Raw genomic sequence first — 72089 nt, 5'->3', positions numbered from 1 at the left:
GGTGATTTAGAAAGTTTAGTGCTCGTTTTTGGATGTTTATTATCAGTGGGTATCTGCCTAGTTCGGCTCTACATGCATTTGTTGGTGTTTTCCTTTGGGTGCGAAGAATGCTTCGGCAAAATTCTGCATGTAGGGCTTCTATTGTGTGTTTTTCCCATTTAGTGTAGCTATGGTGATTGAGTGGGCCCTATACTTCACTACCATACAGCGCAATGGGCAGGATTATACTATCAAATATTTTGAGCCAGATTTTGATTGGAATTTGGATGTTGTAGAGTTTTCTTTTTATTGCATATAGGGCTCTTCGGGCTTTTTCTTTTAGTGCATTCACTGCTATGCTGAAGCTCCCTGATGCTGTAATGGTTAGACCAAGGTAAGTGTAGCTCATAGTGTGTCCTATGATGGTATCACTGAGAGTAAACTGGTATTTGTTTTCCTGACATCTGGGCCTTTTTTGAAAAATCATGATGTTGGTTTTCTTTAGATTTACTGTCAGGGCCCAATTTTGGCAGTATTTGTCGAGTAGGTCTAAATGTTGCTGTAATCCCTGTTCTGTGGGAGACAGCAGAACCAGGTCATCTGCATAGAACAGGGATTTCACTTCCCCATCCAGGAGACAGAGACCCGGTGACTCGCTTTGCTCCAGCATGTCTGCTAACTCATTTATGTATATGTTGAACAGGGTCGGACTCAAATTGCAACCCTGCCGGATGCCTCTGCTCTGGGTGAAGAAACCGGTGCGTTTGTCTCCAATTTTGACACCGCATTTATTTTTCAGGTACATCGATTTAATAAGGTCATAGACTTTGCCCCCTATTCCACACTGAAGAAGTTTGTAATAGAGCCCTTCGTGCCAAATAGAGTCAAAAGCTTTCTTGAAGTCAATGAAACAAGCGAATATTTTCCCATTTTTTGTTTGGTGTATATGTTTTTCAATGAGAGTGTGAAGGGTATAGATATGGTTGGTGGTGCGATGTTTTGGAAGAAAGCCTATTTGATTTTTTCTAAGGATATTATGTTTGTTAAGAAAATCCAGTAATCTACTATTTAGAATACTGCAGAATAACTTCCCTAGACAACTGTTGACACAGATGCCACGGTAGTTATTTGGGTCTGATTTGTTTCCACTTTTATATATGGGAGAGATGAGTCCTTGGCACCAGATATCGGGAAAACAGCTTGAACGTAATATGATGTTGAATAACTTGAGTACAGCACCCTGCATCTCCATAGTGCTGAACTTGAGCATTTCATTTTTGATGTTGTCTGGACCACAGGCTTTCTTTAGGTGGAGAGATTTTGTTTTTGTGGCCAGTTCTTTCCAAGTGATTGGGGAGTCCAGAGGGTTTTGGTTGTCTTTAATTGTTGCTTCTAATGTGTGGAGTTTTTCTGTGACATGATGTTGACTTGAGTTTGTTTCGTTTACTGGGATGTCTTTGTAGAGGTTTTCAAAATGTGTTCTCCAGATGTCACCATCTTGGATTGGTAATGCTTGTAATTGTGTTGTACTCAGGTCATTCCACATATCCCAGAATTGATTTTGATTAATGGAGTTTTCAATTTCTTCAAGTCTTTTGTGGGTATAATTTTGTGTTTTGTTCCTAATGGTGTGTTTATATCTTTTGAGGGTCTCATTGTATCTAATACGCAGGTCTGGGTTGTTTGGTTGGCGATGATTTTGGTTTGATATTTTTCTCAGGTCTTTTCTGGCATTTTTGCATTCGTGATCAAACCATTTCTCATTTTTTTGTCTTTTGTAACGTTTCCTCTTCTGTTTCACAAGGTCGGCTTTTACAGCTGCCTCATGGAAGATCATATTAATATCATCTATGGCCATCTCTGGTGATCTCATATAGATTTTCTTTAAATTTTGATATTTTACTTGTGAGATCAGGTGAATTTAGTGCTGTGATGAATTTATCTCCACTGTCTGGGGCCCATCTGTATGTCTGGTTTAGTTTATGGAGCTTACTGGGTTCCTTTTTTGTGTCTGCAGTTTGGGCAGAAAGTTTAAGGTACACATTTATTTGGTGTCTCTCTGTATCACTGTGCTCAGTCACACCTTTATCTCTCTCCCTCTGTTGGTGTCTCTCTGTATCACTGTGCACAGTCACACCTTTATCTCTCTCCCTCTGTTGGTGTCTCTCTGTATCACTGTGCTCAGTCACACCTTTATCTCTCTCCCTCTGTTGGTGTCTCTCTGTATCACTGTACTCAGTCACACCTTTATCTCTCTCCCTCTGTTGGTGTCTCTCTGTATCACTGTGCACAGTCACACCTTTATCTTTCTCCCTCTGTTGGTGTCTCTCTGTATCACTGTACTCAGTCACACCTTTATCTCTCTCCCTCTGTTGGTGTCTCTCTGTATCACTGTGCTCAGTCACACCTTTATCTCTCTCCCTCTGTTGGTGTCTCTCTGTATCACTGTGCACAGTCACACCTTTATCTTTCTCCCTCTGTTGGTGTCTCTCTGTATCACTGTGCTCAGTCACACCTTTATCTCTCTCCCTCTGTTGGTGTCTCTCGGTATCACTGTGCTCAGTCACACCTTTATCTCTCTCCCTCTGTTGGTGTCTCTCTGTATCACTGTGCTCAGTCACACCTTTATCTCTCTCCCTCTGTTGGTGTCTCTCTGTATCACTGTGCTCAGTCACACAGTTATCTCTCTCCCTCTGTTGGTGTCTCTCTGTATCACTGTACTCAGTCACACCGTTATCAATTCAATTCAAATGCTTTATTGGCATGAATGTTTACAGGGAACCATGTTGCCAAAGCTTACATAACAAAAAGTACAGGTTTCCAACATTCTGTAGGCGTCAAACGTTTTTGACCCTCGTTGGGTACAGACAGTATTAATTTAAACAGTCGTTGACCCTCGTTGGGTGCATTCAGTATTAATTTAAAACAGTCGTTGGGTACATTCGGTATTGATTTAAACATTTTTAGCGTATATATGCTATGGGTGTGCTCGTTAGTCACTCAATGTTCCTCAGGTTGTGACATGTTGTTACATATTGGGCACCAAGATATGGTCTGTCTCCCTCCCCCAGGACTATTCTTAATTTTGACAGGTCATCCAATTCTTTGAAATCTGGGGTTGTAAGGCTGAGCTTGTCAAAATATATGTTTCTTGTCTCGTTGAATTTTTCGCATTTTAGGAGGAAGTGCACCTCTGTCTCAACCTCGCCGGCCAGACAGTGATCACATAATCTATTTTCTTTAGGTTGCCAGGATTTCTTGTATCTCCCTTTTTCAATTGCCAGTTGATGGTCGCTTAGTCTGTATCTGGTGAGGGTCTGTCTCTGTTTTGTGTCTCTGATGGTCGAGAGATAGTCTGCCAGTTTATATTCTCTTTTTAGGGCCCGGTAGCATTCTAATCTGCTTTGGCTTTTGGTTATTGTGTTCCAATGTTCCAGGTAGGTTTCTTTGCATTGTTTAATGATTTGGTTCACTCGGATTGGTGTTTGGAGAGCAGTGTTGGTCTGGGACTGGTCAGGGTCTATCTCCCTCTGTTGGTGTCTGCCTGTATCACTGGGCTCAGGCACACCTTTATCACTCTCCCTCTGTTGGTGTCTCTCTGTATCACTGTACTTTATCTTTCTCCCAGCTGAGTATTTCCAGCATTATTAGCTGTCATTTCAGAATTACAGCATCTGCTCACAGAGGGAAGAGGAAGACACAGAAGAGGAAAAAGCCAAAGAGGAGAAAGCAGAAGAAAGGATGAAACCCGGACAGCCCCTTTCTGGCTGGGATATCCGGGATGGAATGATCCACCTGCGGTAGTAGTGACCACAACCCCAATTCCCCTTTCCACATTTGTCCCACACATTACCTACCCTCTGTTAATGATCAGCACAGCGTCCTCTTGGCCACAGTGCTGAATTAAAAGCCACCACAAAGCAAAGCTTACAATCCAACTTTATACATCCATCCATCCAATATGACATCAAGAAATCAACTCATCAGCCTTGTGCATTCTCTTAGTGACTGTCTTGTGTGTGCCTTTGCCTATCCTACTGATGTCACGCAGGGCTACCCCAGTACCTGCAGCATGGCTGGTGAATGGCCATTGACTTTCAGTGGGGCAGACTGCAAATGGCTTTGCTGGTCAACCTTGAGGAGCTGGAGGCTGTGAGTGTCAAATCAAGTGACAGTGTTTCTTCTTCTTATTCTTCATCTTCACTCTCCTCTTCCTCTTCTTGGTCAACCATTGGCTGGTCAGGCTGCATATCTTGGGTGTGTGAAATGAGGAAGTCACAAAGGGAGTCGTGGTGAGGGGAGGGCGGGATAAGCAAGAGGTGCATGCGAGAAGGAGGATAACATGTGAGGATACCAGCATCTTGTATCCTTTCAGTCCCACCACTGGCCAAGGGCTCAGCCATGCCCCTGCTAGGAATGGCCTGCACCGTCTCCTCCAAGTGGGTGAGGTGAGGCTATGAATGGAAGATGTGCCTCGTGGTTGATACAGATTGTTGGTAGGTGGGTGATGGGGGTGGGGGGTCGTGCATTGAGCAGTGGAGTCATGCATTGAGCAGTGTGTGAGGCTAATGATGCAGTTGGTAGGAGACGGCTTTTGAAGATGCACTCACTGACCTTGACCAGTGGTCTGAGGTCATGCAGCTTCTTTGGGCACTGGAGCCAGTTGGTGGGGGCAACACTGCTGGCAGTGACTGCCTCGGTGATGTAGTCCCCCGTCATTCTTTCTGGAGGGCCTCCTGGCCCGTGTGGGTAGACGACCTCACTTGCAGTGTTAACACCCTGCACAAAGCTGGAGTGCTGCATGCGAGACCCTGGGTGCCCCTTTCCCTGGCTTGCTGAGCCATTTGTGTTAGTGCTGAAGCACTTTTACCATTTTTTAGGTGTGAAAGACAATTCAGTTTTAAGAGCTGAAGACTGCCATTTGGGAATTATTTTAAATATTTATGTCTTGTTTGAAAGGCAGTAGGGGCTGAATAATGTATTTTTTCACGATGTTATTTTTATTAGTTTTGAAGGCATTGCCCCTTTAATTCATAGCCCCTTTAATTGCCCACAATGCCTTGCAAACTCCACAGCCTCGCTCCCACAGACTGTAAGAAGCAGCAACGCTGACTGTAGACGGGAACTTCGGGTCAGAGGCCTCCACTAATGCCACCAGGAGGGACGTTGCACGGTCAATTAGCGCTGCGCTCCACATCAGCAACCTCCAGAGCCAATTTTTCAATGGTAGCGCCGCGGCCATTTTCGGCGGACGTTAACTCGAGCTGCAGGTGAATTTCTCCCACCGACCTCTCGCTCTCAGTATCTATGGCCTAGAAATAGGATATGGCCACGAAACAGCCAGTGTTAAGGCCCAACGATGTTAAGCTGCACCAGGTCAAAATGGTCTAGCTAGCATGCAACATTCGTGCTCAGTCCTCATTAACACGATTATAGTCTTGATTTCAGCGCTAAAACCACTGCTCATTGGCTTAACACTCAACAGGTGGGTCAATAACGAGCCCAGTCTAATTCCCAGTCATGTTTGCCACAGGCTTTATTCAGTACTTAAAGGGCAGGTGCATTGATACTGCACCTCATTGTCAAGCCACTCACAATTTCAGCTGGAAGAAGACGGCAGTGCAAACACATGGCGGAGCCTCAGCACAGGGAGAGAGGCCGCCGATTCTCTGATGTGGCTCTTGAGTCACTGGTCGTGGCTGTGGAGAGGAGGTGGGCTGTCCTCTTTCCACATGCTGGCAGGAAGCCCTCGCCCACACACCTCTCGAAGGCTTTGACAGGAGACAGCCACCTATGTGACGGCCACCACTGTGGTCCCCAGGTCGGCCATCCAGTATCGAAAGAAGGTCAATTACCTCGCACGGCAGGTCGAGGTGAGTGAAGGCTTCAGCAAATGCCACACGCCACCATCAGCACCACAAGCCTCACACACTGCTCAATGCACCACATCCCTAGCACTCACCCACCAACAATCTCTGCCTATCACCACTCAGACCTCACAATCATAGCTTCACTTCACCCTCACAACCTTACCACTGCGGCAACACTCACACCCACATCTCACACCTTGCACACACTGGCAGCTATTCAACTATGGCAGGCACATCACCCAAACATATTGTACCACACTTGTTGTGTATGTACCTTTAAGGGAATAACTGGTCTCAGACTGCAGTACCGGCAGTGACCACCCCTGTATAAAAGGCCCTAGCAGGCTTCTGTAGTTTCAGTTTCCAGGTTGTCTCCATTCAGTAAAGACTTGTTATAATCAACTCCTGCAGTCCGTGTCTCAATTATACATGGACATAATACTGGCGACGAGTAAGAAACGAACTTACCTGCAACTCGGCAGCACCTCAGACGACGTTATTGAAGGTCGAAGCCAGAAGAAAGAAAAAAAAAAATAATCCAAAGAAACTCGAGAAACGGGCGTCGACCGTGGGCAACCGCCCTCCAAATCATCGAACTGAAAAGTGCAGGAGAGACTGTCGAGAGCCAGGCTTGGTCTCCAGTCTGTGGTTTCCCAGCTAATCGGGCTGGTGGCAGGTAGTGCACTGATCCTTCCTGGGCTGCGGCGGGCTAGAGCTCGATCGGGTGGCTCTGCAACGGGGCCGGGCAGCGAGTCGGGAAGCAAAGAGAGAGAGAGAGGGTGGAGCACACAGGGCGCGGCCTGTGCTTCGCAGCCGGGCAGCGTTAGGACCTAAGAAGAGGGAGGGAAGTGTCCCAGAGGGTCCGCTCCACGACGGGAACAGTTCTTCAATTAACGGAGCAAATATTGAAGCGCGATAGAAAAATAAAAATACCGCGGAGAGCTGCATTGGCAGCAACGATCGGGGAGGCGCGAAGACCATAGGGCGTCGCCATTACAGGATAGTAAAATGAATATAATCGCCAGCAACAGCATTGGCAGCAGCGGCAGCAGTGGGAAAGCGCAGGAGGCTCCATCTTAACTCGGCGGGGAAGAAGGAAAAGCGCGGGAGGCGCCATTTTGATCCATCGGGGACGAAGGCAAAGCGCGGGAGGCGCCATCTTAGATTTTCAAGATGCCAAAGACTGGCGATATCACTGCCTTCGATAATGCAATAGAAGACTGGACCACGTATGTGGAAAGAGTCGAGGTATATTGCGAGGCAAACGAAATAACCGATGAGAAAAAGGCATCGGTATTGCTAAATTTAATGGGCGCAAGAACGTACGGCCTATTGCGGGACCTGATTACTCCAGCCAAACCGAAGGCGAAGAATTTTAACGAAATTGTTGCTATCCTACAGGAACACCTAAATCCTACACCGCTGCTGATAGCAGAAAGATTTAAATTCCACAGGAGAAATCAGCATAAAAATGAGAGCAATGCTGATTACCTTACGGAACTACACAAGCTATCAAAGCACTGCCAGTTCGGAGCAGGACTGGCCGATACCTTACAGGTCAAATTTATCTGTGGACTCCTGACGGAAGGGACCCAGAAGAGGTTACTCGCAGAGAAAGAGCTGACGCTAGATAAGGCTTTCAGCGTGGCAGTATCGTACGAAGCAGCAGCAAGGGGAGCTGCGGAAATACAACAAAAGCCACAGGAATACGGCACCCACAAAATGACACGGGGATTTGCAAAATGTTATCGCTGCGGCAGAACAAACCATGACCAGAAGGACTGCTGGTCCAAGGACAAAATATGCAGGCAATGCGGAAAGATGGGACACATTGCACGAGTTTGCAGGTCTGGGAAGAAGACCAACGACAACAAAGAGGCTACTAAGGAACCGTACAGGAAAGTACAAAAGATGACGGACAGTAGTTCCGAAGACAGATGAGCGATAGTGAATCCGGGAACAAGAGACTAAGCTGTCTCAAACTTCACAATGTAATCGCAAAAGAGGATCACCGAACCATTTGGGTCACCCTCACGATAGCAGGGTCCCAAGTCAAAATGGAATTGGATACAGGATCAGCTCTAACAGTCATGAATCGACGAGACTACAAGCGGCTGTTCTCACACATACCCTTGAGAGAGACATCCATTGTCTTGAGGACGTATACGGGGCAAAAAGTATACCCCAGAGGAAAAATAAGGGTGCCTGTCGAATACAATGGCAAGAAAATACGGAAGTTGTATCTCTACATTCTGCAAGATGGTGGACCACCATTATTGGGACGTGAATGGATCAGAAAGATAAGTTTAGACTGGCACTCCATTCAGGCACTGATGGTGGCTGGTAAAAAGGATGACGACGTCACTCCTGGACGATTGTCAACAATCTTAGCTGACGCCAAAGAGGTATTTCAACAAGAAATGGGCACTCTTAAAGGCGTAACCACCTCGATAAAAATAGAGGAGAATGCAATTCCCAAGTTTTTCAAAGCAAGACTGGTACCATATGCAATTCGCCCAGCCGTCGAGGCAGAGCTGGAGAATCTGGAGAAGGCAGGCGTGTTATCTAAGGTAGACTGGAGCGAGTGGGCGACACCCATCGTTCCTGTCATGAAGAAAACGTTAAACAATAAGTCTGAGGAGCCAAGGAAGATTCGCATCTGTGGGGACTTCAAGGTGACGGTGAACCCAGTCCTTCACACAGTACAATATCCTCTTCCAAGGATAGAAGATATCTTCGCCTCACTATCTGGAGGGAAGCGTTTACAAAAATTGACCTAGCACAAGCATATTTGCAGATGAAGGTTGAAGAATCCTCTAGGAAGTATCTCACGATAAACACTCACAAAGGTCTTTACCAGTATAATCGACTGGTATTCAGAGTAGCATCAGCTCCGGCGATCTGGCAAAGAGCGATGGAACAAGTCCTGCAAGGGATTCCAGGGACTCAGTGTTACTTGGACGACATCCTAGTGACAGGTGAAGATGACAGTGAACACCTTGCCAACCTAGAGCAGGTGCTCACTAGACTACGTGAACATGGGCTACAAGCCAATCGCCCTATGTGCGAGTTTTTTAAGAAACAGGTATCATATTGTGGCCACGTGATTGATGAAGAGGGGTTGCATAAGTCCCCTGACAAAATTGAAGCGGTAGTTAAGGCTCCAGCGCCTGAAAATGTGTCGCAACTGAGGTCATTCCTCGGATTGGTGAATTACTACCATAAGTTTTTGCCGAATTTGTCCACAATTCTGCATCCACTGAACGCCCTACTACGAACGGGAGTAGCATGGAAATGGAGCAATGAATGTAAGCGGGCCTTTCAGAAGAGTAAGGACCTAATCACTTCAAGAGAAGTATTGGCTCACTACAACCCATCACTACCGATAAGATTGGCGTGTGATGCGTCTCCCTACGGTGTTGGGGCGGTACTGTCACATAAATTCCTTGATGGTTCAGAGAGGCCGATAGCTTTTGCGTCACGCTCGTTAACTTCAGCCGAGCGTAACTACACCCAGATTGACAGAGAGGCCCTCAGCCTGGTGTGGGGGGTGAAGAAATTCAATCACTACCTGCACGGTCAGAAATTTACTCTACTAACTGATCATCAACCTCTCGTCTCCATTTTCAACCCTCAGAAGGGCGTACCGATAATGACGGCAGAACGGCTGCAGAGGTGGTCCCTTTTCCTAGGGGCACACCAATATGACATCGAGTACAAAGGAACTAAACAGCATGGGAATGCTGATGGATTGTCGCGCCTACCATTGCTGACGGTGGAAGAAGAACTGGCAGTGGATCCAGTGGAGTTATTCCACTCGACTATAGTCGAATGTCTCCCTGTGACGAATGCAAACATAGAGAAGGAAACACGAAATGACCCGACACTCTCCTGGGTCTATGATTTAATGGTGAAGGGATGGCCAGCACATGGCGAACCACTGCTGCCAGCATTCTCGCCGAGAAGACAACAGCTGTCAGTGTGCAGAGGAACCTTGATGTGTGGATCCAGAGTAGTAATTCCACCCAAATTGAAGGATAGAGTGCTCAATGAGCTTCATGAGGGTCATCTGGGAGGGGTAAAAATGAAGAACTTAGCCAGAGCGTTTGTGTGGTGGCCGGGAATCAATAGAGAAATCGAAGAGATGACCAAGAGCTCTACAGGATGCCAGAAGGTCCAAAACGCCCCATCACAAGCCCCTCTACATCCATGGGAGTGGCCCTCATCTCCATGGCAAAGGGTGCACATTGATTTTGCTGGTCCCTTCATGGACTCGATGTTTTTAATTGCGGTGGATGCACATTCAAAGTGGCCAGAGGTAATAAAAATGTCCTCAACCACCACAGAAAAAACTATCACAGTCTTATGAACCATATTCGCCAGGAATGGGCTGCCTGAACAGATTTGCTCTGACAATGGACCACAGTTTGTGTCTGAAGAGTTCCGGAGGTTCTTAAAGAACAATGGTGTTAAGCATTACACATCCGCCCCATATCATCCAGCCACTAATGGATTGGCCGAGAGGTTTGTTCAAACATTCAAGGAGGCTATCAAGGCAATGTGTAATGAAGATATACCCCTACAACACAAGGTGGATAACTTCTTGTTTGCCTACCGGAATGCAACACATGCAGTTACCAACCAAACTCCAGCCATGATGTTCTTCAATCGAAGACTACGATGCCGCTTGGATTTGGTTAAGCCAAACGTCAGAAGAGATGTGGAGAACAGGCAGTTTCAGAATATGAATGAAAGGCCGACCAGGAGTTTTAAGATAGGTCAACCAGTTTTGGCCCGGGACTACCGCACAGAGAAATGGCAGCCAGGAACAATCTGTACATGGCAAGGACCTCTAATGTATACCGTGGACGTTGGAGAGAGCATTGTAAGACGCCATGCTGACCAGATTCTAGAGTCACTGAAAAACGTCAACTCCACACCACGATCTGATACACCTGGCGATGAAACCGAAGTACCAATTGCATCTACCGCAGAATCGGTGATATTGGAAGCAGACGAACCAAACAATGACATTGATCCCGACTCAACCTTGCCAGAAGAACCTGATATCCCAAGGAGGCGTTATCCAGACAGAATCAGGAAGCCTCCTCAAAGACTGAACTTATAATTGCTTAACTTCAACCAATGTATCTAGCAACCGTAATTGTAATTAGTTATTATTTAGTTGTTAAATGAATGTTATGTACTGTTTATCTAAAAGGGGAGGAATTGTTGTGTATGTACCTTTAAGGGAATAACTGGTCTCAGACTGCAGTACCGGCAGTGACCACCCCTGTATAAAAGGCCCTAGCAGGCTTCTGTAGTTTCAGTTTCCAGGTTGTCTCCATTCAGTAAAGACTTGTTATAATCAACTCCTGCAGTCCGTGTCTCAATTATACACGGACATAATAACACTCACTCACACACTTCTCTTTCTCTTGGAGGCCACAGTTGCACATAAGTGTAGAGAGCAGTGGAAGACGGCGGGGGGGGGGGGGGGGGTGGGGCGGGGGCAGGCTGCCATCCATGACCTCAGCCAGCTGGAGGAGAGAGTGCTGGAGATCATTGGGCGGCAGACAATAGAAGCCGTGGCAACCAGCGAGGTTGAAGCCTTTGGGGACAACAATGGTATGCTCATTCCTAATCCTTCTTCTCACATCCCACTTCCCCCTCATCCCACAATCTCTTCTCACTTTCAAGCTGCTGATGCTGTATGCCTGCATATCTTGCTCCCCGCTCACCACTCACCATAACCCGAATCTTGTGCCTTTCTGCTTTCAGATAATCAAGAACAAGCACCTGAGCAGCCTGTCCCCGAGGCAATGCACAAGAGCGAGGGAGAGAGAAGGAGAAGACACAATGTCACTGCATCTGTCACTCGCACACACCAGCTCAGAAACGGGCACTGTGCCTACTTTAGAGGCTAGTGTAGAAACAGGATCTGCTCAGAGTGAGGCACCGGGCACGAGTGGGCTGCAGCAAGTACAGGGGAAAGAGTAGCTCAGGGGCCAGCTCCCCGGAGGGCGTGTTCGCGTGCGAGTAATGCTGCACAGGACTCAGATGTGGACATCAATGAGGCGGCCTGCAGAAGAAGGGTGATGGGTAACATGAATGAACTGAGCGGCCTGCGGGTGGCGCTGTCCAGGGAGAGTATAAATACTCGGGCACGGGCCCAGCTTGCGCAGGACATTCTTAACAGGAACTAGTGAAGGACACAACTGGAACTCCATGTTGTAAAACAGTTGATTAAAGCTTTGTTTAACGCTTAGACCAAGTGCCTAGTAGTTTTCTTACATCAATGGGCAAGCACACCAAATTGCTAAGTGCAATGGCAAGCCTGCCAGCGAGCCTCTTGGCTTTGCCAATGAGCATGGAGGAGTCCGCCTCCAACATTGCATGGGGCTCTGCGCAGAGCTTGGAGCTCAGGACTTCCAGGCTGGAAGTGATGGAAGACTCCTGAAGAGACCGTATTGACCCAGACATAATGCTGCGTGTGTTGGGTGATGTTGCGGCTGCAATTGCAGCACAGGTGGAAGCAACCCAACCTCTTAATGCTGCAGCGGAAATGCAGACCGCTCTCATGACGTCTCAGCTTGGTGCCACCCAAGCTCAGACTGCTGCTGTCATGGCTGGTGTCGACCGGGGCTTGCAGGGTGTCACAGCAGCCCCGCAATCTGTGCTCCAACAGATTGCTAGGAATAAAATCAGAAAATGCTGGAAATACTCAGCAGGTCATAGAAACATAGAAGATAGGAGCTGGAGTAGGCCATTCAACCCCTCGAGCCTGCTCTGCCATTCAATGACATCATGGCTAATCATCCAAATTCAGTACCCTGTCCCTGCCTTCTCCCCATATCCCTTGATCCCTTTAGTCTTAAGAAATATATCCAACTCCTTCTTGAATATATTTAATGAATTGGCCTCAACTGCCTTCTGTGGTAGAGAATTCCACAGGTTCACCACTCTCTGGGTGAAGAAATTCCTCCTCATCTCAGTCCTAAATGGCTTACCCCTTATCTTTAGACTGTGACCCCTGGTTCTGGACTCCCCGACCATCGGGAACATCCTTCCTGCATCTAGTCTGTCTAGTCCTGTTAGAATTTTATAAGTTTCAATGGTCAGGCCGCCTCTGTGGTGAGAGAAACAGAGTTAACATTTCAGGTCGATGACCCTGCATCAGGACTGGAAAAAGCTGGAGATGGAACAGGTTTTAAGCAAGTGTGGGGACAGGGAAAGCGGGGAGGGGAGGAAAGAACAAAAGGGAAGGTCTGTGATAGGATGGAGGGCAGGAGAGATTAGGAGACATTAAGAGATGGTGCAAGGCAAAAGGAGATGGTAATGGGACAAGTTAAGAAACAAAAGATGGCTCCAGATGAAGTGTAAATGGCAGAATGATCGACAGCTGCCATGTGAGAGAGAGAGAAAGATATAGGGGCAGAGGTTATGGTCTGAAATTGTTGAACTCGATGTAGAGTCCAGAAGGCCTCATCGAAAGATGAGGTGCTGTTCCTCGCGCTTACGTTGAGCTTCATTGGAACAGTGTAAGAGGCCGAGGACAGAGAGATCAGAGTGGGAGTGGAGCGGACAATTAAAGTGACAGGCGACCGGAAGCTCAGGGTCACCCTTACGGACTGAATGGAGGTGTTCCACAAAGTGGTCACCCAATCTGCGTTTGGTCTCCCCAATGTAGAGAAGACTGCATCGTGAGCAGCGAATACAGTATACTAGATTGCGAGAAGTACAAGTAAATGGCTGTTTCACCTGGAAGGGGTGTTTGGGGCCCTGGACAGTGGGAAGGGAGGAGGTAAAAGGGCATGTGTTGCATTTCCTGCTCATGCACGTGAAGGTGCAGGGCGAAGGGGAAGTTGTGTTGGGGACGATGGAGGGGTGGACCAGGGTGTCGCGGAGGGAGCAGTCCCTTCGGAATGATGAAAGGGGAGGTGAGGGGAAGATGTGTTTGGTGGTGGGATCACGCTGGAGGTGGCAAAATGGCGGAGGATGATCGTTGAATGTGGAGTCTGGTGGGGTGAAAGGTGAGGACAAGGGGAACCCTATCGTGGTTCCGGGAGGGAGGGGAAGGGGTGAGAGCAGGAGTGCAGGAAGTAGAACGGACACGGTCAAGGGCCGTGTCAACCACAGTAGAGGGGAATCCTCGGTTGAGGGAAAAGGAAGACATGTCGGAAGCACTGGTATGGAAGGTGGCATCATCGTAGCAGATGCGGCGGAGATGGAGAAACTGGGAGAATGGAATGGGTGGGAGGAAGTGTAGTCCAGGTAGCTGTGGGAGTCAGTGGGCTTATACTGAATGTTTGTCAATAGCCTATCCCCAGAGATGGAGACAGAGAAGTCGAGGAAGGGAAGGGAAGAGTCGGAGATGGACCATGTGAAGGTGAGGGAAGGGTGGAAATTGGAAGGTAAAGTGAATGAAATTTTCTAGTTCAAGGCGAGAGCAGGAAACAGCACCGATACATTCATCAATGTATCGGAAAAAGAGGTGAGGGAGGGGTCCTGAGTAGGACTGGAACAAAGAATGTTTCACATATCCCACGGAAAGGCAAGCATAGCTAGGACCCATGCGGGTTCCCATAACAACACCTTTAATTTGGAGGAAATGAGTGGAGTCAAAGGAGAAGTTGTTCAATGTGAGAACAAGTTCAACCAGGTGAAGGAGGGTGGTGGTAGATGGGGACTGGACGGGCCTCTGTTCAGGGAAGAAGCGGAGCGCCCTCAGGCCATCCTGGTGGGGGAATCAGAGTCTGATGAGGCGTTCACGGACAGCCCGTCCGGAATGGGTAATTGGCTGCCTGCCCCCTCCCTCACTCCTCGTCCTCATGCTCCACTTCCTCCTCCTCTCCCTCGTCCTCCTCCTGAGGTGGTCCCGCAATCCCTCATGAGATGGCCAAGTTGTGAAGCACGCAGCAGACCACCACGAGATGGGACACCCGCTCTGCCGTGTAGTGGAGGGCGCCTCCCGAGCGGTCAAGGCAGCAGAACGGTTGCTTCAGTCGCCCGATGGTCTGCTTGATGATGTTCTTGGTGGAGGCATAGCTCTCATTATATGAGTGCTGGGCACGAGTGGTGGGGTTGGGGAGGGGAGTCATCAGACAGCTGCAAAGTGGATAGCCTTTGTCTCCGAGCAGCCACCCTCGAGTTTCATGCGGTGGCTGGAAGATTGCTGGCACACCGGACTGATGCAGGATGAAGGCATCATGGCTGCTGCCAGGAGAGCGGGCACTGCCCATCAGGAAGCGCTGGACGGGTCACATACCCACTACACATTAAGTGATTGGTAGCCTTTGCAGTTACAGAAGATCTCAGGGTTGTTATAGAAACATAGAAGATAGGAGCAGGAGTAGGCCATTCGGCCCATCGAGCCTGCTTCGCCATTCAATGAGATCATGGCTGATCATCCAAATTCAGGACCCTGTCCCTGCCTTCTCCCCATATCCCTTGATCCCTTTAGCCTTATGAAATATATCCAACTCCTTTTTGAATATATTTAATGAACTGGCCTCCACCGCCCTCTGTGGCAGAGAATTCCACAGGTTCACCACTCTCTGGGTGAAGAAATTCCTCCTCATTTCAGTCCTAAATGGCTTACCCCTTATCCTTAGACTATGACCCCTGGTTCTGGACTCCCCGGCCATCATAAACATCCTTCCTGCATCTAGTCTGTCCAGGCCTGACAGAATTTTATAGGTTTCGATGAGATCCCCTCTCAATCTTCTAAACTCCAGTGAATATAAGCCCAATCGACACGATCTCTCCTCATACGTCATTCCTGCCATTCCAGGTATCAGCCTGGTGAATCTTCGCTGTACTCCTTCCATGGCAAGAACTCCTTCCATGGTGCCTGCAAAGCCACGCAGTTGATGGCACCCTCTATCCTGGCAAAGCCACATGCGTGCTCGCCCTGCTTCTCTCTGCTCAGTCCGTGTGGTGAAGGCTCTCCCACAGTGCTGTTAGGGAGGGAGTTCCAGGGTTTTGACCCAGTGACAATGAAGGAATGGCGATATATTTCCATGTCGGGATGGTGTGTGACTTAGAGGAGGACTTGGAGGTGGTGGTGTTCCCATGCGCCTGCTGCCCTTGTCCTTCTAGGTGGAAGAGGTTGCGGGTTTGGGAGGTCCTGCCGAAGAAGCCTTGGCGAGTTGCTGCAGTGCATCTTGTAGATGGTACACACTGCAGCCACAGTACGTCGGTGGTGGAGGGAGGGAATGTTTAAGGTGGTGGATGGGGTGCCAATTAAGCGGGCTGCTTTGCCCTGGATGGTGTCGAGCTTCTTGAGTGTTGTTGGAGCTGCACTCATCCAGGCAAGTGGAGAGTATTCCATCACACTCCTGACTTGTGCCTTGGTGGACAGGCTTTGGGGAGTCAGGAGGTGAGACACTCACTGCAAAATACCCAGCCTCTGACCTGCTCTTGTTGCCACAGTATTTATGTGGCTGGTCCAGTTAAGTTTCTGGTTAATGGTGACCCCCAGGATGTTGATGGTGGGGGATTCGGCAATTGTAATGCCGTTGAATGTCAAAGGGCGGTGGTTAGATGCTCCCTTGTTGGAGATAGTCATTGCCTGGCACTTGTGTGGCGTGAATGATACCTGCCACTTATCAGCCCAAGCCTGAATATCGTCCAGGTATGGACTGCTTCATTATTTGAGGAGTTGCGAATGGCACTGAACACTGTCGTCATCAGTGGACATCCCCACCTCTGACCTTATGTTGGAGGGAAGGTCATTGATGAAGCAGCTGAAGATGGTTGGGCCTAGGAAACTGCCCTGAGGAACTCCTGTAGCGATGTCCTGGGGCTGTGATGATTGATCTCCAACCACCACAACCACCTTCCTTTGTGCTAGGTATGACTCCAGCCATTGGAGTTTTCCCCCCAATGCCCATTGACTTCAGTTTTACCAGGGCTCTTTGATGCCACGTTCGGTCAAATGCTGCCTTGATGTCAAGGGCAGTCACTCTCACCTCACTCTGGACTTCAGCTCTTTTGTTCATGTTTAGACCAAGGCTGTACAGGTTATTGGTGAGTAAGTGCTGTTTGATGGAGAGTAGACTGATGGTGCGGTAATTAGCTGGATTGGATTTGTCCTGCTTTTTATGGACTGGACAGGACATACCTGGGCAGTTTTCCATATTGTCGGATAGATGCCAGTGTTACAGTTGTACTGGAACAGCTTGGCTAGAGACGCGGCTAGTTCTGGAGCACAAATCTCCAGCACGACATCCGGGATGTTGTCGGGGCCAATAGCCTTTGTTGTATCCGGTGTGCTCAGCCGTTTCTTGATATCATGTGGAGTGAATCGAATTGGCTGAAGACTGGCTTCTGCGGTGGCTGTGACCACCTCCTTGGTGAAGCGTAGCCTCCTAATATACTGCTCCTCGCTTAAGTGGACATAAGAGAAGTGCTCTCGGAAGACTCACTGACGTCACGATCTGCATCATCTACATATCCCTAACGATCGCTGACATCGGCAGCGCTGCCGGCAGCGGGCGGTAGTGCGGTAGCCGCCATTTTATCACCCGAATCTGGCGGTAACGGGTGCCGATAAACCCCCGAATTTCTAGGCCTATATTTCTCTGTTCTCTCTATCTGCCTCTCTCACTCTATTTCTGTCTCTCTACATACATCTTTCAACCTCTTTCTATTCTATCTCTCTATTCTCTCTGACTCACTCTATCGTCCCTCTCGCTCTATTTGCTCTTTTTCTCTCTCTTTTATACAGCGCCTTTAAAGCAGTAAAACATCCCAAGGTGCCTTACAGGAGCGATATCAAACATAATTTGGCACTGAGTCACATGAGGAGTTCAGGACAGAGGATCAAAAGCTTGGTCAAAGAGGCAGGTTTAAGGAGCGTCTTAAAGGAGGAGGACGTCATCTTACCCTCCTGTCATCTTACCCTCCTGCTATCTTACCCTCCTGCTATCTTAACCTCCTGCTATCTTACCCTCCTGCTATCTTACCCTCCTGCTATCTTACCCTCCTGCCATCTTACCCTCCCACCATCTTACCCTCCTGCTATCTTACCCTCCCACCATCTTACCCTCCTGCCATCTTACCCTCCCACCATCTTACCCTCCTGCTATCTTACCCTCCTGCTATCTTATCCTGCTGCCATCTTAACCTCCTGCCATCTTACCCTCCTGCCATCTTACCCTCCTGCTATATTACCCTCCTGCTATCTTACCCTCCTGCTATATTACCCTCCTGCTATCTTACCCTCCTGCTATCTTACCCTCCTGCAATCTTAACCTCCCGCCATCTTACCCTCCTGCTATCTTATCCTCCTGCCATCCTACCCTCCTGCTATCTTATCCTGCTGCCATCCTACCCTCCTGCTATCTTACCCTCCTGCTATCATACCCTCCTGCCATCCTACCCTCCTGCCATCTTACCCTCCCACCATCTTACCCTCCTGCTATCTTACCCTCCTGCCATCCTACCCTCCTGCCATCTTACCCTCCTGCCATCTTACCCTCCCACCATCTTACCCTCCTGCTATCTTACCCTCCTGCCATCTTAACCTCCTGCCATCTTACCCTCCTGCCATCTTACCCTGCTGCCACCCTACCCTCCTGCCATCTTACCCTCCTGCCATCTTACCCTCCTGCCATCTTACCCTCCTGCCATTTACCCTCCTGCCATCCTACCCTCCTGCCATCTTACCCTCCTGCCATCTTACCCTCCTGCCATCTTACCCTCCTACCATCTTACCCTCCTGCCATCCTACCCTCCTGCTATCTTACCCTCCTGCTATCCTACCCTCCTGCCATCTTACCCTCCTGCCATCTTACCCTCCTGCCATCCTACCCTCCTGCCATCCTACCCTCCGGCTATCTTACCCTCCTGCTATCTTACCCGCCTGCCATCCTACCCTCCTGCCATCTTACCCTCCTGCCATCCTACCCTCTGGCTATCCTACCCTCCTGCTATCTTACCCGCCTGCCATCCTACCCTCCTGCCATCCTACCCTCCTGCCATCTTACCCTCCTGCCATCCTACTCTCCTGCTATCTTACCCTCCTGCCATCCTACCCTCCTGCTATCTTTCCCTCCTGCCATCTCACCCTCCTGCCATCTTACCCTCCTGCCATCCTACCCTCCTGCTATCTTTCCCTCCTGCCATCTCACCCTCCTGCCATCTTACCCACCTGCCATCCTACCCTCCTGCTATCTTTCCCTCCTGCCATCTCACCCTCCTGCCATCTTACCCTCCTGCCATCTTACCCTCCTGCCATCTTACCCTCCTGCAATCTTACCCTCCTGCTATCTTACCCTCCTGCTATCTTACCCTCCTGCCATCTTACCCTCCTGCAATCTTACACTCATGCCATCCTACCCACCTGCCATCTTACCCTCCTGCTATCTTACCCTCCTGCAATCTTACCCTCCTGCCATCTTACCCTCCTGCCATCCTACCCTCCTGCCATCTTACCCTCCTGCAATCTTACCCTCCTGCAAACTTACCCTCCTGCTATCTTACCCTCCTGCTATCTTACCCTCCTGCCATCTTACCCTCCTGCCATCTTACCCTCCCGCCATCTTACCCTCCTGCCATCTTACCCTCCCGCCATCTTACCCTCCTGTCATCTTACCCTCCTGCTATCTTACCCTGCTGCCATCTTACCCTCCTGCTATCTTACCCTCCTCCACCCTACCCTCCTGCTATCTTACCCTCCTGCCATCTTACCCTCCTGCCATCTTAACCTTCTGCCATCTTACCCTCCCGCCATCTTACCCTCCTGCCATCTTACCCTCCCGCCATCTTACCCTCCTGCCATCTTACCCTCCTGCCATCTTACCCTCCAGCTATCTTACACTCCCGCCATCTTACCCTCCTGCCATCTTACCCTCCTGCCATCTTACCCTCCCGCCATCTTACCCTCCTGCCATCTTACCCTCCTGCTATCTTACCTCCTGCCATCTTATCCTCCCGCCATCCTACCCTCCTGCCATCCTACCCTCCTGCTATCTTACCCTCCTGCTATCTTACCCTCCTGCTATCTTACCCACCTGCCATCTTACCCTCCTGCTATCTTACCCTCCCGCCATCTTACGCTCCTGCCATCTTACCCTCCTGCTATCTTACCCTCCTGCTATCTTACCCTCCTGCTACCTTACCCTCCTGCCATCTTACCCTCCTGCTATCTTACCCTCCTGGTATCTTACCCTCCTGCCATCTTACCCTCCTGCTATCTTACCCTCCTGCTATCTTACCCTCCTGCCATTCTACCCCCCTGCTACCTTACCCTCCTGCCATCTTACCCTCCTGCAATCTTACCATCCTGCAATCTTACCCTCCTGCCATCCTACCCTCCTACTATCTTACCCTCCTGCTATCTTACCCTCCTGCCATCCTACCCTCCTACTATCTTACCCTCCTGCTATCTTACCCTCCTGCTATCTTACCCTCCTGCTATCTTACCCTCCTGCCATCTTAACCTCCTGCCATCTTACCCTGCTGCCACCCTACCCTCCTGCCATCTTACCCTCCTGCCATTTTACCCTCCTGCCATCTTACCCTCCTGCCATCTTACCCTCCTGCTATCTTACCCTCCTGCTATCTTACGATTCTGCCATCTTACCCTCCTGCCATATTACCCTCCTGCCATCTTACCCTCCTGCTATCTTACCCTCCTGCCATCTTACCCTCCTGCCATCTTACCCTCCTGCTATCTTACCCTCCTGCCATCTTACCCTCCTGCCATCTTACCCTCCTGCCATCGTACCCTCCTGCCATCCTACCCTCCTGCTAGCTTACCCTCCTGCCATCTTAACCTCCTGCCATCTTACCCTCCTGCCATCTTACCCTGCCGCCACCCTACCCTCCTGCCATCATACCCTCCTGCCATCTTACCCTCCTGCTATCTTACCCTCCTGCCATCGTACCCTCCTGCCATCCTACCCTCCTGCCATCTTACCCTCCTGCCATCTTACCCTCCTGCTATCTTACCCTCCTGCCATCATACCCTCCTGCCATCTTACCCTCCTGCTATCTTACCCTCCTGCCATCTTACCCTCCTGCCATTTACCCTCCTGCCATCTTACCCTCCTGCCATCTTACCCTCCTGCTATCTTACCCTCCTGCTATCTTACACTCCTGCCATCTTACCCTCCTGCTATCTTACCCTCCTGCCATCCTACCCTCCTGCCACCCTACCCTCCTGCCATCTTACCCTCCTGCTATCTTACCCTCCTGCCATCCTACCCTCCTGCTGTCTTACCCTCCTGCCATCCTACCCTCCTGCTGTCTTACCCTCCTGCCATCCTACCCTCCTGCCATCTTACCCTGCTGCCATCCTACCTCCTGCTATCTTTCCCTCCTGCCATCTCACCCTCCTGCCATCTTACCCTCCTGCCATCCTACCCTCCTGCCATCCTACCCTCCTGCCATCTTACCCTCCTGCCATCTTACCCTCCTGCTATCTTACCCTCCTGCCATCTTAACCTCCTGCCATCTTACCCTCCTGCCATCTTACCCTCCTGCCATCTTACCCTCCTGCTATGTTAACCTCCTGCTATCTTACCCTCCTGCCATCTTACCCTCCTGCGATCTTACCCTCCTGCTATCTTACCCTCCTGCTATCTGACCATCCTCCATCCTACCCTCCTGCAATCTTACCCTCCTGCTATCTTACCCTCCTGCTATCTTACCCTCCTGCCATTTTACCCTCCTCCTATCTTACCCTCCTGCTATCTTACCCGCCTGCCATTTTACCATCCTGCTATCTTACCCTCCTGCTATCTTACCCTCCTGCTATCTTACCCTCCTGCCATCCTACCCTCCTGCCATCTTACCCTCCTGCCATCTTACCCTCCTGCTATCTTACCCTCCTGCCATCTTACCCTCCTGCCATCTTACCCTCCTGCTATCTTACCCTCCTGCTATCTTACCCTCCTGCCATCCTACCCTCCTGCTATCTTACCCGCCTGCCATTTTACCATCCTGCTATCTTACCCTCCTGCTATCTTACCCTCCTGCTATCTTACCCACCTGCCATCTTACCCTCCTGCCATCCTACCCTCCTGCCATCTTACCCTCCTGCCATCTTACCCTCCTGCTATCTTACCCTCCTGCCATCTTACCCTCCTGCAATCTTACCCTCCTGCTGTCTTACCCTCCTGCCATCTTACCCTCCTGCCATCTTACCCTCCTGCCATCTTACCCTCCTGCCATCTTACCCTCCTGCAATCTTACCCTCCTGCAAACTTACCCTCCTGCTATCTTACCCTCCTGCTATCTTAGCATCCTGCCATCTTACCCTCCTGCCATCTTACCCTCCCGCCATCTTACCCTCCTGCCATCTTACCCTCCCGCCATCTTACCCTCCTGTCATCTTACCCTCCTTCTATCCTACCCTCCTGCCATCTTACCCTCCTGCCATCCTACCCTCTGGCTATCCTACCCTGCTGCTATCTTACCCGCCTGCCATCCTACCCTCCTACCCTCTGGCTATCTGACCCTCCTGCTATCTTACCCGCCTGCCATCCTACCCTCCTGCCATCCTACCCTCCTGCCATCTTACCCTCCTGCCATCCTACCCTCCTGCTATCTTACCCTCCTGCCATCCTACACTCCTGCTATCTTACCCTCCTGCCATCCTACCCTCCTGCTATATTTCCCTCCTGCCATCTCACCCTCCTGCCATCTTACCCTCCTGCCATCCTACCCTCCTGCCATCCTACCCTCCTGCCATCTTACCCTCCTGCCATCTTACCCTCCTGCTATGTTAACCTCCTGCTATCTTACCCTCCTGCTATCTTACCCTCCTGCCATCTTACCCTCCTGCCATCTTACCCTCCTGCCATCTTACCCTCCTGCCATCTTACCCTCCTGCTATCTTACCCTCCTGCTATCTTACCCTCCTGCTATCTGACCCTCCTCCATCCTACCCTCCTGCAATCTTACCCTCCTGCTATCTTACCCTCCTGCTATCTTACCCTCCTGCCATTTTACCCTCCTCCTATCTTACCCTCCTGCTATCTTACCCTCCTGCCATTTTAACCTCCTGCTATCTTACCCTCCTGCTATCTTACCCTCCTGCAATCTTACCCTCCTGCCATCCTACCCTCCTGCCATCTTACCCTCCTGCCATCTTACCCTCCTGCCATCTTACCCTCCTGCCATTTACCCTCCTGCTATCTTACCCTCCTGCCATCTTACCCTCCTGCCATCTTACCCTCCTGCCATCGTACCCTCCTGCCATCCTACCCTCCTGCTAGCTTACCCTCCTGCCATCTTAACCTCCTGCCATCTTACCCTCCTGCCATCTTACCCTGCCGCCACCCTACCCTCCTGCCATCATACCCTCCTGCCATCTTACCCTCCTGCTATCTTACCCTCCTGCCATCGTACCCTCCTGCCATCCTACCCTCCTGCCATCTTACCCTCCTGCCATCTTACCCTCCTGCTATCTTACCCTCCTGCCATCATACCCTCCTGCCATCTTACCCTCCTGCTATCTTACCCTCCTGCCATCTTACCCTCCTGCCATTTACCCTCCTGCCATCTTACCCTCCTGCCATCTTACCCTCCTGCTATCTTACCCTCCTGCTATCTTACACTCCTGCCATCTTACCCTCCTGCTATCTTACCCTCCTGCCATCCTACCCTCCTGCCACCCTACCCTCCTGCCATCTTACCCTCCTGCTATCTTACCCTCCTGCCATCCTACCCTCCTGCTGTCTTACCCTCCTGCCATCCTACCCTCCTGCTGTCTTACCCTCCTGCCATCCTACCCTCCTGCCATCTTACCCTGCTGCCATCCTACCTCCTGCTATCTTTCCCTCCTGCCATCTCACCCTCCTGCCATCTTACCCTCCTGCCATCCTACCCTCCTGCCATCCTACCCTCCTGCCATCTTACCCTCCTGCCATCTTACCCTCCTGCTATCTTACCCTCCTGCCATCTTAACCTCCTGCCATCTTACCCTCCTGCCATCTTACCCTCCTGCCATCTTACCCTCCTGCTATGTTAACCTCCTGCTATCTTACCCTCCTGCCATCTTACCCTCCTGCGATCTTACCCTCCTGCTATCTTACCCTCCTGCTATCTGACCATCCTCCATCCTACCCTCCTGCAATCTTACCCTCCTGCTATCTTACCCTCCTGCTATCTTACCCTCCTGCCATTTTACCCTCCTCCTATCTTACCCTCCTGCTATCTTACCCGCCTGCCATTTTACCATCCTGCTATCTTACCCTCCTGCTATCTTACCCTCCTGCTATCTTACCCTCCTGCCATCCTACCCTCCTGCCATCTTACCCTCCTGCCATCTTACCCTCCTGCTATCTTACCCTCCTGCCATCTTACCCTCCTGCCATCTTACCCTCCTGCTATCTTACCCTCCTGCTATCTTACCCTCCTGCCATCCTACCCTCCTGCTATCTTACCCGCCTGCCATTTTACCATCCTGCTATCTTACCCTCCTGCTATCTTACCCTCCTGCTATCTTACCCACCTGCCATCTTACCCTCCTGTCATCCTACCCTCCTGCCATCTTACCCTCCTGCCATCTTACCCTCCTGCTATCTTACCCTCCTGCCATCTTACCCTCCTGCAATCTTACCCTCCTGCTGTCTTACCCTCCTGCCATCTTACCCTCCTGCCATCTTACCCTCCTGCCATCTTACCCTCCTGCCATCTTACCCTCCTGCAATCTTACCCTCCTGCAAACTTACCCTCCTGCTATCTTACCCTCCTGCTATCTTAGCATCCTGCCATCTTACCCTCCTGCCATCTTACCCTCCCGCCATCTTACCCTCCTGCCATCTTACCCTCCCGCCATCTTACCCTCCTGTCATCTTACCCTCCTTCTATCCTACCCTCCTGCCATCTTACCCTCCTGCCATCCTACCCTCTGGCTATCCTACCCTGCTGCTATCTTACCCGCCTGCCATCCTACCCTCCTACCCTCTGGCTATCTGACCCTCCTGCTATCTTACCCGCCTGCCATCCTACCCTCCTGCCATCCTACCCTCCTGCCATCTTACCCTCCTGCCATCCTACCCTCCTGCTATCTTACCCTCCTGCCATCCTACACTCCTGCTATCTTACCCTCCTGCCATCCTACCCTCCTGCTATATTTCCCTCCTGCCATCTCACCCTCCTGCCATCTTACCCTCCTGCCATCCTACCCTCCTGCCATCCTACCCTCCTGCCATCTTACCCTCCTGCCATCTTACCCTCCTGCTATGTTAACCTCCTGCTATCTTACCCTCCTGCTATCTTACCCTCCTGCCATCTTACCCTCCTGCCATCTTACCCTCCTGCCATCTTACCCTCCTGCCATCTTACCCTCCTGCTATCTTACCCTCCTGCTATCTTACCCTCCTGCTATCTGACCCTCCTCCATCCTACCCTCCTGCAATCTTACCCTCCTGCTATCTTACCCTCCTGCTATCTTACCCTCCTGCCATTTTACCCTCCTCCTATCTTACCCTCCTGCTATCTTACCCTCCTGCCATTTTAACCTCCTGCTATCTTACCCTCCTGCTATCTTACCCTCCTGCTATCTTACCCTCATGCCATTCTACCCTCCTGCAATCTTACCCTCATGCCATCCTACCCTCCTGCCATCTTACCCTCCTGCTATCTTACCCTCCTGCAATCTTACCCTCCTGCCATCCTACCCTCCTGCCATCTTACCCTCCTGCCATCTTACCCTCCTGCCATCTTACCCTCCTGCCATTTACCCTCCTGCCATCCTACCATCCTGCCATCTTACCCTCCTGCCATCTTACCCTCCTGCTATCTTAACGTCCTGCCATCGTACCCTCCTGCCATCCTACCCTCCTGCCATTTACCCTCCTGCCATCTTACCGTCCTGCCATCTTACCCTCCTGCCATCTTACCCTCCTGCCATCCCACCCTCCGGCTATCTTACCCTCCTGCCATCTTACCCTCCTGCCATCTTACCCTCCTGCCATCCTACCCTCCGGCTATCTTACCCTACTTCTATCTTACCCTCCTGCTATCTTACCCTGCTGCCATCCTACCCTCCTGCTATCTTACCCTCCTGCCATCCTACCCTCCTGCTATCTTACCCTGCTGCCATCCTACCCTCCTACTATCTTACCCTCCTGCCATCCTACCCTCCTGCCATCTTACCCTGCTGCCATCCTACCTCCTGCTATCTTTCCCTCCTGCCATCTTACCCTCCTGCCACCTTACCCTCCTGCCATCCTACCCTCCTGCCACCCTACCCTCCTGCCATCCTACCTCCTGCTATCTTTCCCTCCTGCCATCCTACCCTCCTGCCACCCTACCCTCCTGCCATCTTACCCTCCTGCTATCTTACCCTCCTGCTATCTTACCCTCCTGCTATCTTACCCTCCTGCCATCTTACCCTCCTGCTATCTTACCCGCCTGCCATCCTACCCTCCTGCCATCTTACCCTCCTGCCATCTTACCCTCCTGCTATCTTACCCTCCTGCCATCTCACCCTCCTGCAATCTTAACCTCCCGCCATCTTACCCTCCTGCTATCTTACCCTGCTGCTATCATACCCTCCTGCCATCCTACCCTCCTGCCATCTTACCCTCCTGCCATCCTACCCTCCTGCCATCTTACCCTCCTGCTATCTTACCCTCCTGCAATATTACACTCCTGCAATCGTACCCTCCTGCCATCCTACCCCACTGCTATCTTACCCTCCTGCTATCTTACCCTCCTGCTATCTTACCCTCCTGCCATCCTACCCCACTGCTATCTTACCCTCCTGCTATCTTACCCTCCTGCTATCTTACCCTCCTGCTATCTTACCCTCCTGCCATCTTACCCTCCTGCTATCTTACCCTCCTGCTATCTTACCCTCCTGCCATCTTACCCTCCTGCTATCTTACCCTCCTGCTATCTTACCCTCCTGCCATCTTACCCCCTGCTACCTTATCCTCCTGCTATCTTACCCTCCTGCCATCTTACCCTCCTGCCATTCTACCCCCCTGCTACCTTACCCTCCTGCCATCTTACCCTCCAGCAATCTTACCCTCCTGCTATCTTACCATCCTGCAATCTTACCCTCCTGCCATCCTACCCTCCTACTATCTTACCCTCCTGCTATCTTACCCTCCTGCCATCCTACCCTCCTGCTATCTTACCCTCCTGCTATCTTACCCTCCTGCCATCTTAACCTCCTGCCATCTTACCCTCCTGCCATCTTACCCTCCTGCCATCTTACCCTCCTGCCATCTTACCCTCCTGCTATCTTACCCTCCTGCCATCTTACGATTCTGCCATCTTACCCTCCTGCCATCTTACCCTCCTGCCATCTTACCCTCCTGCCATCTTACCCTCCTGCCATCTTACCCTCCTGCCATCTTACGATTCTGCCACCCTACCCTCCTGCCATCTTACCCTCCTGCCATTTTACCCTCCTGCCATCTTACCCTCCTGCCATCTTACCCTCCTGCTATCTTACCCTCCTGCCATCTTACGATTCTGCCATCTTACCCTCCTGCCATCTTACCCTGCTGCCATCCTACCCTCCTGCCAGCTTACCCTCCTGCCATCTTACCCTCCTGCTATCTTACCCTCCTGCCATCTTACCCTCCTGCCATCTTACCCTCCTGCTATCTTACCCTCCTGCCATCGTACCCTCCTGCCATCCTACCCTCCTGCTAGCTTACCCTCCTGCCATCTTAACCTCCTGCCATCTTACCCTGCCGCCACCCTACCCTCCTGCCATCTTACCCTCCTGCCATCTTACCCTCCTGCCATTTACCCTCCTGCCATCCTACCCTCCTGCCATCTTACCCTCCTGCCATCTTACCCTCCTGCCATTTACCCTCCTGCCATCTTACCGTCCTGCCATCTTACCCTCCTGCCATCTTACCCTCCTGCCATCCTACCCTCCGGCTATCTTACCCTCCTGCTATCTTACCCTCCTGCCATCCTACACTCCTGCTATCTTACCCTTCTGCCATCCTACCCTCCTGCTATCTTACCCTGCTGCCATCCTACCCTCCTACTATCTTACCCTCCTGCCATCTTACCCTCCTGCCATCCTACCCTCCGGCTATCTTACCCTCCTGCCTTCCTACCCTCCTGCCATCCTACACTCCTGCTATCTTACCCTTCTGCCATCCTACCCTCCTACTATCTTACCCTGCTGCCATCCTACCTCCTGCTATCTTTCCCTCCTGCCATCCTACCCTCCTGCCACCCTACCCTCTTGCTATCTTACCCTCCTGCCATCTTACCCTCCTGCCATCTTACCCTCCTGCCATCTTACCCTCCTGCTATCTTTCCCTCCTGCTATCTTACCCTCCTGCCATCTTACCCTCCTGCTATCTTACCCGCCTGCCATCCTACCCTCCTGCCATCTTACCCTCCTGCCATCTTACCCTCCTGCTATCTTCCCCTCCTGCCATCTCACCCTCCTGCAATCTTAACCTCCCGCCATCTTACCCTCCTGCTATCTTATCCTGCTGCCATCCTACCCTCCTGCCATCCTACCCTCCTGCCATCTTACCCTCCTGCCATCCTACCCTCCTGCCATCTTACCCTCCTGCTATCTTACCCTCCTGCAATATTACACTCCTGCAATCGTACCCTCCTGCCATCCTACCCCACTGCTATCTTACCCTCCTGCTATCTTACCCTCCTGCCATCTTACCCCCCTGCTATCTTACCCTCCTGCCATCCTACCCCACTGCTATCTTACCCTCCTGCTATCTTACCCTCCTGCTATCTTACCCTCCTGCCATCTTACCCCCCTGCTATCTTACCCTCCTGCCATCCTACCCCACTGCTATCTTACCCTCCTGCTATCTTACCCTCCTGCTATCTTACCCTCCTGCTATCTTACCCTCCTGCCATCTTACCCTCCTGCTATCTTACCCTCCTGCTATCTTACCCTCCTGCCATCTTACCCTCCTGCTATCTTACCCTCCTGCTATCTTACCCTCCTGCCATCTTACCCCCTGCTATCTTACCCTCCTGCTATCTTACCCTCCTGCCATCTTACCCTCCTGCCATTCTACCCCCCTGCTACCTTACCCTCCTGCCATCTTACCCTCCTGCAATCTTACCCTCCTGCTATCTTACCATCCTGCAATCTTACCCTCCTGCCATCCTACCCTCCTACTATCTTACCCTCCTGCTATCTTACCCTCCTGCCATCCTACCCTCCTGCTATCTTACCCACCTGCTATCTTACCCTCCTGCTATCTTACCCTCCTGCTATCTTACCCTCCTGCCATCTTAACCTCCTGCCATCTTACCCTCCTGCCATCTTACCCTGCTGCCACCCTACCCTCCTGCCATCTTACCCTCCTGCCATTTACCCTCCTGCCATCTTACCCTCCTGCCATCTTACCCTCCTGCCATCTTACGATTCTGCCATCTTACCCTCCTGCCATCTTACCCTGCTGCCATCCTACCCTCCTGCCAGCTTACCCTCCTGCCATCTTACCCTCCTGCTATCTTACCCTCCTGCCATCTTACCCTCCTGCCATCTTACCCTCCTGCTATCTTACCCTCCTGCCATCGTACCCTCCTGCCATCCTACCCTCCTGCTAGCTTACCCTCCTGCCATCTTAACCTCCTGCCATCTTACCCTCCTGCCATCTTACCCTGCTGCCACCCTACCCTCCTGCCATCTTACCCTCCTGCCATCCTACCCTCCTGCCATCTTACCCTCCTGCCATCTTACTCTCCTGCTATCTTACCCTCCTGCCATCTTACACTCCTGCCATCTTACCCTCCTGCCATCTTACCCTCCTGCCATCTTACACTCCTGCCATCTTACCCTCCTGCCATCTTACCCTCCTGCTATCTTACCCTCCTGCCATCTTACACTCCTGCCATCTTACCCTCCTGCTATCTTACCCTCCTGCCATTTACCCTCCTGCCATCCTACCCTCCTGCCATCTTACTCTCCTGCCATCTTACCCTCCTGCCATCCTACCCTCCTGCCATCTTACCCTCCTGCTATCTTACCCTCCTGCCATCTTACCCTCCTGCCATCTTACCCTCCTGCTATCTTACCCTCCTGCCATCTTACACTCCTGCCATCTTACCCTCCTGCTATCTTACCCTCCTGCCATCTTACCCTCCTGCCATCTTACCCTCCTGCTATCTTACCCTCCTGCCATCATACCCTCCTGCCATCCTACCCTCCTGCTATCTTACCCTCCTGCCATCTTACCCTCCTGCCATCTTACCCTCCTGCTATCTTACCCTCCTTGCATCCTACCCTCCTGCCATCTTACCCTCCTGCCATCCTACCCTCCTGCCACCCTACCCTCCGGCTATCTTACCCGCCTGCCATCCTACCCTCCTGCCATCTTACCCTCCTGCCATCCTACCCTCCTACTATCTTACCCTCCTGCCATCCTACCATCTGGCTATCCTACCCTGCCATCCCACACTCCTGCTATCTTACCCTCCTGCCATCCTACCCTCCTACTATCTTATCACCCTGCGATCCTACCCTCCTGCCATCTTACCCTGCTGCCATCCTACCCTCCTGCCATCCTACCCTCCTGCCAGCTTACCCTCCTGCCATCTTACCCTCCTGCTATCTTACCCTCCTGCCATCTCACCCTCCTGCCATCTTACCCTCCTGCCATCCTACCCTCCTGCCATCCTACCCTCCTGCCAGCTTACCCTCCTGCCATCTTACCCTCCTGCTATCTTACCCTCCTGCCATCTTACCCTCCTGCCATCTTACCCTCCTGCTATCTTACCCTCCTGCCATCGTACCCTCCTGCCATCCTACCCTCCTGCTAGCTTACCCTCCTGCCATCTTAACCTCCTGCCATCTTACCCTCCTGCCATCTTACCCTGCCGCCACCCTACCCTCCTGCCATCTTACCCTCCTGCCATCTTACCCTCCTGCCATCTTAACCTCCTGCCATTTACCCTCCTGCCATCTTACCCTCCTGCCATCTTACCCTCCTGCTATCTTACCCTCCTGCCATCTTACCCTCCTGCCATCTTACCCTCCTGCCATCTTACCCACCTGCCATCTTACCCTCCTGCCATCTTACCCTCCTGCCATCTTACCCTTCTGCCATCTTACCCTCCTGCTATCTGACCCTCCTCCATCCTACCCTCCTGCAATCTTACGCTCCTGCTATCTTACCCTCCTGCTATCTTACCCGCCTGCCATTTTACCCTCCTGCAATCTTACCCTCCTGCTATCTTACCCTCCTGCTATCTTACCCACCTGCCATCTTACCCTCCTGCTGTCTTACCCTCCTGCCATCTTACCCTCCTGCTATCTTACCCTCCTGCCATCTACCCTCCTGCTATCTTACCCTCCTGCTATCTTACCCTCCTACTATTTTACCCTCCTGCTATCTTACCCTCCTGCCATCTTACCCTCCTGCCATCTTACCGTCCTGCTATCTTACCCTCCTGCTATCTTACCCTCCTGCCATCTTACCCTCCTGCTATCTTACCCTCCTGCCATCTACCCTCCTGCTATCTTACCCTCCTGCTATCTTACCCTCCTGCTATCTTACCCTCCTACTATTTTACCCTCCTGCTATCTTACCCTCCTGCCATCCTACCCTCCTGCTATCTTACCGTCCTGCTATCTTACCCTCATGCCATCTTACCCCCTGCTATCTTACCCTCCTGCTATCTTACCCTCCTGCTATCTTACCCTCCTGCCATCTTAACCTCCTGCCATCTTACCCTCCTGCCATCTTACCCTCCTGCCATCTTTCCCTCCTGCCATCTTACCCTCCTGCTATCATACCCTCCTGCCATCTTACCCTTCTGCCATCTTAAATTCATGCCATCTTACCCTGCTGCCATCCTACCCTCCTGCCATTTTACCCTCCTGCCATCTTGCCCTCCTGCTATCTTACCCTGCTGCCATCGTACCCTCCTGCCATCCTACCCTCCTGCTAGCTTACCATCCTGCCATCTTACCCTCCTGCCATCTTACCCTCCTGCCATCTTACCCTCCTGCCATTTACCCTCCTGCCATCCTACCATCCTGCCATCTTACCCTCCTGCCATCTTACCCTCCTGCTATCTTAACGTCCTGCCATCGTACCCTCCTGCCATCCTACCCTCCTGCTATCTTACCCTCCTGCCATCCTACCCTCCTGCCATTTACCCTCCTGCCATCCTACCCTCCGGCTATCTTACCCTCCTGCCATCTTACCCTCCTGCCATCCTACCCTCCGGCTATCTTACCCTGCTGCCATCCTACCCTCCTACTATCTTACCCTCCTGCCATCCTACCCTCCTGCCATCTTACCCTGCTGCCATCCTACCTCCTGCTATCTTTCCCTCCTGCCATCTTACCCTCCTGCCACCTTACCCTCCTGCCATCCTACCCTCCTGCCACCCTACCCTCCTGCTATCTTTCCCTCCTGCCATCTTACCCTCCTGCCACCTTACCCTCCTGCCATCTTACCCTCCTGCCATCCTACCCACCTGCCACCCTACCCTCCTGCTATCTTTCCCTCCTGCTATCTTACCCTCCTGCTATCTTACCCTCCTGCCATCTTACCCTCCTGCCATCTTACCCTCCTGCCATCTTACCCTCCTGCTATCTTCCCCTCCTGCCATCTCACCCTCCTGCAATCTTAACCTCCCGCCATCTTACCCTCCTGCTATCTTATCCTGCTGCCATCCTACCCTCCTGCTATCTTACCCTGCTGCTATCATACCCTCCTGCCATCCTACCCTCCTGCCATCTTACCCTCCTGCTATCTTACCCTCCTGCAATATTACACTGCTGCAATCGTACCCTCCTGCCATCCTACCCCACTGCTATCTTACCCTCCTGCCATCTTACCCCCCTGCTATCTTACCCTCCTGCTATCTTACCCTCCTGCCATCTTACCCCCCTGCTATCTTACCCTCCTGCTATCTTACCCTCCTGCCATCCTACCCCACTGCTATCTTACCCTCCTGCTATCTTACCCTCCTGCCATCCTACCCCACTGCTATCTTACCCTCCTGCTATCTTACCCTCCTGCTATCTTACCCTCCTGCCATCTTACCCTCCTGCTATCTTACCCTCCTGCTATCTTACCCTCCTGCCATCTTACCCTCCTGCTATCTTACCCTCCTGCTATCTTACCCTCCTGCCATCTTACCCCCTGCTATCTTAACCTCCTGCTATCTTACCCTCCTGCCATCTTACCCTCCTGCCATTCTACCCCCCTGCTACTTTACCCTCCTGCCATCTTACCCTCCTGCAATCTTACCCTCCTGCTATCTTACCCTCCTGCTATCTTACCCTCCTGCCATCCTACCCTCCTGCTATCTTACCCACCTGCTATCTTACCCTCCTGCTATCTTACCCTCCTGCTATCTTACCCTCCTGCCATCTTAACCTCCTGCCATCTTACCCTCCTGCCATCTTACCCTGCTGCCACCCTACCCTCCTGCCATCTTACCCTCCTGCCATTTTACCCTCCTGCCATCTTACCCTCCTGCCATCTTACCCTCCTGCTATCTTACCCTCCTGCTATGTTAACCTCCTGCTATCTTACCCTCCTGCCATCTTACCCTCCTGCCATTGTACCCTCCTGCCATCTTACCCTCCTGCTATCTTACCCTCCTGCTATCTGACCCTCCTCCATCCTACCCTCCTGCAATCGTACCCTCCTGCCATCTTACCCTCCTGCTATCTTACCCTCCTGCTATCTGACCCTCCTGCTATCTTACCCTCCTGCCATCTTACCCTCCTGCCATCTTACCCTCCTGCCATCTTACCCACCTGCCATCTTACCCTCCTGCCATCTTACCCACCTGCCATCTTACCCTCCTGCCATCTTACCCTCCTGCCATCTTACCCTCCTGCCATCTTACCCTCCTGCTATCTGACCCTCCTCCATCCTACCCTCCTGCAATCTTACGCTCCTGCTATCTTACCCTCCTGCTATCTTACCCGCCTGCCATTTTACCCTCCTGCAATCTTACCCTCCTGCTATCTTACCCTCCTGCTAACTTACCCACCTGCCATCTTACCCTCCTGCAATCTTACCCTCCTGCAATCTTACCCTCCTGCTGTCTTACCCTCCTGCCATCTTACCCTCCTGCTATCTTACCCTCCTGCCATCTACCCTCCTGCTATCTTACCCTCCTGCTATCTTACCCTCCTACTATTTTACCCTCCTGCTATCTTACCCTCCTGCCATCTTACCCTCCTGCCATCTTACCGTCCTGCTATCTTACCCTCCTGCTATCTTACCCTCCTGCCATCTTACCCTCCTGCTATCTTACCCTCCTGCCATCTACCCTCCTGCTATCTTACCCTCCTGCTATCTTACCCTCCTACTATTTTACCCTCCTGCTATCTTACCCTCCTGCCATCCTACCCTCCTGCTATCTTACCGTCCTGCTATCTTACCCTCATGCCATCTTACCCCCTGCTATCTTACCCTCCTGCTATCTTACCCTCCTGCTATCTTACCCTCCTGCCATCTTAACCTCCTGCCATCTTACCCTCCTGCCATCTTACCCTCCTGCTATCATACCCTCCTGCCATCTTACCCTTCTGCCATCTTAAATTCGTGCCATCTTACCCTGCTGCCATCCTACCCTCCTGCCATTTTACCCTCCTGCCATCTTGCCCTCCTGCTATCTTACCCTGCTGCCATCGTACCCTCCTGCCATCCTACCCTCCTGCTAGCTTACCATCCTGCCATCTTACCCTCCTGCCATCTTACCCTCCTGCCATCTTACCCTCCTGCCATTTACCCTCCTGCCATCCTACCATCCTGCCATCTTACCCTCCTGCCATCTTACCCTCCTGCTATCTTAACGTCCTGCCATCGTACCCTCCTGCCATCCTACCCTCCTGCTATCTTACCCTCCTGCCATCCTACCCTCCTGCCATTTACCCTCCTGCCATCCTACCCTCCGGCTATCTTACCCTCCTGCCATCTTACCCTCCTGCCATCCTACCCTCCGGCTATCTTACCCTGCTGCCATCCTACCCTCCTACTATCTTACCCTCCTGCCATCCTACCCTCCTGCCATCTTACCCTGCTGCCATCCTACCTCCTGCTATCTTTCCCTCCTGCCATCTTACCCTCCTGCCACCTTACCCTCCTGCCATCCTACCCTCCTGCCACCCTACCCTCCTGCTATCTTTCCCTCCTGCCATCTTACCCTCCTGCCACCTTACCCTCCTGCCATCTTACCCTCCTGCCATCCTACCCTCCTGCCACCCTACCCTCCTGCTATCTTTCCCTCCTGCTATCTTACCCTCCTGCTATCTTACTCTCCTGCCATCTTACCCTCCTGCCATCTTACCCTCCTGCCATCTTACCCTCCTGCTATCTTCCCCTCCTGCCATCTCACCCTCCTGCAATCTTAACCTCCCGCCATCTTACCCTCCTGCTATCTTATCCTGCTGCCATCCTACCCTCCTGCTATCTTACCCTGCTGCTATCATACCCTCCTGCCATCCTACCCTCCTGCCATCTTACCCTCCTGCTATCTTACCCTCCTGCAATATTACACTGCTGCAATCGTACCCTCCTGCCATCCTACCCCACTGCTATCTTACCCTCCTGCCATCTTACCCCCCTGCTATCTTACCCTCCTGCTATCTTACCCTCCTGCCATCCTACCCCACTGCTATCTTACCCTCCTGCCATCTTACCCCCCTGCTATCTTACCCTCCTGCTATCTTACCCTCCTGCCATCTTACCCCCCTGCTATCTTACCCTCCTGCTATCTTACCCTCCTGCCATCCTACCCCACTGCTATCTTACCCTCCTGCTATCTTACCCTCCTGCCATCCTACCCCACTGCTATCTTACCCTCATGCTATCTTACCCTCCTGCTATCTTACCCTCCTGCCATCTTACCCTCCTGCTATCTTACCCTCCTGCTATCTTACCCTCCTGCCATCTTACCCTCCTGCTATCTTACCCTCCTGCTATCTTACCCTCCTGCCATCTTACCCCCTGCTATCTTACCCTCCTGCTATCTTACCCTCCTGCCATCTTACCCTCCTGCCATTCTACCCCCCTGCTACCTTACCCTCCTGCCATCTTACCCTCCTGCAATCTTACCCTCCTGCTATCTTACCCTCCTGCTATCTTACCCTCCTGCCATCCTACCCTCCTGCTATCTTACCCACCTGCTATCTTACCCTCCTGCTATCTTACCCTCCTGCTATCTTACCCTCCTGCCATCTTAACCTCCTGCCATCTTACCCTCCTGCCATCTTACCCTGCTGCCACCCTACCCTCCTGCCATCTTACCCTCCTGCCATTTTACCCTCCTGCCATCTTACCCTCCTGCCATCTTACCCTCCTGCTATCTTACCCTCCTGCTATCTGACCCTCCTCCATCCTACCCTCCTGCAATCTTACCCTCCTGCCATCTTACCCTCCTGCTATCTTACCCTCCTCCTATCTGACCCTCCTCCATCCTACCCTCCTGCAATCTTACCCTCCTGCTATCTTACCCTCCTGCCATTTTACCCTCCTCCTATCTTACCCTCCTGCTATCTTACCCGCCTGCCATTTTACCATCCTGCTATCTTACCCTCCTGCTATCTTACCCTCCTGCTATCTTACCCAACTGCCATCTTACGATTCTGCCATCTTACCCTCCTGCCATCTTACCCTGCTGCCATCCTACCCTCCTGCCAGCTTACCCTCCTGCCATCTTACCCTCTTGCCATCTTACCCTCCTGCCATCTTACCCTCCTGCTATCTTACCCTCCTGCCATCCTACCCTCCTGCCAGCTTACCCTCCTGCCATCTTACCCTCCTGCCATCTTACCCTCCTGCTATCTTACCCTCCTGCCATCCTACCCTCCTGCTAGCTTACCCTCCTGCCATCTTACCCTCCTGCTATCTTACCCTCCTGCCATCTTAACCTCCTGCCATCTTACCCTCCTGCCATCTTACCCTGCCGCCACCCTACCCTCCTGCCATCTTACCCTCCTGCCATCTTACCCTCCTGCCATCTTACCCTCCTGCCATTTACCCTCCTGCCATCCTACCCTCCTGCCATCTTACCCTCCTGCCATCTTACCCTCCTGCCATCTTACCCTCCTGCCATCTTACCCTCCTGCCATCTTACCCTCCTGCCATCCTACCCTCCTGCTATCTTACCCTCCTTGCATCCTACCCTCCTGCCATCTTACCCTCCTGCCATCTTACCCTCCTGCCATCCTACCCTCCTGCCACCCTACCCTCCGGCTATCTTACCCTCCTGCTATCTTACCCGCCTGCCATCCTACCCTCCTGCCATCTTACCCTCCTGCCATCCTACCCTCCTGCTGTCTTACCCTCCTGCCATCCTACCATCTGGCTATCCTACCCTGCTATCCCACACTCCTGCTATCTTACCCTCCTGCCATCCTACCCTCCTACTATCTTACCCTCCTGCCATCTTACCCTGCTGCCATCCTACCTCCTGCTATCTTTCCCTCCTGCCATCTCACCCTCCTGCCATCTTACCCTCCTGCCATCCTACCCTCCTGCCATCTTACCCTCCTGCCATCTTACCCTCCTGCCATCCTACCCTCCTGCCATCTTACCCTCCTGCTATCTTACCCTCCTGCTATCTTACCCTCCTGCCATCTTACCCTCCTGCTATGTTAACCTCCTGCTATCTTACCCTCCTGCTATCTTACCCTCCTGCCATCTTACCCTCCTGCCATCTTACCCTCCTGCTATCTTACCCTCCTGCCATCTTACCCTCCTGCCATCTGACCCTCCTGCCATCTTACCCTCCTGCTATGTTAACCTCCTGCTATCTTACCCTCCTGCCATCTTACCCTCCTGCCATTGTACCCTCCTGCTCTCTTACCCTCCTGCTATCTGAACCTCCTCCATCCTACCCTCCTGCAATCTTACCCTCCTGCCATCTTACCCTCCTGCTATCTTACCCTCCTGCTATCTGACCCTCCTCCATCCTACCCTCCTGCAATCTTACCCTCCTGCTATCTTACCCTCCTGCTATCTTACCCTCCTGCTATCTGAACCTCCTCCATCCTACCCTCCTGCAATCTTACCCTCCTGCCATCTTACCCTCCTGCTATCTTACCCTCCTGCTATCTGAACCTCCTCCATCCTACCCTCCTGCAATCTTACCCTCCTGCCATTTTACCCTCCTCCTATCTTACCCTCCTGCTATCTTACCCGCCTGCCATTTTACCATCCTGCTATCTTACCCGCCTGCTATCTTACCCTCCTGCTATCTTACCCACCTGCCATCTTACCCTCCTGCAATCTTACCCTCCTGCAATCTTACCCTCCTGCTGTCTTACCCTCCTGCCATCTTACCCTCCTGCCATCTTACCCTCCTGCTATCTTACCCTCCTGCCACCTTACCCTCCTGCAATCTTACCCTCCTGCTGTCTAACCCTCCTGCCATCTTACCCTCCTGCCATCTTACCCTCCTGCTATCTTACCCTCCTGCCATCTTACCCTCCTGCAATCTTACCCTCCTGCAAACTTACCCTCCTGCTATCTTACCCTCCTGCTATCTTAGCATCCTGCCATCTTACCCTCCTGCCATCTTACCCTGCTGCCACCCTACCCTCCTGCCATCTTACCCTCCTGCCATCTTACCCTCCTGCAATCTTACCCTCCTGCAATCTTACCCTCCTGCTGTCTTACCCTCCTGCCATCTTACCCTCCTGCCATCTTACCCTCCTGCCATCTTACCCTCCTGCAATCTTACCCTCCTGCAATCTTACCCTCCTGCTGTCTTACCCTCCTGCCATCTTACCCTCCTGCCATCTTACCCTCCTGCCATCTTACCCTCCTGCCATCTTACCCTCCTGCCACCCTACCCTCCTGCCATCTTACCCTCCTGCCATCTTACCCTCCTGCAATCTTACCCTCCTGCAATCTTACCCTCCTGCAATCTTACCCTCCTGCTGTCTTACCCTCCTGCCACTTTACCCTCCTGCAATCTTACCCTCCTGCTGTCTAACCCTCCTGCCATCTTACCCTCCTGCCATCTTACCCTCCTGCCATCTTAACCTCCTGCCATCTTACCCTCCTGCCATCTTACCCTGCTGCCACCCTACCCTCCTGCCATCTTTCCCTCCTGCCATCTTACCCTCCTGCTATCTTACCCTCCTGCTATCTTACCCTCCTGCTATCTTACCCTCCTGCTATCTTACCCTCCTGCTATCTTACCCTGCTGCCATCGTACCCTCCTGCCATCCTACCCTCCTGCCATCTTACCCTCCTGCCATCTTACCCTCCTGCCATCTTACCCTCCTGCCATCTTACCGTCCTGCCATCTTACCGTCCTGCCATCTTACCCTGCTGCCATCGTACCCTCCTGCCATCCTACCCTCCTGCCATCTTACCCTCCTGCCATCTTACTCTCCTGCCATCTTACCGTCCTGCCATCTTACCCTCCTGCTATCTTACCCTGCTGCCATCTTACCCTCCTGCCATCTTACCCTCCTGCAATCTTACCCTCCTGCAATCTTACCCTCCTGCAATCTTACCCTCCTGCTGTCTTACCCTCCTGCCATCTTACCCTCCTGCCACTTTACCCTCCTGCAATCTTACCCTCCTGCTGTCTAACCCTCCTGCCATCTTACCCTCCTGCCATCTTAACCTCCTGCCATCTTACCCTCCTGCCATCTTACCCTGCTGCCACCCTACCCTCCTGCCATCTTTCCCTCCTGCCATCTTACCCTCCTGCTATCTTACCCTCCTGCTATCTTACCCTCCTGCTATCTTACCCTCCTGCTATCTTACCCTCCTGTCATCTTACCGTCCTGCCATCCTACCCTCCTGCCATCTTACCCTCCTGCCATCTTACTCTCCTGCCATCTTACTCTCCTGCCATCTTACCGTCCTGCCATCGTACCCTCCTGCCATCCTACCCTCCTGCCATTTACCCTCCTGCCATCTTACCCTCCTGCCATCCTACCCTCCGGCTATCTTACCCTCCTGCTATCTTACCCTCCTGCCTTCCTACCCTCCTGCCATCTTACCCTCCTGCCATCCTACCCTCTGGCTATCTTACCCTCCTGCCATCTTACCCTCCTGCTATCTTACCCTCCTGCCATCCTACCTCCTGCTATCTTTCCCTCCTGCCATCTCACCCTCCTGCCATCTTACCCTCCTGCCATCCTACCCTCCTGCCATCTTACCCTCCTGCTATCTTACCCTCCTGCCATCTTACCCTCCTGCCATCTTACCCTCCTGCTATCTTACCCTCCTGCCATCTTACCCTCCTGCTATCTTACCCTCCTGCCATCCTACCCTCCTGCCATCTTACCCTCCTGCCATCTTACCCTCCTGCTATCTTACCCTCCTGCCATCTTACCCTCCTGCCATCTTACCCTCCTGCTATCTTACCCTCCTGCCATCTCACCCTCCTGCAATCTTAACCTCCCGCCATCTTACCCTCCTGCTATCTTACCCTCCTGCAATCATACCCTCCTGCCATCCTACCCCACTGCTATCTTACCCTCCTGCTATCTTACCCTCCTGCCATCCTACCCCACTGCTATCTTACCCTCCTGCTATCTTACCCTCCTGCTATCTTACCCTCCTGCTATCTTACCCTCCTGCTATCTTACCCTCCTGCCATCTTACCCTCCTGCTATCTTACCCTCCTGCCATCTTACCCTCCTGCTATCTTACCCTCCTGCTATCTTACCCTCCTGCCATCTTACCCCCTGCTATCCTACCCTCCTGCTATCTTACCCTCCTGCCATCTTACCCTCCTGCAATCTTACCCTCCTGCCATCCTACCCCACTGCTATCTTACCCTCCTGCTATCTTACCCTCCTGCCATCCTACCCCACTGCTATCTTACCCTCCTGCTATCTTACCATCCTGCAATCTTACCCTCCTGCTATCTTACCCTCCTGCTATCTTACCCTCCTGCCATCTTACCCCCTGCTATCCTACCCTCCTGCTATCTTACCCTCCTGCCATCTTACCCTCCTGCCATCTTACCCCCTGCTATCCTACCCTCCTGCTATCTTACCCTCCTGCCATCTTACCCCCTGCTATCCTACCCTCCTGCTATCTTACCCTCCTGCTATCTTACCATCCTGCAATCTTACCCTCCTGCCATCCTACCCTCCTACTATCTTACCCTCCTGCTATCTTACCCTCCTGCCATCCTGCCCTCCTGCTATCTTACCATCCTGCAATCTTACCCTCCTGCTATCTTACCCTCCTGCTATCTTACCCTCCTGCCATCCTACCCTCCTGCTATCTTACCCTCCTGCCATCCTACCCTCCTGCTATCTTACCCTCCTGCCATCTTACCCTCCTGCCATCTTACCCTGCTGCCACCCTACCCTCCTGCCATCTTACCCTCCTGCCATCCTACCCTCCTGCTAGCTTACCCTCCTGCCATCTTACCCTCCTGCCATCCTACCCTCCTGCTAGCTTACCCTCCTGCCATCCTACCCTCCTGCCATCTTACCCTGCTGCCACCCTACCCTCCTGCCATCTTACCCTCCTGCCATCTTACCCTCCTGCCATCTTACCCTCCTGCTATCTTACCCTCCTGCCATCTTACAATTCTGCCATCTTACCCACCTGCCATCTTACCCTGCTGCCATCCTACCCTCCTGCCATCTTACCCTCCTGCCATCTTACCCTCCTGCTATCTTACCCTCCTGCCATCGTACCCTCCTGCCATCCTACCCTCCTGCTAGCTTACCCTCCTGCCATCTTAACCTCCTGCCATCTTACCCTCCTGCCATCTTACCCTCCTGCTATCTTACCCTCCTGCCATCTTACCCTCCTGCCATCTTACCCACCTGCCATCTTACCCTGCTGCCATCCTACCCTCCTGCCATCTTACCCTCCTGCCATCTTACCCTCCTGCTATCTTACCCTCCTGCCATCGTACCCTCCTGCCATCCTACCCTCCTGCTAGCTTACCCTCCTGCCATCTTAACCTCCTGCCATCTTACCCTCCTGCCATCTTACCCTCCTGCCATCCTACCCTCCTGCCATCTTACCCTGCTGCCACCCTACCCTCCTGCTATCTTACCCTCCTGCCACCCTACCCTCCTGCCATCTTACCCTCCTGCCATCTTACCCTCCTGCCATCTTACCCTCCTGCCATTTACCCTCCTGCCATCCTACCCTCCTGCCATCTTACCCTCTTACCCTCCTGCCATCTTACACTCCTGCCATCTTACCCTCCTGCTATCTTACCCTCCTGCCATCTTACCCTCCTGCCATCTTACCCTCCTGCTATCTTACCCTCCTGCCATCATACCCTCCTGCCATCTTACCCTCCTGCCATCCTACCCTCCTACTATCTTACCCTCCTGCCATCCTACCCTGCTGCCATCCTACCCTCCTGCCATCCTACCCTCCTGCCATCTTACCCTGCTGCCATCCTACCTCCTGCTATCTTTCCCTCCTGCCATCTCACCCTCCTGCCATCTTACCCTCCTGCCATCCTACCCTCCTGCCATCTTACCCTCCTGCCATCTTACCCTCCTGCTATCGTACCCTCCTGCCATCTTACCCTCCTGCTATGTTAACCTCCTGCTATCTTACCCTCCTGCCATCTTACCCTCCTGCCATCTTACCCTCCTGCCATCTTACCCTCCTGCCATCTTACCCTCCTGCCATCTTACCCTCCTGCCATCTTACCCTCCTGCTATCTGACCCTCCTCCATCTTACCCTCCTGCTATCTTACCCTCCTGCTATCTGACCCTCCTCCATCTTACCCTCCTACAATCTTACCCTCCTGCTATCTTACCCTCCTGCTATCTTACCCTCCTGCCATTTTACCCTCCTCCTATCTTACCCTCCTGCTATCTTACCCTCCTGCCATTTTACCCTCCTGCTAACTTACCCTCCTGCTATCTTACCCTCCTGCCTTCCTACCCTCCTGCCATCTTACCCTCCTGCCATCCTACCCTCTGGCTATCCTACCCTCCTGCCATCCTACCCTCCTGCTATCTTACCCTGCTGCCATCTTACCCTCCTGCCACCCTACCCTCCTGCTATCTTTCCCTCCTGCCATCTTACCCTCCTGCCACCTTACCCTCCTGCCATCCTACCCTCCTGCTATCTTACCCTGCTGCCATGCTACCCTCCTACTATCTTACCCTCCTGCCATCCTACCCTCCTGCCATCCTACCCTCCTGCCACCCTACCCTCCTGCTATCTTTCCCTCCTGCTATCTTACCCTCCTGCCATCTTACCCTCCTGCTATCTTACCCTCCTGCCATCCTACCCTCCTGCCATCTTACCCTCCTGCCATCTTACCCTCCTGCTATCTTACCCTCCTGCCATCTCACCCTCCTGCAATCTTAACCTCCCGCCATCTTACCCTCCTGCTATCTCACCCTGCTGCTATCATACCCTCCTGCCATCCTACACTCCTGCCTTCTTACCCTCCTGCTATCTTACCCCCCTGCAATCTTACACTCCTGCAATCGTACCCTCCTGCCATCCTACCCCACTGCTATCTTACCCTCCTGCTATCTTACCCTCCTGCCATCTTACCCCCTGCTATCTTACCCTCCTGCTGTCTTACCCTCCTGCCATCCTACCCCACTGCTATCTTACCCTCCTGCTATCTTACCCTCCTGCTATCTTACCCTCCTGCTATCTTACCCTCCTGCCATCTTACCCTCCTGCTATCTTACCCTCCTGCTATCTTACCCTCCTGCTATCTTACCCTCCTGCTATCTTACCTTCCTGCTATCTTACCCTCCTGCCATCTTACCCTCCTGCCATCTTACCCTCCTGCTATCTTACCCTCCTGCTATCTTACCCTCCTGCTATCTTACCCTCCTGCTATCTTACCCTCCTGCTATCTTACCCTCCTGCTATCTTACCCTCCTGCTATCTTACCCTCCTGCCATCTTACCCTCCTGCTATCTTACCCTCCTGCTATCTTACCCTCCTGCCATCTTACCCTCCTGCTATCTTACCCTCCTGCTATCTTACACTCCTGCCATCTTACCCCCTGCTATCTTACCCTCCTGCCATCTTACCCTCCTGCCATTCTACCCCCCTGCTACCTTACCCTCCTGCCATCTTACCCTCCTGCAATCTTACCCTCCTGCTATCTTACCATCCTGCAATCTTACCCTCCTGCCATCCTACCCTCCTACTATCTTACCCTCCTGCTATCTTACCCTCCTGCCATCCTACCCTCCTGCTATCTTACCCACCTGCTATCTTACCCTCCTGCTATCTTACCCTCCTGCTATCTTACCCTCCTGCTATCTTACCCTCCTGCTATCATACCCTCCTGCCATCTTAACCTCCTGCCATCTGACCCTCCTGCCATCTTACCCTGCTGCCACCCTACCCTCCTGCCATCTTACCCTCCTGCCATCTTACCCTGCTGCCACCCTACCCTCCTGCCATCTTACCCTCCTGCTATCTTACCCTCCTGCCATCATACCCTCCTGCCATCTTAACCTCCTGCCATCTTACCCTCCTGCCATCTTACCCTCCTGCCATCTTACCCTGCTGCCATCTTACCCTCCTGCTATCTTACCCTCCTGCCATCTTACCCTCCTGCCATCTTACAATTCTGCCATCTTACCCTCCTGCCATCTTACCCTGCTGCCATCCTACCCTCCTGCCATCTTACCCTCCTGCCATCTTACCCTCCTGCTATCTTACCCTCCTGCCATCTTACCCTCATGCCATCTTACCCTCCTGCTATCTTACCCTCCTGCCATCGTACCCTCCTGCCATCCTACCCTCCTGCTAGCTTACCCTCCTGCCATCTTAACCTCCTGCCATCTTACCCTCCTGCCATCTTACCCTGCTGCCACCCTACCCTCCTGCCATCTTACCCTCCTGCCATCTTACCCTCCTGCCATCTTACCCTCCTGCCATTTACCCTCCTGCCATCCTACCCTCCTGCCATCTTACCCTCCTGCCATCTTACCCTCCTGCCATCTTACACTCCTGCCATCTTACCCTCCTGCTATCTTACCCTCCTGCCATCTTACCCTCCTGCCATCTTACCCTCCTGCTATCTTACCCTCCTGCTATCTTACCCTCCTGCTATCTTACCCTCCTGCCATCCTACCCTCCTGCTATCTTACCCTCCTGCCATCCTACCCTCCTGCCATCTTACCCTCCTGCCATCTTACCCTCCTGCTATCTTACCCTCCTGCTATCTTACCCTCCTGCTATCTTACCCTCCTGTATTCCTACCCTCCGGCTATCTTACCCTCCTGCTATCTTACCCTCCTGCCATCTTACCCTCCTGCCATCCTACCCTCCTACTATCTCACCCTCGTGCCATCCTACCATCTGGCTATCCTACCCTCCTGCCATCCTACACTCCTGCTATCTTACCCTCCTGCCATCCTGCCCTCCTACTATCTTACCACCCTGCCATCCTACCCTCCTGCCATCTTACCCTGCTGCCATCCTACCTCCTACTATCTTACGCTCCTGCCATCCTACCCTCCTGCCATCCTACCCTCCTGCCATCTTACCCTCCTGCCATCTTACCCTCCTGCTATCTTACCCTCCTGCCATCTTACCCTCCTGCTATGTTAACCTCCTGCTATCTTACCCTCCTGCTATCTTACCCTCCTGCCATCTTACCCTCCTGCTATCTTACCCTCCTGCCAGCTTACCCTCCTGCCATCTTACCCTCCTGCCATCTTACCCTCCTGCCATCTTACCCTCCTGCTATGTTAACCTCCTGCTATCTTACCCTCCTGCCATCTTACCCTCCTGCCATCTTACCCTCCTGCCATCTTACCCTCCTGCTATCTTACCCTCCTGCCATCCGACCCTCCTGCCATCTTACCCTTCTGCCATCTTACCCTCCTGCCATCTTACCCTCCTGCCATCTTACACTCCCGCCATCTTACCCTCCAGCCATCTTACCCTCCTGCCATGTTACCCTCCTGCCATCTTACCCTCCTGCCATCTTACCCTCCTGCCATCTTACCCTCCTGCTATCTTATCCTCCCACCATCTTAGCCTCCTGCCATCTTACCCTCCTGCTATATTACCCTCCTGCCATCTTACCCTCCCGCCATCTTACCCTCCTGCTATCTTATCCTCCCACCATCTTCCCCTCCTGCCATCCTCCCCTCCTGCTATCTTATCCTCCCACCATCCTACCCACCTGCCATCTTACCCTCCTGCCATCTTACCCTCCTGCCATCTTACCCTCCTGCTATCTTACCCTCCTGCTATCTTACCCTCCTGCCATCTTACACTCCTGCCAACTTACCCTCCTGCCATCTTACCCTCCTGCCATCTTACCCTCCCGCCATCTTACCCTCCTGCCATCTTACCCTCCCGCCATCTTACCCTTCTGCCATCTTACCTTCCTGCCATCTTACCCTCCAGCTATCTTACCCTCCTGCCATCTTACCCTCCTGCCATCTTACCCTCCTGCCATCTTAACCTCCTGCGATCTGACCCTCCTGCTATCTTACCCTCCTGCTATCTTACCCTCCTGCTATCTTACCCTCCTGCCATCTTACACTCCTGCCAACTTACCCTCCTGCCATCTTACCCTCCTGCCATCTGACACTCCTGCTATCTTACCCTCCTGCTATCTTACCCTCCTGCTATCTTACCCTCCTGCCATCTTACACTCCTGCCAACTTACCCTCCTGCCATCTTACCCTCCTGCCATCTTACCCTCCCGCCATCTTACCCTCCTGCCATCTTACCCTCCCGCCATCTTACCCTGCCGCCATCTTACCCTCCTGCCATCTTACCCTCCTGCCATCTTACCCTCCCGCCATCTTACCCTCCTGCCATCTTACCCTCCTGCCATCTTACCCTCCCGCCATCTTACCCTACTGCCATCTTACCCTCCTGCTATCTTACCCTCCCGCCATCTTACCCTCCTGCCAGCTTACCCTCCTGCCACCTTACCCTCCCGCCATCTTACCCTACTGCCATCTTACCCTCCTGCTATCTTACCCTCCTGCTATCTTACCCTCCTGCTATCTTACGCTCCTGCTATCTTACCCTCCTGCCATCCGACACTCCTGCCATCTTACCCTTCTGCCATCTTACCCTCCTGCCATCTTACCCTCCTGCCATCTTACACTCCCGCCATCTTACCCTCCAGCCATCTTACCCTCCTGCCATGTTACCCTCCTGCTATCTTATCCTCCTGCTATCTTACCCTCCTGCAATTTTACCCTCCTGCCATCTTACCCTCCTGCCATCTTACCCTCCTGCCATCTTACCCTCCTGCTATCTTATCCTCCCACCATCTTAGCCTCCTGCCATCTTACCCTCCTGCTATATTACCCTCCTGCCATCTTACCCTCCCGCCATCTTACCCTCCTGCTATCTTATCCTCCCACCATCTTCCCCTCCTGCCATCCTCCCCTCCTGCTATCTTATCCTCCCACCATCTTACCCTCCTGCCATCTTACCCTCCCACCATATTACCCACCTGCCATCTTACCCTCCTGCCATCTTACCCTCCTGCCATCTTACCCTCCTGCCATCTTACCCTCCTGCCATCTTACCCTCCTGCAATCTTACCCTCCTGCAAACTTACCCTCCTGCTATCTTACCCTCCTGCTATCTAACCCTCCTCCATCCTACCCTCCTGCTATCTTACCCTCCTGCCATCTTACCCTCCTGCCATCTTACCCTCCTGCCATCTTACCCTCCTGCTATCTTACCCTCCTGCTATCTTACCCTCCTGCTATCTTACCCTCCTCCACCCTACCCTCCTGCTATCTTACCCTCCTGCCATCTACCCTCCTGCCATCTACCCTCCTGCTATCTTACCCTCCTGCTATCTTACCCTCCTGCCATCTTACCCTCCAGCCATCTTCCCCTCCTGCCATCTTACCCTCCTGCTATCTTACCCTCCTGCCATCTTACCCTCCTGCTATCTTACCCTCCTCCAACCTACCCTCCTGCTATCTTACCCTCCTCCACCCTACCCTCCTGCTATCTTACCCTCCTGCCATCTACCCTCCTGCCATCTTACCCTCCTGCTATCTTACCCTCCTGCTATCTTCCCTCCTGCCATCTTCCCCTCCTGCCATCTTACCCTCCTGCTATCTTCCCTCCTGCCATCTTCCCCTCCTGCCATCTTACCCTCCTGCTATCTTACCCTCCTGCTATCTTCCCTCCTGCCATCTTCCCCTCCTGCCATCTTACCCTCCTGCTATCTTACCCTCCTGCTATCTTCCCTCCTGCCATCTTCCCCTCCTGCCATCTTACCCTCCTGCTATCTTACCCTCCTGCTATCTTACCCTCCTGCCATCTTACCCTCCTGCTATCTTCCCTCCTGCCATCTTCCCCTCCTGCCATCTTACCCTCCTGCTATCTTACCCTCCTGCTATCTTACCCTCCTGCTATCTTACCCTCCTGCCATCTTGCCCTCCTGCCGTCTTACCCTCCTGCAATCTTACCCTTCTGCTATCTTACCCTCCTGCCATCTTACCCTCCTGCCATCTTACCCTCCTGCCATCTTACCCTCCTGCTATCTTACCCTCCTGCTATCTTACCCTCCTGCTATCTTACCCTCCTGCCATCCTACCCTCCTGCTATCTTACCCTCCTGCCATCCTACCCTCCTGCCATCTTACCCTCCTGCCATCTTACCCTCCTGCTATCTTACCCTCCTGCTATCTTACCCTCCTGCTATCTTACCCTCCTGTATTCCTACCCTCCGGCTATCTTACCCTCCTGCTATCTTACCCTCCTGCCATCTTACCCTCCTGCCATCCTACCCTCCTACTATCTCACCCTCGTGCCATCCTACCATCTGGCTATCCTACCCTCCTGCCATCCTACACTCCTGCTATCTTACCCTCCTGCCATCCTGCCCTCCTACTATCTTACCACCCTGCCATCCTACCCTCCTGCCATCTTACCCTGCTGCCATCCTACCTCCTACTATCTTACGCTCCTGCCATCCTACCCTCCTGCCATCCTACCCTCCTGCCATCTTACCCTCCTGCCATCTTACCCTCCTGCTATCTTACCCTCCTGCCATCTTACCCTCCTGCTATGTTAACCTCCTGCTATCTTACCCTCCTGCTATCTTACCCTCCTGCCATCTTACCCTCCTGCTATCTTACCCTCCTGCCAGCTTACCCTCCTGCCATCTTACCCTCCTGCCATCTTACCCTCCTGCCATCTTACCCTCCTGCTATGTTAACCTCCTGCTATCTTACCCTCCTGCCATCTTACCCTCCTGCCATCTTACCCTCCTGCCATCTTACCCTCCTGCTATCTTACCCTCCTGCCATCCGACCCTCCTGCCATCTTACCCTTCTGCCATCTTACCCTCCTGCCATCTTACCCTCCTGCCATCTTACACTCCCGCCATCTTACCCTCCAGCCATCTTACCCTCCTGCCATGTTACCCTCCTGCCATCTTACCCTCCTGCCATCTTACCCTCCTGCCATCTTACCCTCCTGCTATCTTATCCTCCCACCATCTTAGCCTCCTGCCATCTTACCCTCCTGCTATATTACCCTCCTGCCATCTTACCCTCCCGCCATCTTACCCTCCTGCTATCTTATCCTCCCACCATCTTCCCCTCCTGCCATCCTCCCCTCCTGCTATCTTATCCTCCCACCATCCTACCCACCTGCCATCTTACCCTCCTGCCATCTTACCCTCCTGCCATCTTACCCTCCTGCTATCTTACCCTCCTGCTATCTTACCCTCCTGCCATCTTACACTCCTGCCAACTTACCCTCCTGCCATCTTACCCTCCTGCCATCTTACCCTCCCGCCATCTTACCCTCCTGCCATCTTACCCTCCCGCCATCTTACCCTTCTGCCATCTTACCTTCCTGCCATCTTACCCTCCAGCTATCTTACCCTCCTGCCATCTTACCCTCCTGCCATCTTACCCTCCTGCCATCTTAACCTCCTGCGATCTGACCCTCCTGCTATCTTACCCTCCTGCTATCTTACCCTCCTGCTATCTTACCCTCCTGCCATCTTACACTCCTGCCAACTTACCCTCCTGCCATCTTACCCTCCTGCCATCTGACACTCCTGCTATCTTACCCTCCTGCTATCTTACCCTCCTGCTATCTTACCCTCCTGCCATCTTACACTCCTGCCAACTTACCCTCCTGCCATCTTACCCTCCTGCCATCTTACCCTCCCGCCATCTTACCCTCCTGCCATCTTACCCTCCCGCCATCTTACCCTGCCGCCATCTTACCCTCCTGCCATCTTACCCTCCTGCCATCTTACCCTCCCGCCATCTTACCCTCCTGCCATCTTACCCTCCTGCCATCTTACCCTCCCGCCATCTTACCCTACTGCCATCTTACCCTCCTGCTATCTTACCCTCCCGCCATCTTACCCTCCTGCCAGCTTACCCTCCTGCCACCTTACCCTCCCGCCATCTTACCCTACTGCCATCTTACCCTCCTGCTATCTTACCCTCCTGCTATCTTACCCTCCTGCTATCTTACGCTCCTGCTATCTTACCCTCCTGCCATCCGACACTCCTGCCATCTTACCCTTCTGCCATCTTACCCTCCTGCCATCTTACCCTCCTGCCATCTTACACTCCCGCCATCTTACCCTCCAGCCATCTTACCCTCCTGCCATGTTACCCTCCTGCTATCTTATCCTCCTGCTATCTTACCCTCCTGCAATTTTACCCTCCTGCCATCTTACCCTCCTGCCATCTTACCCTCCTGCCATCTTACCCTCCTGCTATCTTATCCTCCCACCATCTTAGCCTCCTGCCATCTTACCCTCCTGCTATATTACCCTCCTGCCATCTTACCCTCCCGCCATCTTACCCTCCTGCTATCTTATCCTCCCACCATCTTCCCCTCCTGCCATCCTCCCCTCCTGCTATCTTATCCTCCCACCATCTTACCCTCCTGCCATCTTACCCTCCCACCATATTACCCACCTGCCATCTTACCCTCCTGCCATCTTACCCTCCTGCCATCTTACCCTCCTGCCATCTTACCCTCCTGCCATCTTACCCTCCTGCAATCTTACCCTCCTGCAAACTTACCCTCCTGCTATCTTACCCTCCTGCTATCTAACCCTCCTCCATCCTACCCTCCTGCTATCTTACCCTCCTGCCATCTTACCCTCCTGCCATCTTACCCTCCTGCCATCTTACCCTCCTGCTATCTTACCCTCCTGCTATCTTACCCTCCTGCTATCTTACCCTCCTCCACCCTACCCTCCTGCTATCTTACCCTCCTGCCATCTACCCTCCTGCCATCTACCCTCCTGCTATCTTACCCTCCTGCTATCTTACCCTCCTGCCATCTTACCCTCCAGCCATCTTCCCCTCCTGCCATCTTACCCTCCTGCTATCTTACCCTCCTGCCATCTTACCCTCCTGCTATCTTACCCTCCTCCAACCTACCCTCCTGCTATCTTACCCTCCTCCACCCTACCCTCCTGCTATCTTACCCTCCTGCCATCTACCCTCCTGCCATCTTACCCTCCTGCTATCTTACCCTCCTGCTATCTTCCCTCCTGCCATCTTCCCCTCCTGCCATCTTACCCTCCTGCTATCTTCCCTCCTGCCATCTTCCCCTCCTGCCATCTTACCCTCCTGCTATCTTACCCTCCTGCTATCTTCCCTCCTGCCATCTTCCCCTCCTGCCATCTTACCCTCCTGCTATCTTACCCTCCTGCTATCTTCCCTCCTGCCATCTTCCCCTCCTGCCATCTTACCCTCCTGCTATCTTACCCTCCTGCTATCTTACCCTCCTGCCATCTTACCCTCCTGCTATCTTCCCTCCTGCCATCTTCCCCTCCTGCCATCTTACCCTCCTGCTATCTTACCCTCCTGCTATCTTACCCTCCTGCTATCTTACCCTCCTGCCATCTTGCCCTCCTGCCGTCTTACCCTCCTGCAATCTTACCCTTCTGCTATCTTACCCTCCTGCCATCTTACCCTCCTGCCATCTTACCCTCCTGCTATCTTACCCTCCTCCACCCTACCCTCCTGCTATCTTACCCTCCTGCCATCTTACCCTCCTGCCATCTTACCCTCCTGCTATCTTACCCTCCTGCTATCTTACCCTCCTGCCATCTTACCCTCCTGCCATCTTACCCTCCTGCCATCTTACCCTCCTGCCATCTTACCCTCCTGCCATCTTACCCTCCCGCCATCTTACCCTCCCGCCATCTTACCCTCCCGCCATCTTACCCTCCCGCCATCTTACCCTCCTGCCATCTTACCCTCCTGCTATCTTACCCTCCTGCCATCTTACCCTCCCGCCATCCTACCCTCCCGCCATCTTACCCTCCTGCCATCTTACCCTCCCGCCATCTTACCCTCCTGCTATCTTACCCTCCTGCCATCTTACCCTCCCGCCATCTTACCCTCCCGCCATCTTACCCTCCCGCCATCTTACCCTCCTGCCATCTTACCCTCCTGCTATCTTACCCTCCTGCAATCTTACCCTCCTGCCATCTTACCCTCCTGCTATCTTACCCTACCGCCATCTTATGCTCCTGCCATCTTACCCTCTTGCTATCTTACCCTCCTGCTATCTTACCCTCCTGCCATCTTACCCTCCTGCCATCTTACCCTCCTGCCATCTTACCCTCCTGCCATCTTACCCTCCTGCTATCTTACCCTCCTGCTATCTTACCCTCCTGCTATCTTACCCTCCCGCCATCTTACCCTCCCGCCATCTTACCCTCCTGCCATCTTACCCTCCCGCCATCTTACCCTCCTGCCATCTTACCCTCCTGCTATCTTACCCTCCTGCCATCTTACCCTCCCGCCATCCTACCCTCCTGCTATCTTACCCTCCTGCAATCTTACCCTCCTGCTATCTTACCCTCCTGCCATCTTACCCTCCCACCATCTTACCCTCCTGCCATCTTACCCTCCTGCCATCTTACCCTCCTGCTATCTTACCCTCCTGCCATCTTACCCTCCCACCATCTTACCCTCCTGCCATCTTACCCTCCTGCCATCTTACCCTCCTGCCATCTTACCCTCCTGCTATCTTACCCTCCTGCCATCTTACCCTCCCACCATCTTACCCTCCCACCATATTACCCTCCTGCCATCTTACCCTCCTGCCATCTTACCCTCCTGCCATCTTACACTCCTGCTATTTTACCCTCCTGCAATCATACCCTCCTGCTATCTTACCCTCCTGCCATCTTACCCTCCTGCCATCTTACCCTCCTGCCATCTTACCCTCCTGCAATCTTACCCTCCTGCTATCTTACCCTCCTGCTTTCTTACCCTCCTCCATCCTACCCTCCTGCTATCTTACCCTCCTGCCATCTTACCCTCCTGCCATCTTACCCTCCTGCCATCTTACCATCCTGCTGTCTTACCCTCCTGCTATCTTACCCTCCTCAACCCTACCCTCCTGCTATCTTACCCTCCTCAACCCTACCCTCCTGCTATCTTACCCTCCTGCCATCTACCCTCCTGCCATCTACCCTCCTGCTATCTTACCCTCCAGCCATCTTCCCCTCCTGCCATCTTACCCTCCTGCTATCTTACCCTCCTGCCATCTTACCCTCCTGCTATCTTACCCTCCTCCACCCTACCCTCCTGCTATCTTACCCTCCTCCACCCTACCCTCCTGCTATCTTACCCTCCTGCCATCTACCCTCCTGCCATCTTACCCTCCTGCTATCTTACCCTCCTGCTATCTTACCCTCCTGCCATCTTACCCTCCTGCTATCTTCCCTCCTGCCATCTTCCCCTCCTGCCATCTTACCCTCCTGCTATCTTACCCTCCTGCTATCCTACCCTCCTGCTATCTTACCCTCCTGCCATCTTGCCCTCCTGCTATATTACCCTCCTGCTATATTACCCTCCTGCTATCTTACCCTCCTGCTATCCTACCCTCCTGCTATCTTACCCTCCTCCACCCTACCCTCCTGCTATCTTCCCTCCTGCCATCTTCCCCTCCTGCCATCTTACCCTCCTGCCATCTTACCCTCCTGCCATCTTACCCTCCTGCTATCTTACCCTCCTCCACCCTACCCTCCTGCTATCTTACCCTCCTGCCATCTTACCCTCCTGCTATCTTACCCTCCTGCTATCTTACCCTCCTGCTATCTTACCCTCCTGCCATCTTACCCTCCTGCCATCTTACCCTCCTGCCATCTTACCCTCCTGCCATCTTACCCTCCTGCCATCTTACGCTCCTGCTATCTTACCCTCCTGCTATCTTACCCTCCCGCCATCTTACCCTCCCGCCATCTTACCCTCCTGCCATCTTTCCCTCCCGCCATCTTACCCTCCTGCCATCTTACCCTCCTGCCATCTTACCCTCCTGCTATCTTACCCTCCTGCCATCTTACCCTCCCGCCATCCTACCCTCCTGCTATCTTACCCTCCTGCCATCTTACCCTCCTGCCATCTTACCCTCCTGCCATCTTACCCTCCTGCCATCTTACCCTCCCGCCATCTTACCCTCCTGCCATCTTACCCTCCTGCCATCTTACCCTCCTGCTATCTTACCCTACCGCCATCTTATGCTCCTGCCATCTTACCCTCTTGCTATCTTACCCTCCTGCTATCTTAACCTCCCGCCATCTTACCCTCCTGCTATCTTACCCTCCTGCCATCTTACCCTCCTGCCATCCTACCTTCCTGCCATCTTACCCTCCTGCCATCTTACCCTCCTGCCATCTTACCCTCCTGCCATCTTACCCTCCTGCTATCTTACACTCCTGCTATCTTACCCTCCTGCTATCTTACCCTCCCACCATCTTACCCTCCCGCCATCTTACCCTCCTGCCATCTTACCCTCCCACCATCTTACCCTCCTGCCATCTTACCCTCCTGCCATCTTACCCTCCTGCTATCTTATCCTCCTGCCATCTTACCCTCCTGCCATCCTACCCTCCTGCTATCTTACCCTCCTGCCATTTTACCCTCCTGCCATCTTACCCTCCTGCTATCTTACCCTCCTGCCATTTTAACCTCATGCCATCTTACCCTCCTGCTATCTTACCCTCCTGCTATCTTACCCTCCTGCCATCTTACCCTCCTGCTATCTTACCCTCCTGCCATCTTACCCTCCTGCTATCTTACCCTCCTGCCATTTTACCCTCCTGCCATCTTACCCTCCTGCTATCTTACCCTCCTGCCATTTTACCCTCCTGCCATCTTACCCTCCTGCTATCTTACCCTCCTGCCATCTTACCCTCCTGCCATCTTACCCTCCCGCCATCTTACCCTCCTGCCATCTTACCCTCCTGCTATCTTAACCTCCTGCTATCTTACCCTCCTGCCATCTTACCCTCCTGCCATCTTACCCTTCTGCTATCTTACCCTCCTGCCATCTTACCCTCCTGCTTTCTTACCCTCCTGCCATCTTACGCTCATGCCATCCTACCCTCCTGCTATCTTACCCTCCTGCTATCTTACCCTCCTGCAATCTTACCCTCCTGCAATCTTACCCTCCTGCAATCTTACCCTCCTGCTATCTTACCCTCCTGCTATCTTACCCTCCTGCTATCTTACCCTCCTGCTATCTTACCCTCCTGCTATCTTCCCCTCCCACTATCTTATCCTCCCACCATCTTACCCTCCTGCTATCTTACCCTCCTGCCATCTTACCCTCCTGCTATCTTACCCTCCTGCCATCCTACCCCCCTGCCATCTTACCCTCCTGCGATCTTACCCTCCTGCCATCTTACCCTCCTGCCATCTTACCCTCCTGCCATCTTACCCTCCTGCTATCTTACCCTCCTGCCATCCTACCCTCCTGCAATCTTATCCTCCTGCCATCTTACCCTCCTGCTATCTTACCCTCCTGCTATCTTACCCTCCTGCCATCTTACCCTCCTGCCAACTTACGCTCCTGCTATCTTAACCTCCTGCCATCTTACCCTCCTGCCATCTTACCCTCCTGCCATCTTACCCTCCTGCCATCTTACCCTCCTGCTATCTTACCCTCCTGCTATCTTACCCTCCTGCTATCTTCCCCTCCCGCTATCTTATCCTCCCACCATATTACCCTCCTGCTATCTTACCCTCCTGCCATCTTACCCTCCTGTCATCTTCCCCTCCTGCCATCTTACCCTCCTGCCATCTTACCCTCCTGCTATCTTCCCCTCCCGCTATCTTATCCTCCCACCATCTTACCTTCCTGCTATCTTCCCCTCCCGCTATCTTATCCTCCCACCATCTTACCCTCCTGCGATCTTACCCTCCCACCATCTTACCCTCCTGCCATCTTACCCTCCTGCTATCTTACCCTCCTGCTATCTTACCCTCCTGCTAGCTTACCCTCCTGCTATCTTACGCTCCTGCCATCCTACCCTCCTGCTATCTTACCCTCCTGCTATCTTACCCTCCTGCAATCTTACCCTCCTGCAATCTTACCCTCCTATCTTACCCTCCTGCTATCTTACCCTCCTGCAATCTTACCCTCCTGCAATCTTACCCTCCTGCTATCTTACCCTCCTGCTATCTTACCCTCCTGCTATCTTACCCTCCTGCTATCTTACCCTCCTGCCATCCTACCCTCCTGCTATCTTACCCTCCTGCTATCTTACCCTCCTGCTATCTTCCCCTCCCGCTATCTTATCCTCCCACCATCTTACCCTCCTGCTATCTTACCCTCCTGTCATCTTACCCTCCTGCCATCCTACCCTCCTGCCATCTTACCCTCCTGCTATCTTACCCTCCTGCTATCTTACCCTCCTGCCATCTTGCCCTCCTGCCATCTTACCCTCCTGCTATCTTACCCTCCTGCCATCTTACCCTCCTGCCATCTTACCCTCCTGCTATCTTACCCTCCTGCCATCCTGCCCTCCTGCAATCTTACCCTCCTGCCATCTTACCCTCCTGCTATATTACCCTCCTGCTATCTTACCCTCCTGCTATCTTACCCTCCTGCTATCTTACCCTCCTGCCATCTTACCCTCCTGCTATCTTACCCTCCTGCCATCTTACCCTCCTGCTATCTTACCCTCCTGCTATCTTACCCTCCTGCCATCTTACCCTCCTGCTATCTTACCCTCCTGCCATCTTACCCTCCTGCCATCCTACCCTCCTGCTATCTTACCCTCCTGCCATCTTACCCTCCTGCTATCTTACCATCCTGCCATCTTACCCTCCTGCTATCTTACCCTCCTGCCATCTTACCCTCCTGCCATCTTACCCTCCTGCCATCTTACCCTCCTGCCATCTTACCCTCCTGCTATCTTACCCTCCTGCTATCTTACCCTCCTGCTATCTTACCCTCCTGCCATCTTACCCTCCTGCTATCTTACCCTCCTGCCATCTTACCCTCCTGCTATCTTACCCTCCTGCCATCTTACCCTCCTGCCATTTTACCCTCCTGCCATCCTACCCTCCTGCTATCTTACCCTCCTGCTATCTTACCCTCCTGCTATCTTACCCTCCTGCTATCTTCCCCTCCTGCCATCTTACCCTCCTGCCATCTTACCCTCCTGCTATCTTACCCTCCTGCTATCTTACCCTCCTGCTATCTTCCCCTCCTGCCATCTTACCCTCCTGCCATCCTACCCTCCTGCCATCTTACCCTCCTGCCATCTTACCCTCCTTCCATCTTACCCTCCCGCCATCTTACCCTCCTGCTATCTTATCCTCCCACCATCTTACCCTCCTGCCATCTTACCCTCCTGCTATCTTACCCTCCTGCCATCTTACCCTCCAGCCATCTTACCCTCCCGCCATCTTACCCTCCTGCTATCTTATCCTCCCACCATCTTACCCTCCTGCCATCTTACCCTCCTGCCATCTTACCCTCCTGCCATCTTACCCTCCTGCCATCTTACCCTCCTGTTATCTTACCCTCCTGCTATCTTACCCTCCTGCCATTTTACCCTCCTGCCATCTTACCCTCCTGCTATCTTACCCTCCTGCCATCTTACCCTCCTGCTATCTTATCCTCCCACCATCTTACCCTCCTGCCATCTTACCCTCCTGCTATCTTACCCTCCTGCTATCTTACCCTCCTGCTATCTTACCCTCCTGCCATTTTACCCTCCTGCCATCTTACCCTTCTGCTATCTTACCCTCCTGCCATCTTACCCTCCTGCTTTCTCACCCTCCTGCAATCTTACGCTCCTGCCATCCTACCCTCCTGCTATCTTACCCTCCTGCTATCTTACCCTCCTGCAATCTTACCCTCCTGCTATCTTACCCTCCTGCTATCTTACCCTCCTGCTATCTTCCCCTCCCACTATCTTATCCTCCCACCATCTTACCCTCCTGCTATCTTACCCTCCTGCCATCTTACCCTCCTGCTTTCTCACCCTCCTGCAATCTTACGCTCCTGCCATCCTACCCTCCTGCTATCTTACCCTCCTGCTATCTTACCCTCCTGCAATCTTACCCTCCTGCTATCTTACCCTCCTGCTATCTTACCCTCCTGCTATCTTCCCCTCCCACTATCTTATCCTCCCACCATCTTACCCTCCTGCTATCTTACCCTCCTGCCATCTTACCCTCCTGCTATCTTACCCTCCTGCCATCTTACCCTCCTGCTATCTTACCCTCCTGCCATCTTACCCTCCTGCCATCTTACCCTCCTGCCATCTTACCCTCCTGCTATCTTACCCTCTTGCCATCCTACCCTCCTGCAATCTTACCCTCCTGCCATCTTACCCTCCTGCTATCTTACCCTCCTGCTATCTTACCCTCCTGCCATCTTACCCTCCTGCTATCTTACCCTCCTTCCATCTTACCCTCCTGCCATCTTACCCTCCTGCTATCTTACCCTCCTGCCATCCTACCCTCCTGCAATCTTACCCTCCTGCCATCTTACCCTCCTGCTATCTTACCCTCCTGCTATCTTACCCTCCTGCCATCTTACCCTCCTGCTATCTTACCCTCCTGCTATCTTACCCTCCTGCTATCTTACCCTCCTGCCATCTTACCTTCCTGCCATCTTACCCTCCTGCTATCTTACCCTCCTGCTATCTTACCCTCCTGCCATCTTACCCTCCTGCCATCTTACCCTCCTACTATCTTACCCTCCTGCTATCTTACCCTCCTGCAATCTTACCCTCCTGCAATCTTACCCTCCTGCCATCTTACCCTCCTGCCATCTTACCCTCCTGCCATCTTACCCTCCTGCTATCTTACAATTCACAATTCACAATTCAAATCGCTTTATTGGCATGATAAGTTACATCTTATGTTGCCAAAGCATCAAAATACATTTATGGTTTAGCACATAAACGCAGTTCTATTCATACAGTGTATAAACAGGTATATCCCTGAGTGTATAAATATACATTCGCATTGTTTATATATATTCTTTTCTTAGCCTCCTGCTATCTTACCCTCCTGCCATCTTACCATCCTGCTATCTTACCCTCCTGCTATCTTACCCTCCTGCTATCTTACCCTCCTGCTATCTTACCTTCCTGCCATCTTACCCTCCTGCCATCTTACCATCCTGCTATCTTACCCTCCTGCTATCTTACCCTCCTGCTATCTTACCCTCCTGCTATCTTACCCTCCTGCTATCTTACCCTCCTGCCATCTTACCCTCCTGCTATCTTACCCTCCTGCTATCTTACCCTCCTGCTATCTTACCCTCCTGCCATCTTACCCTCCTGCTATCTTACCCTCCTGCTATCTTACCCTCCTGCCATCTTACCCTCCTGCTATCTTACCCTCCTGCTATCTTACCCTCCTGCTATCTGACCCTCCTGCTATCTTACCCTCCTGCCATCTTACCCTCCTGCTATCTTACCCTCCTGCCATCCTACCCTCCTGCCATCTTACCCTCCTGCCATCTTACCCTCCTGCCATCTTACCCTCCTGCCATCTTACCCTCCTGCCATCTTACCCTCCTGCCATCTTACCTTCCTGCCATCTTACCCTCCTGCCATCTCACCTTCCTGTCATCTTACCCTCCTGCTATCTTACCCTCCTGCTATCTTACCCTCCCGCCATCTTACCCTCCTGCCATCTTACCCTCCTGCCATCTTACCCTCCTGCTATCTTACCCTCCTGCCATCTTACCCTCCTGCCATCTTACCCTCCTGCCATCTTACCTTCCTGCCATCTTACCCTCCTGCCATCTCACCTTCCTGCCATCTTACTCTCCTGCTATCTTACCCTCCTGCTATCTTACCCTCCTGCCATCTTACCCTCCTGCGATCTTACCCTCCTGCCATCTTACCCTCCTGCTATCTTACCCTCCTGCCATCTTACCCTCCTGCCATCTTACCCTCCTGCGATCTTACCTTCCTGCCATCTCACCTTCCTGCCATCTTACTCTCCTGCTATCTTACCCTCCTGCTATCTTACCCTCCTGCCATCTTACCCTCCTGCCATCTTACCCTCCTGCCATCTTACCCTCCTGCCATCTTACCCTCCTGCGATCTTACCCTCCTGCTATCTTACCCTCCCGCCATCTTACCCTCCCGCCATCTTACCCTCCTGCCATCTTACCCTCCTGCCATCTTACCCTCCTGCCATCTTACCCTCCTGCCATCTTACCCTCCTGCCATCTTACCCTCCTGCGATCTTACCCTCCTGCTATCTTACCCTCCTGCCATCTTACCCTCCTGCCATCTTACCCTCCTGCCATCTTACCCTCCTGCCATCTTACCCTCCTGCCATCTTACCCTCCTGCTATCTTACCCTCCTGCCATCTTACCCTCCTGCCATCTTACCCTCCTGCCATCCTACCCTCCTGCCATCTTACCTTCCTGCCATCTTACCCTCCTGCTATCTTACCTTCCTGCCATCTTACCCTCCTGCTATCTTACCCTCCTGCCATCATACCCTCCTGCCATCCTACCCCACTGCTATCTTACACTCCTGCTATCTTACCCTCCTGCCATCTTACCCTCCTGCCATCTTACCCTCCTGCCATCTTACCCTCCTGCTATCTTACCCTCCTGCCATTTTACCCTCCTGCCATCTTACCCTCCTGCTATCTTACCCTCCTGCTATCTTACCCTCCTGCTATCTTACCCTCCTACTATCTTCCCCTCCTGCCATCTTACCCTCCTGCCATCTTACCCTCCTGCCATCTTACCCTCCTGCCATCTTACCCTCCTGCCATCTTACCCTCCTGCTATCTTACCCTCCTGCCATCTTACCCTCCTGCCATCTTACCCTCCTGCCATCTTACCCTCCTGCCATCTTACCCTCCTGCTATCTTACCCTCCTGCCATCTTACCCTCCTGCCATCTTACCCTCCTGCTATCTTACCCTCCTGCTATCTTCCCCTCCTGCCATCTTACCCTCCTGCCATCTTACCCTCCTGCCATCTTACCCTCCTGCCATCTTACCCTCCTGCTATCTCACCCTCCTGCCATCTTTCCCTCCTGCTATCTTACCCTCCTGCCATCTTACCCTCCAGCCATCTTACCCTCCTGCCATCTTTCCCTCCTGCTATCTCACCCTCCTGCCATCTTACCCTCCTGCTATCTTACCCTCCTGCCATCTTACCTTCCTGCTATCTTACCCTCCTGCTATCTTACCCTCCTGCCATCTTACCTTCCTGCTATCTTACCCTCCTGCTATCTTACCCTCCTGCTATCTTACCCTCCTGCCATCTTACCTTCCTGCCATCTTACCCTCCTGCCATCTTACCCTCCTGCCATCTTACCCTCCTGCTATCTTACCCTCCTGCCATCCTACCCTCCTGCAATCTTACCTTCCTGCTATCTTACCCTCCTGCTATCTTACCCTCCTGCTATCTTACCCTCCTGCCATCTTACCTTCCTGCTATCTTACCCTCCTGCTATCTTACCCTCCTGCTATCTTACCCTCCTGCCATCTTACCCTCCTGCAATCTTACCCTCCTGCTATCTTACCCTCCTGCCATCTTACCCTCCTGCCATCTCACCCTCCTGCCATCTTACCCTCCTGCCATCTTACCCTCCTGCCATCTTACCCTCCTGCCATCTTACCTTCCTGCTATCTTACCCTCCTGCTATCTTACCCTCCTGCCATCTTACCCTCCTGCTATCTTACCCTCCTGCCATCTTACCCTCCTGCCATCTTACCTTCCTGCTATCTTACCCTCCTGCTATCTTACCCTCCTGCTATCTTACCTTCCTGCTATCTTACCCTCCTGCTATCTTACCCTCCTGTCATCTTACCCTCCTGCTATCTTACCCTCCTGTCATCTTACCCTCCTGCTGTGGTAAAACCACCAAGGAACTCCTGTACAAGTGAATAACTGTCTTTAAAGTAATGTTATAGCACCTAGGTCCGTTTGCTGAGAGTAAACAAGCTTTCTGTAAAAACCCTGAAATAACGCGATGACGTCATCACGTTGGTCACGTGGTGCCCCGAGTGGCGGGAAACATGACGTCATGACGTCAGAGGTGGGCGGTCCTGGGTTCAGTCCTCGTGGAACTAGCTACTGCACAGACCTGTTTGTGATTTCTCTTGCATATTTTGTTTTGTTCATCAGTTTAATTAAATTCGGTTAATTTAGTGAACTGACTCGACCTCAGTGATTTAGATAGGAATCCGCAGATTCCTACACTGCATCTTACCCTCCTGCTATCTTACCCTCCTGCTATCTTACCCTCCTGCTATCTTACCCTCCTGCCATCTTACCCTCCCACTATCTTACACCCTCCTGCCAGCCTAAGAGAGTCAGAGAAAGAGAAAGAGTGAGAGGGAGAGGGAGAGAGAGAGAGACAGAGACATGGAGAGCCAGAGAAAGTGACAGAGGCAGCAGGAGAGAGAGATACAGAGTGAGAGTAAAGAACAGGGTGAGACTGAGAGTGTGAGAGAAAGAGACAGACAGAGAGAGAGAGAGAGAGAGACAGTAAGATATTTATTAAATGCCTTTCACATCCTATGGATGCTCAAAAGCTCTTCACTGTCAATGAGATACTAACTGTTTAACCCATTCTCTGCCCTTCCCTTTTAGAGGCAGACAGTCTCAGTTGAAGAGCTCCCACTGGCTCAGGCCACGCTGGCCCAGTGGGATCGCCCTGTGCTGTAATTTCACAGACATTCCCAGCAGCCCCTCCACATCTGGTGCTGTTGCTCTGCCACCCAGTGGCCATGGGTTATTATTACAATGAACCAGCTGCTTGTGGTTTGGCTTCTGGCAAATACTCACTGCCCACAGCCCTGTATCAATCCCAAACTAATCCCACTAATCCTACTGCTCCACTCTCTCCCCATAGCCCTGTATCAATCTCAAACTAATCCTACTGCTCCACTCTCTCCCCACAGCCCTGTATCAATCCCAAACTAATCCTACTGCTCCACGCTCTCCCCATAGCCCTGTATCAATCCCAAACTAATCCCACAAATCCTACTGCTCCACTCTCTCCCCATAGCCCTGTATCAATCTCAAACTAATCCTACTGCTCCACTCTCTCCCCACAGCCCTGTATCAATCCCAAACTAATCCTACTGCTCCACTCTCTCCCCACAGCCCTGTATCAATCCCAAACTAATCCTACTGCTCCACTCTCTCCCCACAGCTCTGTATCAATCCCAAACTAATCCTACTGCTCCACGCTCTCCCCACAGACCTGTATCAATCCCAAACTAATCCTACTGCTCCACGCTCTCCCCACAGCCCTGTATCAATCCCAAACTAATCCCACTGTCCCACTCTCTCCCCATAGCGCTTTATCAATCCCAAACTAATCCTACTGCTCCACGCTCTCCCCACAGCCCTGTATCAATCCCAAACTAATCCCACTGCCCCACTCTCTCCCCATAGCCCTGTATCTATCCCAAACTAATCCCACTGCCCCGCTCTCTCCCCATAGCCCTGTATCAATCCCAAACCAATCCCATTGCTCAACTCTCTCCCCATAGCTCTGTATCAATCCCAAACTAATCCTATTGCTCCACTCTCTCCCCATAGCCCTGTATCAATCCCAAACTAATCTCACTGCCCGCGCTCTCCCCATAGCCCTGTATCAATCCCAAACTAATCTCACTGCCCACGCTCTCCCCATAGCCCTGTATCAATCCCAAACTAATCTCACTGCTCCACTCTCTCCCCATAGCCCTGTATCAATCCCAAACTAATCTCACTGCCCACTCTCTCCCCATAGCCCTGTATCAATCCCAAACTAATCTCACTGCCCACGCTCTCTCCCCATAGCCCTGTATCAATCCCAAACTAACCCCACTGTCCCACTCTCCCCATAGCCCTGTATCAATCCCAAACTAACCCCACTGTCCCACTCTCCCCATAGCCCTGTATCAATCCCAAACTAATCTCACTGCTCCACCCTCTCCCCATAGCCCTGTATCAATCCCAAACTAATCCCACTGCTCCACTCTCTCCCCATAGCCCTGTATCAATCCCAAACTAATCTCACTGCCCGCGCTCTCCCCATAGCCCTGTATCAATCCCAAACTAATCTCACTGCCCGCGCTCTCCCCATAGCCCTGTATCAATCCCAAACTAATCTCACTGCCCACGCTCTCCCCATAGCCCTGTATCAATCCCAAACTAATCCCACTGCTCCACTCTCTCCCCACAGCCCTGTATCAATCCCAAACTAATCCCACTGCTCCACTCTCTCCCCATAGCCCTGTATCAATCCCAAACTAATCTCACTGCCCGCGCTCTCCCCATAGCCCTGTATCAATCCCAAACTAATCCCACTGCTCCACTCTCTCCCCATAGCCCTGTATCAATCCCAAACTAATCTCACTGCCCGCGCTCTCCCCATAGCCCTGTATCAATCCCAAACTAATCTCACTGCCCGCGCTCTCCCCATAGCTCTGTATTAACACTAAACAGGTCCCATTGCCCTTATTTTTCCCCGTAGCCCTGGAATCATACAATCTTGCAGCCTCCCGCCATCTTACCCTCATGCCATCTTACCCATCCCAAGGGGGCGGTACAATTTACTCCCACACCCCAGCTATTTCCCCTGCAAATTAGTCCTCTTCCAGTACATGGACAGTTGCCTTTTGAAATGCCTATGGATTCTGATTCTACCTCCCTTTCAGGTAGAGCATTCCAGATCTTAATAACCCCCTGTGTGAAAACACTTCTCCTCATTTCCCCTCTAGTTCTTTTACCAATTATTTTAAATCTATGACTTCTGGTTACCAACCCACTTGCCAGAGGAAACAGTTTCTCCGTACTTGCTCTATCAAAACCCCACATAATTTTGACAACCTCAATTAGGTGTTCCGTTAACCTTCTCTACTCCAAGGAGAACAAGCCCAGTTTCACCAATCTCTCCACATAACTGAAGTTCCTCATCCCTGGGATCATCCTGGTAAACCTCCTCTGTACCCTCTCCAAGGCCTTGACATCCTCCCTAAAGTGTGGTGCACAGAATTGTACACAAGACTCTAGCTGAGGCCTAACCAGTGATTTGTAAAGGTTTAGCATGACTTCCTTGTTTTTGTATAAAGCCAAGTACTACTCCCGGTGCCACTTGCTAGTGAGTATAGGAATAGGAGGATAGAGCAGATGAATGCATAGCTAAAGAATTGGTGCAAGAGGGAGGGCTTTAGTTTCCTGGATCACTGGGTCTGCTTCTGGGGAAGGTGGGACCTGTACAAGTCGGACAGGTTGCATCTGAACCAGAATGGGACCAACATCCTTGCGGGGAGGTTTGCTAGTGCTGTTGGTGGGGGGAGGGGGTTTAAACTAACTTGGCAGGGGGATGGGATACAGAGTGGAGCTATAATAGGGGGTGATGCGCAGCCAAATACAGAGGAAAAAACAAGTCAGCCTGGAAGGCAGAGCAAATATGTAACGGCACAAGGGGGTATGGCAAGGCTGGATGGCATTTATTTTAATGCAAGGAGTCTTGCGAGTAAGGCAGATGAATTGAAGGTGTTGAACACATGGGAGTATGATATTGTTGCTATCACAGAGACATGGTTGAGGGAGGGGCAGAACTGGCAGCTCAATATTCTGGGGTATAGAATCTTCAGGCGAGACAGAGTGGGGTGTAAAAGAGGAGGGTGTCGCAATATTAATCAAGGAGTCAATTACTGCTGTAAGGAGGGATGATATCTTAGCAGGTTCCTCTAATGAGGCCATATGGGTAGAACTTGAAAACAAAAAGGGGGCAAGCACTTTGCTGGGAGTGTACTATAGGCCCCCAAACAGTCAGGGGGAGATAGAGGAACAGATATGTAGGCAAATCTCAGAGAAGTGTAGAAATAATAGGGTAATAATAGTAGGGGATTTCAACTTCCCTAATATTAACTGGGATAGTCAGAGTGTGAAAGGCTTGGAGGGTGCGGAATTCTTAAAGTGCATCCAGGAGGGCTTTTTGAGCCAGCATGTAGAAAGTCCTACAAGAGAGGGGGCGGTACTGGACCTAATTCTAGGGAATGTAGCTGGGCAAGTGGTAGAAGTGTTAGTAGGAGAGCATTTTGCTGACAGTGACCATAATTCGGTGAGATTTAAGGTAGTCATGGAAAAGGACAAAGATGGACCGGAAATAAAGGTTCTAAATTGGGGGAAGGCCAATTTTAATATGATACGGCAGGATCTGGCCAAAGTGGACTGGGATCAACTACTTGTAGGAAAATCCACATCAGAGCAGTGGGAGTCTTTCAGAAAGGAAATAGAGAGAGTACAATGGCAACATGTTCCCGTAAAGGTCAAGGGTGGGACCAACAAGCCCAGGGAACCCTGGATGTCAAGGGATATACGAGAATGGATTAGGAAATAAATGGAGGCTTTTGGCAGATACAAAGGATTAAAAACAGCGAAAGCCCTAGAGGAGTATAGAAAGTGCAGGGAGGTACTTAAAAAAGAAATTAGGTACTTAAAAAATAAATTAGGAGAGCGAAGAGGGGGCATGAAAAAACACTGGCAGGCAAAATAAAGGAAAATCCCAAGGTATTTTATTATAAGTATATTAAGGGCAAGAGGATAACCAGGGAAAGAGTAGGGCCCATTAGGGACCAAAGTGGCAATCTGTGTGTAGAGCCAGAAGATGTAGATGAGGTTTTAAATGAATATTTTGCATCTGTGTTCACTATGGAGAAGGACGATGTAGGCATAGAAATCAGGCAGGGGGATTGCGATATAGTTGAACAAATTAGTATTGAGAGGGAGGAGGTACTAGCAATTTTAGTGGGCTTAAAAGTTGATATATCCCCAGGCCCAGACGAGATGTATCCCAGGCTGCTGTCTGAGGCAAAGGAGGAGATTGCAGGGGCTCTGACACAAATTTTCAGAACCTCTCTGGCCACAGGGGTTGTGCCAGAGGACTGGAGAACAGCTAACGTAGTACCATTATTCAAGATGGGTAGTAGGGATAAACCAGGGAATTACAGGCCAGTGAGCCTAACATCAGTGGTAGGGAAATTATTGGAAAAAATTCTGAGGGACAGAATTAGTCTCCACTTGGAGAGGCAAGGATTAATCAAGGATAGTCAACATGGCTTTGTCAGGGGGAGATCATGTCTGACCAATTTGGTTGAATTTTTCGAGGGGGTGACAGGGTGTGTGGATGAGGGTAGTGCAGTTGATGTGGTCTACATGGACTTCAATAAGGCTTTTGACAAAGTCCCGCATGGGAGACTGGTCAAGAAGGTAAGAGCCCTCGGAATCCAGGGCAATTTGGCACATTGGATCCAAAATTGGCTTAGTGGTAGGAGGCAGAGGATGATGGTCTGGCTGGGGTTGTTTTCCTTAGAGCAGAGAAGGCTGAGGGGGGACCTGATTGAGGTGTACAAAATTATGAGGAGCATAGATAGGGTAGATAGAAAGGAATGTTTCCCTTAGTAGAGGAGTCAATAACCAGGGGGCATGGTTTCAAGGTAAGGGGCAGGAGGTTTAGAGGGGATTTGAGGAAAAACTTTTTCACCCAGAGGGTGGTTGGAATCTGGAACTCACTGCCTGAAAGGGTGGTAGAGGCACGAACCTTCACAACATTCAAGAAGCATTTAGATGAGCACTTGAAATGCCATAGCATACAAGGCTACGGACTAAGTGCTGGAAAATGGGTTTAGAATAGACAGGGCTTGATAGCCAGCGTGGACACGATGGGCCGAAGGGCCTCCTTCTGTGCTGTATAACTCTATGACTATCCCACACACTTGCTTAACCACCTTATCAACTTATCAAAGATTTGTGAATATGCACTCCCAGTTCCTTCTGCTCTTGCACACCACCACCCTCCGTGCTCAAAATAGTACCATTTAAATAATACTGTCTCTCCATGTTGTTCCTCCCAAAGTGCATCACTTCACACTTATCTGCATTAAACTGCATTCGCCATGTGTCTGCCCATTTCACCAGTTTGTCTATGTCCTCCTGAAGTCCGCTCCTATCCTGCTCACTAGTTACTACGTTGCCAAGTTTTATATCATCCGCAAACTATGAAATTGTACTCCCTATACCCACGTCCAAATTATTTCCATATAACAAGAAAAGCAATGATCCTAATACCGACCCCTGGGGGGCCCCACTGCATACTTCTCTCCAGTCAGAAAAACATCCGGTCACCACTACTCTCTGCCTCCTATCCCTTAGCCAATTATATACGCAAGTTACCGCCGTCCCTCCTATTTTCCGACTAAGTCTGTTATGTGATACTTCATCTAATACCTATTGAAAGTCCATAGATACAACATCTACTGCACTACCTTCATCAAGCCTCTTTGTTACTGTATCAAAGAACTCAATCAGATTAGTCAGACACAATTTGCCTTTAACAAATCTGTGCTAGCTGTCCCTTAATAACCCGTGCTTCTCCTAGTGAGAATGAATTTTGTCCTTGACAGTGGTCTCTAGTAGTTTTCCCGCCACTGACATTAGACTGATTGGCCTGTTGTTACCAGGTTTATCCCTCTCCCCTTTTAGGAAAAGGGGTGTAACATTTGCAATGCTCCAGTCCTCTGGCATCACTCCTATCGAAGGAGGATTGAAAGAGTGTGGTCAGATCCTCTGTTATCTCCACCCTAGCTTTCCTCAGCAGCCTAGGATGCGTCCCATCTGGACCGGGTGACTTGTTAACTTTGAGTGATGCCATCCTATTTAGCATCTCCTTTCTATCTATTTCTATCCTATCCAGTATCTCTACTCTCCCCTCCTCTACTGTGACATTAACTTCATCCTCTTCTTTTGTGAAGACAGATGCAAAATACTCATTCAGTACCTCAGCCATGCCTTCTGCTTCTACAAGAAGATTTCCTTTTTTGCCCCGAATCTACCCCACCATTCCTTTAACGATCCGTTTACTTTTTAAATGTTTGTAAAAGATTTTTGGGTTCCCTTTTATGTTGCCCACTAATCTTTTCTCATATTCTCTCTTTGTCATTCTTATATCCTTTTTCAATTTCCCCCTGCACTTTCTGTATTGTGCCTAATTTTCAATTATATTCTGTACCTGACAGTTACCATAAAGTTCCTTTTTCTGTTTTATTTTAACCTCTATTTCCTTTGTCATCCAGGGAGCTCTATGGGAATATGTTTGGTTCGTACCCGAAGTATCTCCGCCTTGCAGGCCTGCCATTGCTCATTCACTGTTTTCCTGGACAATCTTTGTTTCCAGTCCACCTGTGCTCGATCCTTTCTCAAATCACTGCAATTGGCTCTCTTCCAGTTGGGTATTTTCACCGTTGATTTTTCTTTGTCCCTTTCCATAACTACTTTAAACCTAATTATATTATGATCACTTTGACCCAGATCTTCTCCCACTGCAACAAATTCCACTTCCCTCACTTCATTCGCCAGAACTAGATCCAGTACTGATTCCTTCCTTGTTTGGCTAGAAACTTACAGATTAAGAAAGTTCTCCTGTACACATTTTGGGAATTCTTTACCCTCCTTGCCCTTTACTCTGTTTTACCCCCAGTCTATATTAGGGTAATTGAAGTCCCCTACTATTACTGCTCTATTATTTTAAATATTTTTCTGAAATTTGCCTACAGATTTGCCCCTCTATCTCCTTCTCACTATTTGGGGGGCTATTGTAAACACCCAGCAATGTAACAGCTCCATTTCTGTTCCTTAGCTCTAACCAAATAGATGAGGGCTAGAAATTCGGTTCCTTTGCATCCCGTTAGCCCCTCCGGGGGACGTTAATGGGGCGCAATGGGCTTATTGCCCGGGGGGGAAAGCGCCTCCCGAGAAATTCGATGGGGCATTGCTGAGGCGCTACCTGATAGCGCTGCGTCCCTTACCGCCCTACGACAGAAATTCGGCTGTGCTCTGCGAGTCTGCCACGGGCGATGTCAGTGCCAGCCTCGCAGGTCGCGAACCGGGCCGACCTCCGCTCATGGGGCGGTATTTAAAGGGGTGGTACAGCCATGAGCCACGCTGCCATTTTCTTTTTTTGGCCAACCTCCAGTTCGGCCCTCTGTGGTGGCCTAGTGTGGGCCATTGTAGTCCCTGCAGAGTGTGCAATGGCCCTCCCCTATAAATGGCGAGGAGAGGCATTGAAACGCGGCAGAGCTTCCGCCGAGCGCGCCCCAACAGTAAGTGGAGTGCCGAATTTCGCGGCCGGGGCGGTACTTCTGCGCCGAGCGCTAAATGTTTGCCTTAACTCAATTACCGCCCCCAAACGAGGCGTTACCGAATTTTGCGCCCTCAGTCTTTGAACCCTCGAGTATCTCTTCCCTCCGTAGAACTGTAATATTATCCTTGATCAATACTGCCAGCCCGCTCCTGCCATTTTCCTTTCCCTATTCCTCCTGAATATGTTGTAACCAGGAATGTTTAGTTCCCATTCCTGCCCATATTTAAGCCGGGTCTCCGTTATAGCCACTATATCATAACCCCATGTGGCAACTTGAGCCTGTAGCTCATTATTTGGAACACTCCTCGCATTAACACACATGCATTCCAACACCATGCTAGTCGGCTTTGCTTTTATCCACCATCTAATTCCTGCTCTTTCTGCACTGTTCTTTCTTCTGTTAATGTTCATCCCTCCAAGTTTTCTATGCACCTTGTCTCTCCTCTGCTATTGTGCCCAGCTGCCCCTCCCCCTGCCCTGTCCCCAATGAATTACCATTGTAGCCTCGTTAATAATTCCTTAACTACTCCCCACGTTTCCACTAAGAATCTCCCAACTGTTCATTGGCTTTTGCTGGTTGTTTACCTGATTCCACACTCGCTCCTAGAATCTTACAGCATTAATACCTATCTCTAGTTGCCCTGAGCGGCATTAAGAGTCAGCAATGTGATGTGTGTGACTGGAGTCACATATAGGCCCAGACCAGGGAGGGGCAGCAGGTTCCCTTCCCTGAAGAACTTTAATGAATCAGGTGGGTTTTTCCTCAAAATCCGGCAGCTTCTCGCAGCCATTTTAACTGGTGCCAGCCCAGAAATCACCAGATTTAATGGTCTCAATTTCCCAACTTGCCATGGCAGGATTTGAACTCACAGCCTCTTATGCAATGTATTTCTGCGGGTCCTATTTGTTGTGTATATACCTTTAAGGGAATAACTGGTCTTAGACTGCAGTACCGGCAGTGACCACCCCTGTATAAAAGGCCCTAGCAGGTATCTGTAGTTTCAGTTTCAATCTGCCTCTTGTTCAGTAAAGTACCTGCTAAACTGTTCTCCCGAAGTCCGTGTATTATTGAGGCGCGGACTTTACAGTGGCGACGAGTAAGTTCGCACTCACCTGCAGTGTGGCATCATCTCACGGGGATCTCGCCTGAAAGGAAGGTCCTGGAAGGTCGTAGTCTGAGAAACGGGCGTCGACCGAGGGCAACCGCCCAAAGAATCCATCGGTGTTTGGAGAATTGCGGGAGAGACTGTGGTTCCAGCGAATCGTGCTGGTAGCAGGTAGCGCGCTGACCCTTCTGGACTGCGGCGGGCTCAAGCTCAATCGAGCGGCTCTACAAATCGGGCCGCGCAGCGTCGCTGGGAAAAGAAAACAAGAGAGAGAGGGTGGAGCGCACAGGGCACGGTCGGTGCTCGAGAACAGGACAGCGGAGAGAAACTAAACGGGGGGGAAGGAAAGCGAGATGCGCCGAAGCTGCGGGTCACCGCCATTACCCCGTAGAACGCTAGGAGCAGCATGGCAGTAAGGGGAAGAAGCAAAAGCGCGGGAGGCGCCATTTTATCCCGTTGGGGAAGAAGCAAAAGCGCGGGACGCGCCATTTTATTCCATTGGGGAAGAAGCAAAAGCGCGGGAGGCGCCATTTTAAATCGCCCAAGATGCCGAAAAGTGGAAGTATCACTGCTTTCAACAACGAGGTAGAAGACTGGACCACGTATGTGGAAAGAATTGAAGTGTACTGCAAGGCAAATGAGGTGGCTGATGGAAAGAGGGCGTCGGTATTATTAAATCTGATGGGTGCGAGTACGTACGGCCTATTGCGGAATTTAATTACCCCAGCTAAACCAATGGAGAAAAGTTTTGAGGAGATTGCTCATATCTTACAGGAACATCTAAGCCCTACACCACTGCTGATAGCAGAAAGATTCAAGTTCCATAAAAGAAACCAGCACAAAGATGAGAGCAACGCTGACTATCTTATGGAACTAC

The sequence above is a fragment of the Somniosus microcephalus genome, chromosome 4 (assembly GCF_052327205.1).
Source record: "Somniosus microcephalus isolate GS21.2 chromosome 4, FLI_Smic_1.0, whole genome shotgun sequence".
NCBI classification, from domain to species: Eukaryota; Metazoa; Chordata; class Chondrichthyes; order Squaliformes; family Somniosidae; genus Somniosus; species Somniosus microcephalus.
This window is presented reverse-complemented; position numbering follows the sequence as displayed.